Source organism: Zeus faber (genome assembly GCF_960531495.2).
Source record: "Zeus faber genome assembly, chromosome: 1".
NCBI lineage: Eukaryota > Metazoa > Chordata > Actinopteri > Zeiformes > Zeidae > Zeus > Zeus faber.
In genome coordinates this window covers 43,652,117-43,724,205 of record NC_137193.1, presented here as the reverse complement: position 1 = coordinate 43,724,205, position 72,089 = coordinate 43,652,117, and the positions used below count along the sequence as shown (strand labels likewise).

Here is a 72,089-nt window from a genome sequence, read left to right as displayed (position 1 = left end):
GTTCCAGGCTTGATGGCTGGTAGCATCTCCCAAGCAGCAGCAGTAGCAGCAGCGGCAGCCTTGGAGTCTTATGTCTAAACCAGATCTGTGTGGTTAGGGATGTCAAGGCCCGGAATGGAATTAAAGAGAGGCATTATGGTCTTTCGAGAGAGCCCAAAAAGAAGAAAAGGGAAAGTACAGAATACAAATTTGTAAATGAAGCGACAGGTCCATTTTTCGTGTGCGTCCCTGTCCGCTCGCCCTGGCTTTTGTGAATGAAATCCTGAAAAGCAGCGCAACCAAGGCCACGTGGCGCTGTGTGTCTGTGTGTCTGTGTGTGTGTGTGTGTGTGTGTGTGTGTGTGTGTGTGTGTGTGTGTGTGTGTGTGTGTGTGTGTGTGTGTGTGTGTGTGTGTGTGTGTGTGTGTCCCACTGAGCATCAGTTGCCATCGGCAAGTGTGGTGGATGGGGTGGCTTGGGCAGCCACACCTGATGCTCGTTGGTTGGGCTAGCGAGCATCGGGTTTAGAAACCCCGTCCATGCGCTCATTCAAGATGGGAGCGCTCTGTCATGACATTTTCCATCTGCTCCTGGCTAATTCCATCTACCAATAAACTGGTTTTCACAACCCCCCGCCGTCTGTGTCTCTGTGCCTGAGGTCCCTGAGCACGCCACTTGGGTGGCGTGTGGTGGCTTCCAGGGCGTCTTCGGACGGCCCTTCTGTATCCCTTCCCTGTGCCGGATGCCCGCATTCTCCACCACAGTGGCAGTCTCACCACCGGCACAGAGACACAGCAAGTTGTGTGTGTGTGTGTGTGTGTGTGTGTGTGTGTGTGTATGTGTGTATGTGTGTATGTGTGTATGTGTGTGTGTGTGTGTGTGTGTGTGTGCGCGCGCAATGGGAGCAACAGCAATAATTGGAGATGAAAGTGCTCCCCCAACCGCCCAGTGTTCGAGAACAGAATGGGTTTAGATACAGAAGACAAATTACATAATGTTCTTACTACGAGCCTTTGGGTTAATTTCAGGACTTATCAAACATGGTTTCGCTTTCAAATTGTCTCCTGTGCAATTATACTTTTCCTTCACGGCAATTACCTAATTCCCAATACCTAATTGGGACTTTAAACTAACAAAATTGTGAGAGAGTGCATTATTCACAGAGCAGAACAACTGACGGGAGAACAGATTCAAATCGGAAAGGCTGTCGCAGTCCACACAGGCTTGTGTCTGTGTGTCGCGTCCATAAAGATCTGTCTTCCCACAGAAAGATTAAAGCCGCCTTGTTTCAAAAAAGCAGTCTTATTTCCCATCCCGATCCCATCCCACCCCAGTCTGTCACAGAGCATTCCAATCGCATTCCAGTCCATCCCACACCATTCCATTCCTGCGATATCTGAAGGCATAAAAAATCTGCTTGGTTATTTTGGTGGTTTTCTACTCTAAAGCACTCGGTTTGTTATTGACTAAATTTCGACTTGCCTCGCAATGTTGTGCTAGCTAGTGCCAGGTATGTGAGAAATGCATGTATGCAATGCCATGGGTCTAGAATTATTAATGGTTAGGTGGCATGGTTTTTCAAACTAGGCCTTATTAAATTGTTGGTTCAGGTCGTTTATAACTGTTCATAGCACAACCTCACTGAATGCTTTACGATTGAGAAGCTTACCACTCTGCTGCAGCTTCTCACAGTGCTTCAGTACATTTCAGATTCAAGAATATTTATTTGTCACATACAAGTACAGTGCAGAGAAATCATAAAAGGGCAAACTCCGAAAGTGGTGCAAAAAATAAGTAGGAAGAAAGAAATGTATGTGTGTGTGTGTGTGTGTGTGTGTGTGTGTGTGTGTGTGTGTGTGTGTGTGTGTGTGTGTGTGTGTGTGTGTGTGTGTGTGTGTGTGTGTGTGTGTGTGTGTGTGTGTGTGTATATATATATATATATATATATGTAATATTTAATTGATAAATATATAAAATAGAAGAAAAAAATATCCATAAGCAAAATATATATAATATCATATGTATATGCTGTTTGTACAGTGTGTGTGTGTACAATTTCCAACAGGGCAATGTTTCAAGAGAGAGTTGAAAAAAAATGTTAAGTCTCCTTTTCACAAAGGTATAAATGATCAGAACCAATATTTTAATAAGGCCGGCGTTGAAAATGTGTAAAAGTGTTTTGGCACTAGGTAGCTGAACAAGGTCAAGACCATTATTCCCACCGATGCAGTGTGTGGTGACCAGTGCTCTCTTTCTTTCTCTCTCTCTCTCTCTCTCTCTCTCTCTCTCTCTCTCACTCTCCTTCTTTGCCTCCAGGCTGAGCTGCTCCCCCTGTGCTGGTCTGTGTCCCAAGCTGTGTGAGGGGGACAAGACGGTGGACTCGGTGACCACGGCTCAGGCCCTCCGCGGCTGCACCGTGCTCCATGGAAACATGCTGATCAAGATCCGGGGAGGGAGTGAGTACCCTTGTCCAGCCATAGACCGTCTGTCTGCCCTGTGATATTTTCCTGTCTGTCTGACCGTCCGTCTCTCTGTTCCTCCTGCAGACAACATCGCTGCTGAGCTGGAGGCGAACCTGGGCCAGCTGGAGGAGATCACCGGCTCCCTGACCATCCGCAGAGCCTACGCCCTAGTCTCGCTCTCCTTCCTACGCAAGCTCCGCATCATCAGAGGAGAGCAGCTGGAGGGAGAGTAAGTCCTCTCTCATATAAACCGAGGCTCTCCTCCTTTCCTCTTTCCTCTTTTATTCTCTTCTTCACTCTGTTCTCCCTCACCTGCTCTTCTCTTCTCTCATCTCCCTTTTCCTTCTCTCTCCTCTACTTCTCTCTGGGTCTGTTTACTCTGTCACAAATTGTTTAACATCATTTTGATTGTTGGTTTAAATAGTTTTGTCATTGAATGAAAGTTATCAGATATGTTTTATAAAGGGATAATCCTTGTGAGTTCTGACCAAAGCAAAATTTCAGGAAACATTGGGACAAATACTGAACACCAAATATCGGTTTGCTTATTTATTTTCTACCATTGTATAAATTCAATCAATTTTGCTTTTGGTTTGTGCTTTACACTGAAATTCAATTACAAAATTACAAGATGATGAAAAGTTGTTGTGTGCAAAGTCACATCAGGTCACAATATTTGGAGATAACATCACAAATCATTTACAAAATGAACACATAGCGTTTTGATTAGGATTAAATCTTATTATACTTGTCTAATTCTTTATTCTCTTGTTTTTTTCTCTCCTGTCAGTATTTACTCTTTCTATGCGTTGGACAACCAGAACCTGCGGCAGCTGTGGGACTGGTCCAAGCACAACCTGACCATCCAGCGTGGACGGATGTTCTTCCACTACAACTCCAAGCTTTGCATGTCCGAGATCCGCAAGATGGAGGAGATGACAGGAACCAAGGAGCGCAACGTCAAGAACGACATCGCCGTCCGCACCAACGGAGATCAGGCTTCATGTAAGACATAAAACCCAATCCTAGGCTAGAGGGGTGGGGAAAAAGCTTTTTCAGAATTAGAATCTGTTTTTCGTTTTGTTCTTACGAAGAAAGAATTTGAATTGGCCCATTGGCCCCTGGTTGTGATGTGAATACAATTCTTAGAGAAATGTGTGTACAGTGAGATTTTTGCATGTTTCCCCACCTGATATAGCTTTTTATTTTTATTTTTCTATCACCTTTTCTACTTTTCTACCTCCACTGAACGCCGCCCCTGTGCCGCTGTTTAGGTGAGAACCAGCTGCTGAAGTTCACCTTGATCAAAACCCTGTCTGATAAGATCATGGTGCGGTGGGAGCCCTTCTGGCCTCAGGACTTCAGAGACCTGCTGGGCTTCATGGTGCTCTACAAGGAGGCGTAAGTAGCAAACATGGGTAGAGTTGTCGCAATTTTTACACAATGATGTGATCACAATTATTTGAAGCAATCAAAATCTTTTTCTGAAATTATCCTTTCTCCCTCCTATTGTGCACCAGGCCATACAGGAACGTGACAGAGTTTGACGGGCAGGACGCCTGCGGCTCCAACAGCTGGGTCATAGCTGACGTGGACCCACCGAGCCGCGCCACCGAAGGCAAGGAGCTGCCAGAGCCGGGTCACCTGATCCGACCGCTCAAGCCCTGGACGCAGTACGCCATCATGGTGAAGACCCAGCTCTCAGCCTCCGACGAGCACCAGGTCCACGGAGCCAAGAGCGAGATCATCTACGTCCGCACCAACGCCACCAGTGAGTAACCCAGCATCCAGTCTCCACAGCGGTTATAATGATATGATCAAGTTTGCAAAATAGCATAAAAACTTCATATTCATATTAACATATTTGACTATTATGGTTAAGAATCATTTGAGAAATATGCTTCATTATTACATTTTATCATTAAAAATGTATATTGCAATAATAATAAATATCTTTAAATATTATCATTATTCATAAAATAATGGTCATGAGATATTATACAAACGTGTTTGGTTTTTGTCCCCGCTCCACCCTCAGAGCCCTCGGTGCCTCTGGACCCCATCTCCTCCTCCAACTCCTCCTCCCAAATCATCTTGAAATGGAAGCTCCCCACCAGTCCCAACGGCAACATCACCCACTACAGGGTGATCTGCCGCAAGCAGTCCGAGGACAGCGACCTCTACAAGTTTGACTACTGCCTGCAAGGTCAGCGAGCTTCACCATCCGAAATCTGACTGATCTCATTTTGTTAGAGTTTGGTGGTTTCTTTGTAGTTGATTCAGTTTAGTTTTTTTTATTTTCATTCTCAATTTGAAGAATGAGTTTGTTTTTTTTCCCGTCTGCTCTCTCCATTTTCCTCTTATGACTTCCCGCCACTCGGGGGCCATGCTCTCAGGGGTGAAGCTGCCGTCTCGCACCCCCACCCACCCGGGCAGCGAGGACGAGCAGAAGTGGAACCAGACGGACGAGCCTCTGTCCGGGGGCAAGTGCTGTGCCTGCCCTAAGACGGAGAAGGAGCTGAAGAAGGAGCAGGAGGAGACAGAGTACCGCAAGACCTTTGAGAACTACCTCCACAACGAGGTTTTTGAGATCCGGTAAGCAGTGTAGCAACAATTCCAAGTTTTCCGGATGTTTTCCACCATGTTACGTTCCTCGCAAAAGTCTGACAGAACAGACGGCCAATGGTCCAACAACGATTTTTACTTTTTACTTTTAGATAAATGCTCATGCCATCAAAGAGTGGAAAGTGCTCTTTGCGACGAGAGGTAGTCGGAAATGCTAATGCTTAGCAAAACTCCTCTTAAGGGCTTTCAGGGTGAGCTCGGGCCTGCATTAAGTTGGACAGTACGATGACGGCGTTGTGGTGTAAACAGTTCTGCTCACTTTCAGCTCAATGAATGCAACAAGTGTTTTTAACAAATTATTCATCTCTTTTTACATATTGTTTTCTATATCACTTGGCAACACACTTTACGGATCACAAGTTAAAAGGTAACAACTTTGCCAATGAGGATGAGATTGTTTTGAACTCTGCTCATGTGAAATGATTCAATTTGAAACATACGTATGTGAAATAGCATCGAAAGCTGTTGTTCCGCAAACTCAAAAGTTCCAAACCAGAAACCGGCAGAAACTTCTCTCAGTGACGCTCTCTTGGTCTAAATCAAATTACATTCATCGTTATTAGTCAAACCAACAGTACATCATAGTAATCGTCAGCAAAGTCTTCAATAAAATGTTGTCTCGGATGTGGAGGAACGAGTCGTCTGAGTGTCTATGGCAGGGCAGGGATAGAAGATACCACGGGAGGCGATCACAGAGAGATCAGCAAGGGCCCTAAGCCCTAGGGGACACCATTGTTTACAGTGTATGGTCTGGACAGAGATCCTCTCCATCAGACCTGCTACAAGCCATTAGCCGAAGAGGAAGCAAAACAAGAGAGTACAGGTCCTTTACGTCATTGTCTTCCTCTACTGTCGTTTTGTTTCTTTTTGTTCGTCCAGATGTTTACGTAGCTTTCCCCGAATTAAATACTTTTCTATGAAACATTTCCTATCAAGGAGGCCACAAGGAGAGGCCAGGCTGGAACAACTGTGTTGTTCAACTCTGTTTGTGGCAGAGCAATAGGAGCTCAGCGCTCCAAACAGCAGGACTGAAGCCCCCCCCGTCCTTCTAGACTGTACGACTGTACGCGTACAGTCTAGAAGGACGGAGGGGGATTCACCCACCACCACCAGGCTGTGATATTAACTATGATGTGTGTTTGACAGTGGCCCCATGCCAACTCTTATCCAGCCACCCTTATGTGTGTGCGTCTCATTCTTTGAGTATTTTTCTGTCCTAGGCAATAGCCGCCTCCTACTCTCAACCCCCTGCAGTATTCCCCGACAGTACAAAAACAGGGCACCTCAAACACACACACACACACACACACACACACACACAAACACACAAACACACACTATGTCTCACTGGAGCGATTACTGTGCCCATTATCATCCATGTCAGTTAAGGGGGTAGTCATGCAGACTGCCAGCCTACCATTTACACACACACACACACACACACACACACACACACACACACACACACACACACACACACACACCTCAGCTGGGTTTTGATCCCATGCTGAAGTGTAAGGCAATGTCACCCCCATACAGTGCAGCAAACAAGCACGTTGTCCTACCAGTACACTCTGTTCCCACACACACATAACTAGAAGAACTTGGTGTGCTCTCTGAAATTATAGTACCTTCACTTGGTGGAATCTAATTGTTGTAATCAGAAATGTCTTAACTTCAGTCTCGTGGAGAACATTTGCTGTTCAATCAAACTGCGTAGCCCAACAACTAAGAAACCTAGAGTACTGTTTTTTCTTTCTATTTCTCCCACTAAGCAGCGATTTTACTATGTACTGCAAAATCCTACTCCATTTGACTCTTTTTAATTATTAAACTAATGCCCACTAAAAAGCACTGCAGTACTTTTTATGGCCTGCAGTGTAGTCCTTAGTGCCACCCAGTGGTAACATTTTGAGCAGCCGTGACAAGTCAGCAGGTGCAGTGTTGTTTAAATGTCAGTCTACTTGCAAGGGGAGAAGAAACTATGACCTTGAATGTGTGTGTAAGATTCAGAACTAGATCTGCTCAATTGTGCACCATGCTGGATGTACAGAATATGGAGGCTTCCATAACGCACAGATAACACTGACAGATATTGACCCCCGATGGGTTGATCCAGCTCGGTTTAGGGCAATTCAAGTAATGTATTTCTCTCTTCTCCTGCCAGTGTCGACTGTTGACATTTGTGCTTTTGCGGTTTGCTAACTCCCTTTGCTTCCTCTCCCTAGGCGATCTCGCCGTCGTCGATCTGTTGGCGTGGCCAACGCCACCCAGATGCTCCCCAACTTTCTGACTACACCTCCCAGCCTGCCCAACGGCTCAAGCACACCCAGCCCTGAGGACAAGGAAGGGGAAGGAGCTAAGGTTTCAGCCACTTAATTTATATTCAACACGTGTTGTTGATACATTTAGAGCGTCTTCCTTTCCCCCTTCAAAGGTTGTGCAAGTAAGATTAGCACAATACTGCCAACCACTGGCAGCCAATATGAACTTCAACAACACCTGATAAAATTTGTCTTCAGCTGCACTCATCTTTGCTTTCCACTCACTGTGCTCCTTGTGGTTTGAGTTTCAGTGACATTTTTTTTATTGATGTGAAATTTTTACTGATACAGCCTTTAAAGAACTGTTCTGGGAATTATGCCAACTTTCCTGCTGTGGAAATTGTAGAGATTTAGACAGTACTTCTCCAGTCTGGGAAGAAACATGGAAAGTAGGGGACTTAATCACTTTCAGAGTTATTTCCTTTTTCCCTTAAAATGAGTCCACTCAGAGAATTTGCCTTGTCTTATGGTCAGACTTACTAGGTACTTTTCATCACTTTCAGTAATGCATTCACTACTCAATGTAATTGTTTCACTCAGTAGACGGGGGAACCTTTGTGGCCTTCTATCTGTTTGCCTTTCAACCGGTTTGTTTTCTCTGATATGACCGGAACTCCTCCACTTCTCTTCAGGTGGAGCTGAAGGTTTTCTCTAAGGAGTCGACGGTCATCTCCAATCTGCACCATTTCACCAGCTACAAGATTGAGATCCTGGCCTGCAACCACCCTACCGACACCACTCGCTGTAGCATGGCCACCTATGTCAGCGCCCGCACCATGCCTGAGGGTACGTGCAGCAGCAAAATAAGTCTAATCCTTATACTTGGACTTGTGCAGGTTCTCGTACATACTGTACATTCAAAGACAGTTAAAAACTAGGTGAAGATAGGTTACTTTAGTCTATATCCAGCATTTTTGATTACAGTGGTGCCAAAATAGCTGAATAGGTGTTTGTAATTGTAAGTGGCTTGTTTGTTAATTTATAGTAGAAAAATGTCCTTTCATTTATCAAACTTTTGAATTGTGATTGTTTTGACATATTTTCTAATTTGATATTGCCTATTTCTCGAAGAAAAAAAAGTCTGAGTCTGGTTTCGTGATAATATTTGCAACTATTTCCCTCACTTTCCAATTATTGTGTCGAAAGTACAAATGACCACCCATCAACTACTCTACTATAAAAACAATTGACTCTTCTGACATGCGCATTTTCCATCCTGCTGTTCCAGTTTAACATTCTTTACATTACCAGTAACTTTGTACAATACTCTATTTTCCCTTACAGAAAAGGCCGACGACATCCCCGGCCCCGTGACCCATGAGATGCTCCCGGATGAGCCCAACTCAGTGTTCATTAAGTGGCAGGCTCCTCGTTCGCCCAATGGCCTGATCATCCTCTACGAGCTATTCTACAGGAAGGTCGGAGATCAGGAGGTAAGTGGCCACGAAGAACTGAAGAACTGAGGGAGGGAGGTAGGGATGGAGGACGAGGACTAGTTGAGGCCTCCACAGACTGTGTGGCTCATTCTATGACGATGAAACGTCCTATGCTTATATTAGGAGTTGTACTCTCTTACCATCTCAGAATCTGACGTTACATTGGAAGAGACCTTCTCAGGAAGAACAAAGCACCTGGATTCATCATCTTGGCGGAACATCTTGGGGTAATGAGGGAGGTGGAGGGAAGCGATGCAGAAGGGAGATAAGACAGGGAGATGGGGAGGGATGGAGGTTTGGAGATGGGTGTAGGGAGATGGAAAGGAGATGAAGTGTTTATAATTACACTTGGGGAGAGGAGGAACAGACAGGGATTACTCTGAATCCAAGAGTTCTGGTCTGTTTCCCTCTATGAACACAAGAACAAAGGAAACATTTGTTTACAGGCGATTGCCGCTCATGTGTGTGAATGTGTGTGTGTGAGACTCTGTTGTTTAGTTGTTTAATTTGTATTCATCTCTCATTGCTATTCATTGCTGCACCGCCTGACCCTCGGAACCAGTAGCAGCTCTGTTACCATAGCAACGGAGGCAGGAACGCAGCGTAGAATGCAGTGGCGGAGATGGACTGGTGTCTCAAATGACACCTCCGGTGCTCTGTACAACGCCGCACACACCGGACTAGTGAAATGTCCCACTGCACATATGGAGTCAGTCTCAGAGTTTCCAAGTATTCAAAGTACAGGAGAGGCAAAAGAAGCAAGATCTCACCAACGTAGAAAAATTCAATTCTGCTTCACGAATACTGGAAAAAGACCTTTCAAATACTATTTATGTAAAGTATTTAGTACCTTGTTGATGCAAATATTTTGGTAATTTTGGCATCTTTCATCTTTCATCTTTCAAGAAGCTTTGGTGAAAAAAAAAGGAGGGCAGATCTACCCATTAATAATCAGAAAGATTATTAATAGGTAGATCTATAGAACTATAGAACTAAATTTCCTTTGGGAAGTTGCATTGCCAGGGTACTGGTATCTGCCACAGAAAGGTAATTAGTTATTCATTCGTTCACTTTGCTTACGTGTGTGTGTGTGTGTGTGTGTGTGTGTGTGTGTGTGTGTGTGTGTGTGTGTGTGTGTGTGTTTTCTAGGTTCACACGACATGCGTGTCACGGCCGGCCTACATCAAGTTAGGAGGCACCAAGTTGAGACGGGTTCATCCTGGAAACTACAGCGTGAGGATCCGTGCCACCTCCCTGGCAGGAAACGGATCCTTCACAGACTCCACCTACTTCTTCATGCCCGACAGTAAGACTTGGCACCGTGTCTGAAATTATGTTCAACAACTGGTTACACCAACACTAACCCTCACCACAGATGAAACCCAACAAAAAAAAAAAATGAATACAAGCCGTGTGGGCGAAACAAGTATGTATGTATTCTAAAATCGGTATGACAAAAAGTGTTTCAAGCAAGGGAAACCATATCAGTTTTGTTACTTTGAAAAGATGTCACTGCTAGAAGTCAAGGAAAGTCTTAAAAACAGAAAACAGGGAGTGAATTATTCCTCCTTCCATTTATTAACATCAAAACGTCTATGAAGGGAATATCATTTAAAAATCAAAACAGACATATTATTGTGGTTGATCGCTGTGGGGCACTCTAGGGGGTGTGGCCAAGCCGCCACGGCAAACAGGCAGAGACGCGGACTGAACCCAGCACCGTCGTGACTCAGCGTGGTCCCGGTGGTGCTGGGTTCGGTCCGCATCTTTGCCACGCACCCGTCCCTACTGCGGGGAAAAACAGAGGCTAAATTACTTCCTGATCTGGGATTGGACGAGTCAGCGGAGCCCCTCTGTTGAATCGGCCAATCCCCAGCAGCCGAGCGGCCCAGGGATGAGAGCCTACGGTGGCGGCTTGACCCCGCCCCCTTGTCCCGCCACAATCGCGCCATTCATTTTGTTAATTTCTCGCTATGCTATCATCTCATCACCCATAATTCTGACGTCACTGACAAATGGCTCCTGTGCTTTTTGCAGAGGACAGCGGTGTGTTGAAGATTGTGATCGGTCCGGTCATCTGCTTCATCCTGCTGCTCTGTGTGGGAGGAGGAGTCTTCATGATCTTCAAGAAAAAGTTAGTGACCTGCAACTCAAAATGCTGATTAGGCCATAGAGTATCAGGAGAGGGAGAGAATAGGGGATTGTGCTGAGCAATATTGTTTAATAAAAACAGAGCCTGAACTTTCTCAACCTATTAAAAGCTTTGGATTGTTCAGCCTCAATCTCAACTGAATGGCTGGTAAAATAAACAGGACAGCTGCTTGAACTGCTTTGAACTTTATTTAACTTTACTTATTTAAAAATGTCTTTAAATGTATATTTATTTTGGTAAATGTTGAAATTATACAACATATTCTTACATTTTTTAAATATCAACATTTTATTGTAAATTTTGGTTTAAAAATGAACATTTTAATACATGTTTTGCATATTTTGTTAAAAATATTTGTATATGCAAGATTTTTTTGTAGTTTTTTTTTTTCTTACCTACTCTCTCCTTTTCTGTCATGCCTGCATTGCTTGGATTTGCGCAAAGATTAAGCATTAACCATTTAATCAATAAAACTTTCAACTTCAGGCAAAATGATTCAGACTAAACATGTGATTGTGTTTGGATGTAGACAAACTGAAGGCCCCACCGGACCCCTGATCGCTTCCTCCAACCCCGAGTACATCAGTGCCAACGATGGTAAGCCGATAACACTGTCAGCATTTCGAATTGAGGGGTAATTTTGTGAACTTCATCGGTAAAAGGTCAAAACTGACATTAAATAGTAAATTCCTAGTGAATTAATAGTAAACCTTATTGTGTCTTTACCGTGTGCAGTGTACGTGCCAGATGAGTGGGAGGTTCCCCGGGAGAAGATCGCGATCCTCCGGGAGCTTGGGCAGGGCTCCTTCGGCATGGTTTACGAGGGCCAGGCCAAGGACATCATCAAGGGGGAACTGGAGACGCGCGTCGCCGTGAAGACGGTCAACGAGTCTGCGAGTCTGAGGGAGAGGATTGAGTTCCTGAACGAAGCCTCCGTCATGAAGGCGTTCAGCTGCCACCACGTGGTACGATCCACACCCGGCCGCTATTTCAGCTGGCCATAATCATTAGATTGCGTAATTATATCCCAGGTTCTGCCAAATGTTGGGGGGATTTCAAATGATTCCAACGAATTGGATGTGTATATATTTTAGGTCCGTCTGCTGGGCGTGGTCTCCAAAGGCCAGCCCACGCTGGTGGTGATGGAGCTGATGACACACGGAGACCTGAAGAGCTACCTGCGCTGCCTGCGGCCCGACTCCGAGGTACGACCCAGTTCACTCCAAAACAAAGCTTTTTATTTGTCAATGAACAGTAACGATTTACCAACAAAAAAGGACATTTTTGGGTACTACAAAAAACACATATTATGAACTATGCCAACAAAAACAAAGTGAAACCCAATTATTCCTGGAATGCAGGAAGTTAACTTGGCATTCGAGACTCTGTCCTCCTCTCTCTCCCATCATAAGATTTACAAACGACGGGGAGAATAACTGAGTGTTTCCTCTTTTTTTTATTTTTGTATTTTTAAAGAACAACCCGACGGGCCGTCCTCCCCCAACGCTAAAGGAGATGATTCAGATGGCGGCGGAAATAGCGGACGGCATGGCCTACCTCAACGCCAAGAAGTTTGTCCACAGAGACCTGGCAGCGAGGAACTGCATGGTGGGCGAAGACTTCACCGTCAAGATCGGAGGTACGTTTTTTTGCTTTTACATTTCTTTATTTTCATTTTGCCTTTCTAATGCCAGTTTTGTTGTTCTGAAAATGTTATTAATATGAGAGTTGTACGAAAGATTTGACAAAGAATATATAAGATTTATCTTAAACATTACTGACAAAAAGTGAAACTCTTAAAATGCTAAATTAAATGATATAAAATATATTTCACCTTCATTAGTGAGTTTTTTTTTTTGAAAAACAAAATAAAATAAAAATAAGGGGAAGAATTCTCATTCTCTCATTCTCACTCCACCTCTACCCCCCCCAACCCCCCATCCAGACTTTGGAATGACCCGGGACATCTATGAGACAGACTACTACCGTAAGGGCGGTAAAGGTCTGCTGCCTGTCCGCTGGATGGCTCCAGAGTCTCTGAAGGACGGAGTGTTTACCGCTCACTCTGACTGCTGGTAAGAAAAACGCTAAATGTAACTCTCTGATACCAGCAGACACTGTGTAGTAAGCACCATTAAACCTATCATTTATTATTTATTATTTAGTTTATTTATTATTTTCTTTTTTTTTTTACTTCTGTCAGAAACAAAATACTTTTAGAGTTTCATATACAAATACTTTGATATTACACTTACGCCTATTCTGTGTGTGTCGTCCCCAGGTCCTTTGGCGTGGTGCTGTGGGAGATCAGCACGCTAGCAGAACAGCCCTACCAGGGTCTGTCCAACGAGCAGGTCCTCAAGTTCGTGATGGACGGAGGATACCTGGACCGCCCCGAGAACTGCCCCGAGAGGCTGTGAGTAAAAAAACATGGAGGAACACAAGCATATGTTTAACACACTATAGATAAACTACATAGTTAAGGCGAGTCTTAAGACTTGAGTAGCGGACCTAAAGCACCTTTTATACACAACATGCAACTTAATATTCAAGAGGTTTATTTGTCAGATACATATACAAACGTTCATACATTTATGCAGTGAAATGTCTTTGCAACGCACCCGGAGATTATGCAAAATAGTTACTAAACCGGACATAAAAGCTAACCTAATTCCTACCTAGCTAACTAACTGATAATAACTGATTCCTGAAACGTAATGCAGTAAGTGAATAGAGTGATATGAATAAAATAAAATAGAAATAAAATAAGGCTTAAAAAGATAATACAAAGTGGGGGTACAAAATAGAAGGGAATAGAGTTATATATGTGGGATAGGCTTTTGGTATATACAGATAATTTCATTGTGCAATAAAGTGCATGTGAATAAAGTGATTATGTAGTTATACATTAATAGAAGTCAATTAAATATGGTATATAAGGCCATTTGATTGTCGTTTTTCTCTTTTGTTTTGTAATTAACTTAGAGAATCATGTTTGCATGGGAATCCCAATGTTCCCTTCCCCGCTCCCATTCTCATCCATCCATCCATCCATCAATCCTGCTTAAACATTTAATCTCTCTCGCATTCTCCCTCTCTCCCCCCGTCTTCCAGGCACAACCTGATGCAGATGTGCTGGCAGTACAACCCCAAGATGCGTCCCATGTTCCATGAGATCATCGAGATGCTGCGGGAGGACCTGCACCCGTCCTTCCAGGAGGTGTCCTTCTTCTACAGCGAGGAGAACAAGGTCCCCGAGGCCGAGGACTTCGACCTGGACCTGGACAACATGGAGAGCATCCCTCTGGACCCGTCCTCCTACTCCCACCGGGAGGAGAGCCTGGGCAGGGACAGCGGGCCCTCGGTGGCCCTCAGGGGGAACTATGAGGAGCATGTGCCCTACACACACATGAACGGTGGCAAGAAAAATGGACGAATCTTGTCGTTGCCCAGATCCAGCCCTTCCTAACATTTCCTGCTTCCTAGATTAACTCATTTAACACCCCCCCCCCCCCCCCCCAAAAAAAAGACCTGCCTTCTCAACCTCCATTCCCTTCTAGTCCATATTCTTCATCCCTTTCTTAATTTCTCTCGTTTTTACTTTCTCTTTTCCTTCCTCTGACCTATTATTCTTGTAGAAGAAAAAAAAAAACTGAAACAGATCTCAGGACTTTTCATTTTCTTCCTCATAGCTGCCAAGCACAGGCCGGCGAGGGATGCATACACGGTGTAAAAACACTAGTTTTTTTTTATTTTTTATTTTTTATTTTTATTTTTTTAACTTTATCCACATCGCATTGGACTTTCTATTTACCTTAAGATGGAATCTGTCATTTTTCACTATTGCCAAGTTTCCTGGACTGATTGCGACGGAAGCAAAGAAAAATGGAAACAAGAAACAAACTGTGAACACAACAAACCTTAGACGACTAGAAGGCTGCTTACGCTCCTCTCCTCCTTCCCTCTCCAAGTGAAATCTTTTACTCAGATCGTGGCCTTTTTAAACGTGGCCTATAAGCGAAGAGAAGTGTCTATCTGCTCTTGTACTTATTTCCTTTGAACAATGACTTAATCAGTTTGGAACTGTTTAGAGACTCGGATCCTAGAACAAAACATCTATTTGTAGAGGATTTTTTTTTTCTCCTTTTTTTTTTTAATGTTTTTGTTTGTTTGTTTGTTTTTCAGTTCTGCAGAATTCCAAACTACACACAGATTGATTGGGTGTTTGGTGACGAGTTTTAATTTATTCGCTTTTTTTTTTATCCTCTTTCTCTCTAACGCTCTCTGTCTCTCTTGACTTTTTACTTTCTGAGTTTTTATTTCTCTGTCCTCACAATATGGCTGAAGGATATTTAAACAGTTATGGATTGGACAAAAGAGTTCCTCAGACTGACCAATAGCTGCTGCTTTGATATATTTTAGTGGGTATAGAAATATATATATATAATATATAGTATATATGGAATATTGGTATTTATGTATCAATATTTTATATATAATATATGAAATATTGATGTTTGTGTATATAGTTCATATTTGTAATATTTTTCATCAGAAGCTTTGCTGGTTAAAATGTTTGTTCGTCTGGAATTTTCCCTCTGTGGGTTTTATTTTATTTTTGCTTGTTTTCTTACTTTTCTAGCCCCAGAAAACACACTACCGTACTGCGCTCTCTGTATGTCTGAGCTGTCGGCCCTTCTTCTGGTGCATTGTTCAGCTGGATAGGCATCGTGGAAAGACCCAAGATGCGTTTTTTTTTTTTCTCTTCTTTTTTTTCTAAGAGGCTACCTTGCAAAAAAAAACAAAAAAAAAAAACAAAACAAAAAAAAAAAAACAACTTAAGAACCAAAAAAGCTTTATAGGAGGGGAATGAGGTCTTTCTAGGTCAAAGTGTACGTTGTGTCTTCTGTCTGATCGAGCTGAAGGTCTCGTGTGTCGTTCTGTTCCGTGTTTGTGGCATTTAAGTGATTGTGTGGATTAGCGTGTGTGTTGGTGTTTATCAGCGGTGAGGTGAGGGGGTCATTTGAGAGCTCGTCCTGGCCCAGTGATTGTACCTCCTCGTCAGTAGCCCTTGTCGGTGCTGATTCAGTTTGGGCCAAGTGGAAATATCAACTCTGCTGGCCAAACACATGCAAAGCAGATGAAAAAAAAAACAAAACAATTGATTCCTGCCCCGGACAGTCAGCTTTTCTTTTAGTGCCTACAGCCCTTAAGATCCACTAGAACAGCAGTAGCATCCCCCATCAGTGTCGCCAGGACACCACACACGCCTCCTAAAAACACACACAGGCACATTTTGTCCATCTGGAACCCCCATTGACTCCTCCACCCTCCATTAGTGCCGCCCTAACGATTCCCGTCGGCCGCTGAGCTCAGAAACAGGCTGGTGGAATTTTCCATGTCCTCTGGTTTGACGGCAAAGTCGGAAAGTTCTGACGGCTTTCAGAGTCCACAGCAGGCGGCGGCGAGAGGGGCGGTCGGACTTTGTGATCGTTAATCCTATTATTCTGCCTCCTATCACATGCGGCGCGGTGGTCAGCCTCGGGTCCGACATTCCAGGATTTAGTCAGAACCGCTAGTTCCATTACCCTCCACCTGTTTTGCAAAAGCTAAGGACGCCGCACAACACTCCAGCTGGGACAGACACGTCCGAAAACACCACAGGCGTTGTTTCTCAAATTGGTACAGCTACAGATACTCTGGCAGACGTGTTTTCCCCAAACAGCTCTTGGCTGGAAGTTTGACGTTGGGAATCCTCTGCGTCGTCCTCGTTTAAATCATTTTAATGTACTCCAGGAAACGCGCGTTCATCATCCAAGGTCGCCAACCCATTGATCATCCCTTCGCTCCTTTCCCTCTCTCAGCACCGTCGGCAAGGGTCATCCGCATGAGCTGGAGGAAGCCGCGGTCACGAGAAGTTCCGCTCTGTACCGTGGAACGATGTCCTGTCCAGCCAATCAGCATTCAGCACTTAGAAGCAGAGCCAAAGTGTTAGCGGCTTTTCACGTCAACGACATGGAACCCAGCAGAACTGGAGACCGATGTCTCTATCCTCTAACCAGTGCCTTCTGAAACCCAGCGCCACGTCCAAGCTACGATATCACACACACACGCACGCACGCATGCACGCACGCGCCTCAGTCCTCCATGTGTCGTTGGGAGAGGGATGGAGGCGGTAGCTACATCTCTAGTATATTGTTTTTATTTCGGCACAACGTTCTGTTCTTGGGGAAAGGGGTTTAGTGAGTGGGAGCTTTGGTCAGCTCGCGGAGGGTGTACATGTACAGAGGCATTAGTGGCCATTCAGCCACTGTTGTAGTTTAACCCACCGTGGTAAAGTTATGGTTTATGCCACAGCGCCCTCGTTAAGAAGTCCTAAGGTACTGCGATCCCGGGATTTGTTCTCTGTAAATATTCGCTGATGGAATGGTTTTAGGGGAAGAGAAAGAAATCTGCTTGGCCCTCTGTGGTCGGGTTGTACATGATCTGAGCAGGTGGACATCTTATCCTGACCTTCGACCTTCTCGGTTTCTCGTGTTGTGGCAGTGTGTACACGCATATGCAATTTTTAATTCAGATGGTGCCCATATCTTTGAAATACCAGATATCTTTATTTATTTTATTATGATTGTGAACCCTCATTTTCATTGTATGAGAAGAAGAACCCAGCTAGAATTTTAAGCAAGTGATTTTTAAGGTGTCATTTGTGCAGCGATCGAAAAGTCTAGTTTTGTTATTGTACAGGTGGAGTAGCTAGTGGACGAGTAGAAGTGCTAGTTAGTGAGTAGTCGTCATCGTTTTATTTGTCTTTTGGCCGGAGTCTACCTCAGTGCGTACGGAGAAATCGTTGTAAAGAGCCTAAACTATCCCCCTCCAGACTCTAAATCCCTTCATTTCAAGTTGATATACAATACCAAAACCCCCCCGGATTCCTTTCCCCTACGTTGAATACTAACTCTTCCCAAATCCTTTCCCCATGTTTCTTTGATTTCCTGCTTTCTCCCTATTCCTACCGTGTCCCCGTGTGGAAGCACTCCTTTTCCCGGAGATTTTTACAAAGACCACTGCCGTTTGTTCACTTTATTTGGGGCGGGGTGGGGGGCACCCGCCTGAAATTCTTAATCGTTTATCAGATATCAAATTTTTCCCCGTCTTCCTGAGAGGTGAACACTATATTCACATGCATTTCAATTAGAAACATACCATTTCAAGCTCAAGCTCTCCAGATATAGTTCTGTCCCCTCCGCTTGGATTTCCAGTGGCAGTGCTTAATTAAACGTAGTTAACCAGAATGGAATGTGGCGTCATGACCAGAGGCCTGTCCCAGAAAATGACTCTCGTGATGGCGTTGGAAAAATCAGTTCATCAGTCGGGTTCGTGTTCACAAGTCTCCTGGATCATGTCTTTGGAGATTTTCATTCACCTGTTTGGCCGATGTGATACTGACGTTTGGTTCATCTACCTGTGATCACCTACACACGGCCACGGTGAAGCCATGCCCAGCACACTGTTTTATTACGTTTTCTTTAGACTTTAGAGACACATTATCTGTTCTGAAGCACTCATGCAACCCTCAGCGTATCTCTCTCGCGCTCTTCTTCTGCTCGCGAAGAACGCCCTGTCGCCTTTCTCTTTGTCTCGCCCTCTCCAGTCAGTCGAAATCAGATCCCAAGACATTTCCACGTTTCCTCCGGTCTTCATCAGTTTCGTATTGTTCTTCTGTTCTGGTGATGTTGGCTCCCCCCCCCCTCCCGATTTTAAGTTTGTATGTACATTGTTTTCTACTGTGAATATCAAGAGATAACCTTTATTTTCTATCAATGCCATGGATTGGGTCTGTTTTGTGGCTGAGCAGGAGGTGGACGTGTCGCATGCTGGTCAGAGGTTTTTTAAGAGGAGGAGCTCCGCAGGGGAGAGCCGGACTGGGACAATCCTGTGTGCCATAAGAACTTTTAACAGACATGAAATCTAGATTGTAACTTTTCGTCTCAGGGAGGCAGCCATAATGCTTTGTGGTTGGAGGAGAAAGAGGAGGAGGAGGAAGAAGAGGAGGAGGAAGAAGAGTTACCCACCTACCTTCTGATCTACTCTGACTTAAGCGCAAGTTTTCAGCATCCAAGCAGAAGTTTAAAGGACTTTTTTTTTTAACTACAATGAAAGAGGAAAAACACCCTCCTAATTCTTAGAATCTTTTCTGCCCCCTAAAAATATTGAAGTTCTTGGGGTTCTTGTCACTCTAGTGTGATGTGGTTTGGACTGCCCCCTAGTGGCTAGAAACGTGGCCAGGAAACGAGGCCCCGGAGCCACAGTGCCTTGCCCAGACTGACCGCTCTCCTGGCCCGTCCCACCTGGTCCTGGTCCTGGTCCTGGTCCGTTCCCAGCAGAACCACCGCCGTCTGGTGTGTTTTTCTCTCAAGAGGTTCACCCTCCTCCAAAAAACCCAAGACGTCCCAAAGCCATGAAATCCATTTTGTAGTCCGGAGACCGGCCTTCTGTGTAGTTGCAGCCGCAAGATAAACATTCTAACTCCCTGGCTCAGTCATACTGTAAATTGGGATTATATGAAAAAGGTTGTTTGTTGGTTTTTTTACCAAAAAAAAAAAAAAAAAAGGTTGAACTTGTGTCTACTGCTCTGCTAAGCTCTGGCTTGCTTTGTGCATGAAAAACCACCTTATACCAGCGGATAGCTTGTTAATTTGGCGCTAATTCGACTTTTTGCACAGAATCGGCAGCATTCATTGGTCTGTGTGACAGTGATGCTCCAAAGCACAACAAGTGATGCTTTCATTTGTCCACACTCTGAAAAGAAAGAATCAAAACCTGATTGATAAGCTCAAAACTGTAAATAGAAGCAGCATCCCCCACCCCCACCCCCACCCCCACCCCTTTGAGAAATTTGGGGAAGTTTTAGGTTTGTTCTGTTGACCTCTGGAGGGCCACGGTGGGACAGAGTGCGCTAGAAATGCAGTGCAGGTTGAGAACAAAGCATTGTATTGTATTATCGTATTGTTTTAAAGAAAAGAAAAAAAAAGTATTACATTTTAGAGATGTTGATTTCTATTTTTTTTAGCCAAAATAGGGTGGGCAAATACAATTACTTTTTCTGACTGTAAAACTTTTACTACTCTTGTACATTATGAATTGTTATCAATGTGTATATATACTTTTTTCTAAATAAAATAAAAAAGATAGGGGATTTTTTTTTGTTTGTTTTGGGGGGGGGGGTTTTCTCGCTCATGACACTACCCCCGCTACAGCGATGTTGTGTCGATGGTTTTAAGGAGAAAACTCTGTTCTGAGAGCTTGTGTGACCTGGGTGACCAGGCATATGTGGCCTAAAATGTTTCACAACGAATCCTGTTTTTTAACCAGTGACGCATCATTTCAACCCAAACCCACACAGCCTTTCCTGTATCACAACATCGCAAAATGTACAAAATGGAAAATATCACTATTTCTGACGGCGACAGTCAAAGGTTTTTTTGTTTTTGTAAATTTTTTTTTTCCGATTTCTTTTTTTTTTTTTGTTTGTTTGTTTGTTTTTATTTCTCTGTGAAAACTGGAAAAGACCACTGCACATTTCTTATTAGAAGAAAACATGGGTGATTAAAATCCTGAATAAGCTAAAAAAAAAGAAAGAAAAAAAAAAGTTGTATTTTGTTTTTGTTTTTTTTAACAATGGCTCCGACTTTATATCCAAAACTTAACGCTTTGTAGAGGGAAGGCGGGACAGGAGGCCTTATGAAGACAAAACAACCTTCCGCTGTTTATGTATCGTGTTCTTTCCAATGTCTGTCCACAGTGTGAGATGAAATGCTCACGTTTATGGTTGTTGGTTTTTAATGATCATACACACACACACACACCACTGTTCTGAGACATTGAGTCGGCTGAGTGAGGTTCAGACCAGGGGATGTGAAGTGGTGGGGACATCTGCACGGTTGACATTTTGTGAAGCATCGCAAGTATTTACTGACGTGTAACAGTATTGACAGTAAAGTTGTGACACGGTTGCAGGTTCAGGTCGGTTTTCACCTTTACCGGGTTTTGTTTTTCTGGTTCCAATCCCTCAGTCCTTTGCTCCAGTCCGGTGGTCCGCTCCAGTTTGCACAACACCACGTCATCCACCCCACCCCTCGTATCATCGCTTACATTTTTGGTTTCTTTTTGTTTGTTTTTTTTATTTGTGGAATTGTGTGATTGTCTGCATCGTGCTCTCGGTTGAAGTCTTTACCATGGCTTTCCTTCATAGCTTCTCTCTCGCTCTCTCTCTGCTTTGCTGGTTCTACCCCTTCTCTCTCTCTCTCTCGCTCTCTCTCGCTCTCTCTCTGTGCACATAGGTGATCCCCAGAATGCTGTGTGTAGTCTTTGCAGAAAACCTCTCTTTTAGGAGCTATGTCATTTTAGTGTTATTGAATATGCTGATGTATTAATTGGGAATACGTTGTGTACGATTATGTTTTGTTCAAACCCTGGTGCGTATGCAGACAAATAGGTGTGTGTGCGTGCGTGTGTGTGTGTGTGTACGGTATGTCAACGCCCAGCTCACAGACCCAAACCACACACCCCCTCACACTGGATCCAAAGGTGCCATTATTATGTCGTTGTTGTTTCATACACACACTTTTGTTACGAAACACACCCACACTCAACAGGAAATCCATGCTTCATATTGTACAGGATCAAAAAAAAGAAATGTGCCATGACTAAAAACGCTTGACAATTTATTTTTTCTATGTTTTCAAAAGGAGAGCCAAGCAGTGACATTGTACAGAAAAATGTTGGAATGATATGAAAATAAAAATCTTGCTGTGTGTAAATTATTCAACAATTAACTGTTTATATTAAAATTATGAATAAAATTATTGGAGAATATGTGTCTTGTTCTCATTGATCTTTAGTGCTTTTAGTGGCAACTGTGCTGCAGTTAGAGCTTGTTTCCTCTAGAGGGGGCTGTTTCTTCAGTATATTTTCATCTACAACCAGTTTGCATCAGGATGCCTGGTGGATCATTTAGCTACAAATACAATTTCAATATATAAAAAGACGGTAGAAGTACTTATTTTTCTTCATTATAGATTCTATCATTCCGATTATTTCGTTTAATAATTTGATCGTGTTTACAGTGGTAGGAAAAGTAGTGGAAAGCCACACTTGAGTAAAAGTAAAGATATCTAACTAAAAACTACTCTTGTAAAAGTTGAAGTCACTTATCAGAATACTATTTGAGTCAAAGTCTTAAAGTAGCTGATATTAAATAGACTTAAGTATCAAAAGTGAAAGTAAATGCTGTTGAGGAAAAAAAGCCAGACATTTTATATGTTTATATTTGTATTTTTGGGTAAGCATAACAGACACTTAATTCGGTAAGACGCATCTATAACTCTGACATAAGAAAACATTTTGTAGTAAACATGGCCATGGGTGTTGGTCCCCATCAGTCGTAGCAGGTGCAGGTGCAGTGCTGTGCAGGTTCAAGTGAGGCAGTATCTCCGTTGGAGGAGGCCGTCTTTGTGGTTGTCGCTCTCCACTGTTCTGGTTGTGTCTCTCTGGGACATGCCCGTGCTTCAGTAGCAATGCTGCAAAAACAAGAGTGACTAGCTCTATAACTACATTTCTATGAAGGGGGCGTAGCCCCTAGTGGCTATAGTCCTACTGGTATATCTCCAACCGTGTAAAGTGAACTACTGAAATGTATTCATCCACTCGCTTCAGCCAATCAGGATGCAGCAGCAGCGTCCTCTGAAACCAATTCAGCAAGAGTGATGGGGTCAAGTGGGGTATAAAACCCTAAGGGGCTACGCCTCCTTCAGAGAACTGTAGTAACACAAAACTACAGTAACTCTTGTTCTGTCAGGAGGCTCCGCCCCTTGCTGTAGGAGGGCTGGAAATACTATACTCCCCGCTGGACCCGAACATGCCTCAGTCGCCTAACGGTCCAGGGTGAAGGTTGAAGCAGCCAAAGCCGACAGTGCATGCAACATGCCCACACTGCGACCTCAGTAGTCCATTGTGTCCAATAAAGGCAGATGGAAGCAACTGACACCAAACACACTGTATACACAGTTGGTCACTAAGCACAGGCAGCAAGTCAGAGAATCTGAGTAGCCCAGCCACAAGTCTGCTCAGCCACAATGCCAAGCACAAGCACAGACTGGGAAAGAGACCTTGCAGCGCTAGTGCCGCGCTATAAACCTCACGCCGTGCATGCTCAGAGTAAGTCTGTCGTGGCAAATAGGTAGGAGGTAATAAACCTTTATCCCCTTCATTAAAAAGGGGGTCAATGCTCCTTCTACATAGGAAGGAGCGCAAGCCACTTGCTTCAATTTACACTTATTATAAAAGCGAGGAACCTCACAGCGAGTGGCTGTAATGCTCGTTCCGGTGGTTGCCGTGGGGGCGGGGACAGGGAGCCCTGCTCTTCCCTACCAACGGCAGGTGTAGGGAGAGCTGTCTTCTGTCCTCCTATCTCCCTCTAAGGTGCTCGGTGGTTTTGGTGAGAGGGCCCCCAAACAATCAGCGCCGCTTTTTCGGACACTCGCATGGCGGTCAAGAGCAGCCAGAGATGTCTCTGGGTAACCACCGACAGCACCACGACACTGCCCTTGCATGCGGCCTGGGAGAAGTGGAGAATGGCTGCGGATGTCTTAGACACCTCTGCCTATTAAGCCATCAACGCCTCTCTGCGGGTGGTCGGGTGAGGGATTGAAGTCGCCAGCATTGCCATATTTGATGTCGCCAGCATGGCATGGCAGGCATGGTTGCCAGGACGTATGTCCAGTCAGCCAGCGGGGCAGTGAATCTATCCTTCGTCAACGGCAGCAGTGGTTTCTTGGATGCCCAAGAACTCACCATGGTGGGGGCGAGGTGATGGGCACGCGTCTCCTCGAGACGTGGCGTACCCGTTCTCTGAGCCTCGAATCTCGCTACATTACACCTGAAGGGGTAGTAGGATGAGACCAACAGCTCCCCCCCCCCCCCCCCCCGTAGTTGGAGCGGTCTGACGTGACGGAGGCCAGGCTTGACGCCGGAAGAAAAGGTGACGTGAAGAGAAGATTTCCCCTTTGCCCTTGCTGAGGGGCGTCTTCGTCGTCCCCGTCGGTGGAAAGGATTGGAGACGGTCTCCTGGTCTTCACAATGGCCTGGTCCAGCGCTGCGCGTTCCGAAAGTATTCCGTGCACAGGCCTCGCACAGCTGAAGATCCCTGAGCATGAGAATGACCCTGAGGAAGTGTGGAGGTCCCTGCTTGACGGAAATCTTGAAATTGAACGTAGTCAGTCGCAGCTGAATTGAAAAAGAGGACGAAGGGGGCACTTCCTGGGGGTTATATATGGCTATGCTCCTCCATCCTGATTGGCTGAAGCGAGTGGATTAATACATTTCAGCACTTCTGCATACGTGGTTGGAGATACACCAATAGGAGCGTTATCCCTAACGGGTGGAGCCTCCTGTCTTAGAACTAAACTTCACTTTCACCTGGCCTCAGTTGACTTGCTACTGTGTGTGAACTATATGAATTAACCCTAAGACAATGGACGATGTCTCTATGTTCTGATTTGAGCTGTTGTGTTGCATCGGAAACACAGCAAGTTCCTGTTGACTGTCACATCTTTTATGTTCTTCACAAGCCTGTGCACCGGTGCACGGGGGGGTTACCTGCAAACCCAGCGAGGTGCAGAAAACCAGCCTTCGGATCCGAACAGAAACATCCTAAAATCACCTCATATCTATTTTAAGTCTCTGCAGTCAAAGCATTTAAACACAAACAGCCACAGAGGTTGCCGTGGGGGCGGGGACAGGGAGCCGTGCTCTTCCCTACCAACGGCAGGTGTAGGGAGAGCTGTCTTCTGTCTCAAAATTTGTGATTTTGTACAAAGGAAAGAGAAGACATTCTACGTAGATATAATTTTTACTACAATGATTCCTTTAGGAAACAAATGTATCATTTATTATTTTCTCCGTGTGGAAGGTCTCCGCGCACAGATGCGTGCGCGGAGTTTGGACAGAGGTTTTTTTGTCAAATAAAATGTCCCAACAAATTTAACGTTGGTGCTTCGGTAAGGCCTGTATCTACATCATAATGAGAAAAGTTTCCGTTTTTTTTTTTTTCTTTGACAAAGAGGAAGTGATGTGGTGTTTGAGAACCAGAGTGAAACATCACGTCGTCAGTTGCAGGGGCACGAAGAATCGTCAAATAACAAAAGAAAAAGAGGAAACATTGTTGAGGTCTTGCAGTCGACACACGAGCACACTCAGTCCCTCACTAGAGGGACTCGCTCGTCCCACACCAACGTCTCAAACCGAACCGAACGTCCATCTGCACTCCACCGAATTTTGATCCATGGCGTCGACTGTCGCTGGAGGCTCGATGTAAGTTGATTGCTTTTGCTTCATATTTTCAGTTTGATAGTGTTTGAGACGCCATCGCTGCATCTCTGTGTGGTGCTCTGTCAAAAAGGGGTGATTTCGCCGACACAGATCAGACCTAATCTCTGCCTAAATCCTGCTTTTAATCTGGACTAACTGAAAATTGCCTTTCTCAGTCATGGTTTAAACAGGGCTGCCAAGTTTCACCAAAGGTTCTGTGGCGATTGCACAATTCAACAAAATGCACAATATCTAAATATTGAGGGAGACGGGTCACCTGCACCCCCACCCCCCAAATCCACCTCGCTAAACGCAGTCTTGGCTCGTAAACAATAACTTTTTCGAGGTTTGGATCTCTCCAGTTAACAAAGCTAAATGAGAATTCTGACTGAACCTTTCAAACGCTCTTCACTCCGTTGGAAGACGGTGAAGCGAGAAAAGTATTAGAATATAACATTTAATTTAAAACAATAGGATGGGATTTTTGCATTAAATGCCCTGCTTTCATTATAATTGTGAAATCTGTTTTAGAGGATGTTAATTCAGTCCAGTCACATAAAATCATATAAAGATCATGTTACTTTTTGTAGTGGAATAAATATAAACAAAATATTTCATTCAATTTCATAGTTAAAAGAAATGCTTGGGAGCCGTACTCTTTTCAGTGAGCCTGAAGAGAGACCAACTTTTTAAGTCTCTTCTCCTCCGCCCATTGCGTCTGTGTCTGCTCTGTACGTTCTTCTCTAATCTGACATTTTTCCTAATTCTACTCATCAGGCGTGAGCGATGTACAGCGCTGATCACTTTGAGTGAGTGACAAAGGAAACAACACATTTTATGAAAAATAAAAATCTGCACAAATTTATGAGGACCCCTAGTACTCGAGGCCCCAGGCAATAATTGCCTAACTATGCCCGATGGAATTGACCGCCTATGCGTACCGTGTGTGCTGAAAGCAGAGCGCTAATTATACAATGACGATCGGGGGGGTTCAACTTTTTTTCTCTCCGGGGAACTGAGCATCAACCCGTCATGAAAATAAAGATTCCTCCAGGCATGAATATGGGAAATATAGTGTAATGTTTATGATTACAGGTAAGATATTTAAATGTTTTAAAACGCCCGATCTGTTGTTTTTACCTCTTTTGGGGTGGTCCAAGTCTTAATTAGGGGGGTCAGACCCCCGCAGTCACCCCCGTAATTCGAACCATGGTGGAAAGGATCTCCTGTTCACCATGCAAGCAGTGACGGGCATCAAGCAAGAGCAAGTGAGGAAATATATACGTAGAATATATATATATATAAGATTATTATTATTATTATTTATTTTTTTTAAAGCTATTCTACTTATTTTGGGATTGTCAGCATGAGAAACATGAGGTGTGGCGTGTGAGTGTGTGAACTGGTTGATATACATGAGTCTCACGGTCAAAGCTTGGCAGCTCTGGTTCAAAATAGTTTGCCCCAGGCTTGATTTAAAGTATCTGATTTCCAGAAGGAAGATCAGAGCTAATATAGGTCCACGTGAAGTCTTAAATTAAAGCTGACCAGGGGCAGGTTTATTTTTGGATTAATGGATGTGGCCTCCAGGTAGACCAGGTTGATCTTGGCTCAGATCAGCAACAAGACGAGACGGAAGGAGCTGACTAGTCCTTCGTGACCTTCGTCGAGGACTTCCTAGTCTACAACTAATTCATCTAAAATGTAACAACCTTTCAGAAAGGCATTTTCAAATTATGAATCCATTTAAGTAGGATTGATTTAGACCTGATGTCGATTAAACCCAGTCTGCAAAACTGGACTCTTCAAGCAACTAGATGCTGCTGTTTTTTCTTTTTTTTAATTATTTTTCTTTTCTACTAGTATTTTTTTTCATGTTTTCTTTCCATTTTGCTTTTCACTTTTCCCTTCACTCATGCAAAAGCTCCTCATGTGTCTGTGGGAAAGATTGAAGACTGTTCTGCTTGAAGTGCACGGAGCACATGTGCACATTAGTCAGATAGATCCACTTCCAACTAATAGAGATGGAAACATTGGTTGATCGTTCGTCTTAACTGCTTATTTAGCATTATTAAAAAAATAAAAGCATCGGTGCTTTACTTCTAATGTTCAAACCCTTCCAAGTGCAACACACATTTCCTGTGACTCAGAAAAAGGAAACAGAGAGAAAGAGTTTCTCAGACCTCACCTTATGGATTTCTTCAGTCTATCCGTCTGTCTTTCTGTCTCTTTTTAACTCCTCCACGGCTGCAGCTCTTGGCTCACTCATCTGTCACTACTTTCCGTTCTTCTTTTCATCGCCCTGCTCCTCCCTCCTCCCTTCCTCTCTTCCGCCATAGCTGTCATCCGTGGAGCTTTTCTCCTTTCATTTTAATCTTCCACTCAGTTTGGAGTTCATACGTCCACAGCTCCGCCGGGCCGAGTTATGCAGGGTTTTGTAGTAACGCACGCCGAGCGAATACCTTTCTCACACACACACACACACACACACACACACACACACACACACACGCACACACACACGCACACACACACACGCCCGCACACACACACACATTCTTGTACTGGTATCAAAGTGAGGTCGGAGGGGTGGGGGCCTATAATTCTGGTGCATTTATAAACCAAAAAAATTGTCAATTAGGAAACCAGTCCTCACTAGTATAGTAAAACAAACACACACACACACACACACACACACACACACACGCACACACACACACTTTCCATATCACTGTCACCCCCCCCCACCCCCTATAACTTTGACCCATAAGATATTACTTGTTCTCTTTCCTTCCGTCTCTTTCTTTTCTTTCTTTCTCTCTCGCTCTCTCTCTCTCTCCTTTCATCCTCCCATTCTCTGTGCACTGGAGCCTTTGATCTGTCTTCCGTGCACAATAGTCTGCACTTCAATTCTCCCTCTCTCCCTCTCTCCTTCTCCCTCTCCCTCTCTCTCTCTATCTCTGTCTCACTCTCACGCTCTCCCTCTCTCCCTCTCCCTCTCCCTCTCTCTCTCTATCTCTGTCTCACTCTCACGCTCTCCCTCTCCCTCTCCCTCTCTCTCTCTATCTCTGTCTCACTCTCACGCTCTCCCTCTCCCTCTCTCCCTCTCCCTCTCTCTCTCTATCTCTGTCTCACTCTCACGCTCTCCCTCTCCCTCTCCCTCTCCCTCTCTCTCTCTATCTCTGTCTCACTCTCACGCTCTCCCTCTCTCTCTCACTCTCTCTCTCAAAGACACACACTCACTCTTTCTCAAAAGATTTTCCTCTCCTACGCCCATTACCTCCCCTCTCCTCCCTCCCCTCCTCCCTCCTCCCTTCTTCCCCTTGCTGGCTGCCTGGTTGTCAGTGTGAGACTGGCCCCCTCACTGCAGCGCACCCATGGCCGACTCTCCCCTCAACCACTCCTGGCCATCCTTCTCCAAACTCTGGATGAAGAGATGGTCCTTCAAGAGAGGTAGGACGACCACCACCAACTAGGCAACTAGTTGTAACATGGCAACTAGTGATGCATTATGGGATGCCCTGTGTTTTGGTTTTGGAGCTTTTTGGAACTCGGCTTAAACTTGTGTCTTTCTACAGTAGATCGACAGGGGAAATATGTAGTGGAATAGATTTGTTTCTCCATCTATTGTGTGTGTGTGTGTGTGTGTGTGTGTGTGTGTGTGTGTGTGTGTGTGTGTGTGTGTGTGTGTGTGTGTGTGTGTGTGTTTACCAGGCCAGGGGTTTCAGAGTGACTGTAAATTCATACAGTTGAGCTTTCGTACCATGCGCGCTGTAAGAGGCCGTTTCAGTTTCAGAGTCATAGATAGATAGATAGATAGATAGACAGATAGATAGATAGATAGATAGATAGACAGATAGATACATAGATAGATAGATAGATAGATAGATAGATAGATGGATAGATAGATGGATAGATAGATGGATAGATAGATGGATAGATAGATAGATAGATAGATAGATAGATAGATAGATAGATAGATAGAACACAGGAGGGAAATTGCAAATTAAAATGTATGTTTGCAGTTGTTTCCATAGTTCCCTCATACCACTCGTGATGTTTTTTGGAATGAATTGAATATTTAGTTGAAACATCCCTTTAGGAGGATTGATTTACGCACCAAACAAGCAGCAGCAGCTTCTAAATTACAGTTTTTTTAATCATGATCCTCTAATAATTCTCTAATAATTGGTGAACGATATCGCTGTGGACTTCTCACAGCCTCTGTTTCAAACATTTTTAATTAGCGCCTTTGAAACACTGTGTTGTGGAATATCTGATCAAAGAGGAGCGGCGAGATCTGTGTGAGTGTCGTTTTGATGTCCTTAAACCTTCCACACACACATACACACACACACACACACACACAGATGCACACACGCGCGCACGCACGCACGCACGGGCACGCACACACACACACACAAACACACACACACAGGTCTATGAATGACAGTGTAATCCAGATTATTTTTCTCAGAAACTCAGAGTAGTGAAGAGGAAATGTATTTCATAAAAAACAGGCATCACACACAATCCACGTGCACAAATATGTGACAGTTAATACCTTCTTTTACTTTCTTTTGCTTTATTTCCCTTAAAAAGTGTGTTGTGCTGCCCTTTCCTCTTTCTGGTTAAACTGTGTCTGTGAATGTTTTGGAGTTTTAGCAGAGTTTCAGCAAACACATCTACATTTCCTTCTCTTTGTGTGTGTGGTGCAATGTCCCTGTTGCAGAACTCCAAACAGCTAGTGTTCACTCACATGACGTGGGACTGTGAGGTGTAAACACAAAGAGAGATAGATGGCGATAGATAGTGCTCACATGGGGTTTCCTCCACCTAACGTCAGTCCAGACCCCCACCAATGCACACATCATTGTCTGACCAGCGATGGACACTCGTCACCAGGTCCCCGGGCGCGTCCACGAATGCTGCCCACTGCACCTGGCTGCGCCCCCAGAGGAAGGACAAGCCATGGATGGGTTAAATGCAGAGGCCTCATTTCACCGGCCACCACCCAAAGCATGTGCATGTGTGTGTGTGTGTGTGCATGTGTTGTAGTGTGGTGTGCTGTGTGACAGTTAAAGCTTCTTCATTCATTCTTCAGATAGATAGATTCATACATACATACATACACACTGTACACTAGATGTAGTGTCAATATCTTCATAATAAACCTAAAATATGGCAGGATAATGGGAAAAAGGATGAAATTCTTAAGCAGTAGGAATTTAGGCAGTAAATCGGAATTATGGCAATAAACCAACAAAAAAAAGAAATCTAGGAGACAATTCAATATGTTTTTAAATTTTATTCACAATGTATTTTCCTTCTTTAAATCATCTTTTAATCAGATTTTTCCATTTTCAATAGTACTGAAATCTGGAATCCGTGTTCAAGGCACAAGCACACAGAGAAACACCGCAGAGAAACAAATGCACTTTTGACAATATATAAAATGCATAATGGATCTTCCAGTACATCCCCTTAAATCAGCACTAACTGCACTAACAGTTTGAGGTCTCTCCCCTTTATGACTCAGGTCTCTGAGCAGCTCTGTGGCGACGTGTGAGTTTACTAAATGACAGGTGATGAAGAACAGTGAGGATCGCAAACTGGAGAGTTATTCTGTTCTATTCTGTTCTATACACAGCAGCTCAGAATAAATAAGTATAGACACACACATATGTGCACCAGCACATTCTGTCTCTCTCTCTCACACACACATCCAACACACAAACACTTGTGTTTCGTCCTTCTATGATATATTGGTCGATATGAGAGGCCAACCATAAATGGCCACAATGCGACTATGAGGCGGCTTCACGCAGCAACAGAGTGTCTGGGTTTACACTCACACAAGTGGGATTTGGATGCGAACAAACTCGGAAACTTCAACTCCAACCCCCCTGGGCCCAAGCAAGCAACAATGACAAAAACAATAGAATAATTTTCTGCTAAACAGGTTAATGACTAAAATTAAAATCTTACCTGATATAACAAGTTAATTTTCAGTCTCACAGAAGGAACTATTGAATTATTGTACTGGAATAATCAGATGAGATGAAGTTGAAAAATTTGATGTACTTTCTGTGTGTGCTCTCTTTAAAAGAGTATTTTGCTTTACTTACTTCTGTTTCCGTTTTCCTGTGCAGTGATTCGCTTAAGCTGAAAAGCGAATCAGAAAGCTCTCTCTTACCAGCTCTGTCGCCGATTGAACATACTCAATCGGCCCCGAAAAGCCGCCACCAAGGGGTGGCTAGGGCGCCTTAGGGCCGATTAGTGCCAATGGTGTTGGACAAACCGCAAAAACTACGGCTGATGGTCAGCGACAGATGCTCAGTGACGGTCCATTGAAGGCCGGTGGTCGGTTTGGTATGTCAGGGCCTTGGGCTTCCCGCTTTCCAGACTGATGGAGGTTTCATGTATAGAATGTAGGAATTGTGGCTTAAATTGTACTGTTTCTTGTAAATTGACTTTTTGAGCATCTTGATAGTCTAAAAAATAACAAGTCTTTTAAGACTAGTCACAAGTAAGATACATTTTTCTACACATTCTGTAGGCTACCGTTGTCTTACATTGTTTCACAAAATTAGCATCCAGGCCTTTGAGAGATACTTCTGATTCATCACTCACTGAATTGTGAAATACCTGTTTGCTCTTTATGGAATCAAGGAAGAGAAAAGTGACTTAAGCGACATTCAGAAAGTTTTCAATCCTTCCAGACTGTCAGAGCTTGAGTCGTGACTCAGTCTTGGGTTCACAGGAGACTTCCCTCCTGAAATATGTTATGTAACATGCCACTCTCCCCTCTGATGGGCATTGTGGCTTAAACCCTAACGCTTAACATGAGATTCTCCGGTGCCTTAAAAGTGCAAACTTTTGGTGACATTTCTTAGAAAAGGGAAATGTTTTTTAGGGATATTTTTCTCCATTTGCACATGACATAATCAGAACATTGCGACATCTTAAATTTGGTTTGACAAATATTTTACATGAACTTTGTTTTTGCTGTAATTTGCTGAGTGGCATTGTAGGTCAACATGGTAGAGGTTCAGTTCATCACTAGTCATTTTGAATTATAAAATTACAATTTGACTTTTGTGTACAAAAGCCAAAACATGTACTTTCCATATTCCTCATGTTTACCATGACAAACCCAGCAGCTCATTGTTCCCTCAGCAGCTTCTCAGGTTCTGGAATAAGCCTCAGCTCTCCACTGCTGACATGGAGAGTGTACGAGGGATCACTGCCGTGTTGCCAGGGGCGACCACCGCAGTTTGTGACATCATGTGAATCAAGGAATGTGTTTGTGCAATGGAAACGTAGAGGAGCCTTCAGTGCAAGGCTGCTGGCACAGAGTGTGGACTGAGATTTCCTTCAGCGCACACAAGTGTCACCAAAAACGTCGTACCAGGGTGGTAGGGATTTCAGAATCAGCTGCACTGAATTACTGAGGAGGGCTTGGTATACTGCCTAATACATTTAAGATATGGTAAAATAATGACCAATTTTATCAACCCCTATGCTTTAATGTCATTTCAGCATCAGAGTGTAAGCCATGTGCCCAGCCCTGCAAACCTCTCAGTGCTCCCAGTGACGCTGGCACTGGATCCTGCTCTTCGCTGTCTCCTTCCTCCATCGTCAAGGATGTCTTCTTCAGCGCCAATGATGACGATCAAGTATAAACTTCCTGACTTCTGCCTCTTTATTCTCCATAGTAGGGAAATCCGACACTCACCCAGACATCATTTTTTTAGATACTTTATTGCAGTGCACACATCACAATAGATAATAATAATAATAATAATAATAATAATAATATAAAAGCATTATATAATGGACAATAGAAAAAATCGACAATATACAATATAGATTAAAAAAAAAAAACAGTAAACCTCTGTATCAACAATTCACATTCTAACAAAAGGTGGGAAATTGTCCAAGTATTCATAGCTATTTATTCAATCTGCATATATATACAGTATGCAACAGATTGAGAAACAGTGATTATAACACTATAATCAATTTTTTTTACTTAATTTTATTTAAGTTTGTTATATTTGTATTTTCCCTTTTGTGTTCTGATCCTACACTTTGCATTTTTGTTTGACTGCAATGTGTGACACTAGTATAGATAGTGTAGTACAGTACTGATTAAGTGAGACTTTCTAACTTACCTCTCATTTTCCACCCAATTTTTTGTCGCCCCCCCCACCCCCCCTCCCCCCACCCATTTTATCCTTGCACACCACCCTCCCTACCTCCTTACTGTCCTCTGTGTGACACCCAGGACACTTGCTCAGTAGTCAGTGACTATGACTTTCCAGGAGTGGAGCCTGGCAGCAGCTTCGAAGACCATCAGGGCATCGGCTCCTCCCTCAGAGACTCTGAATTCTTCAAAGACCTTGAGGTGTTGCCTTCACAGTCAACTGTAGCCACAGGAGCCATAGGACCCACAGGACCAGAGAGCCTCCGGGTGCCTATCAACAAGGACAGTCCGATTATCACTTTACCTGTGAGGTCTTTCCTCACCACAAACTGCCCTCAGGACTGCTCCCAACCTGGGGGAGGACCTCAAAGACCCCAAGGACCACAAGGCCTACAAGGACAACAAAGCAGCTTCATAGTCTCCCAGCTTATTCCCAGCTTGTTTCAGCCAGGCATTGCTCTGGCCAGCTGTGAATGTGAGGACCCCATGGGAGAGCTGAGTTTGACGACAAATTCAAATGGACTTTTGGGATCTATGGAACCAGCAAACCCAACTGCACCAATGGTCCCATGGGTCAGGGTGGGAGTAGGGGATGGAACTGAGCAGCCAGTGGAGAATACAGACCCATATCTAGAGACAGACAGCTTCCCCATCCTGGTCCGATCAATGTCCACTTCTAGAAGACACAGCTGGGACATCCCTGTGTCCTCCATGGATCTGGGGAGAAGGTAGATTGGATGGATGGATGGATGGGTGGATTGACAGGTGGATGGATGAACAGCTGGACTTGGTGCTGAATGGATGGATGGTTGGGTGAATGGGTGGATGATGGATGGATGGTGGGTGGATTGTGGATGGATGGATGAACAGCTTGACTTACTGCTAGTTGGATGAATGGGTGGATGGTGGACAGATGGATGATGGACATGTGGATGATTGAAGGATGATAGATGGATGGATGGATGGATGGATGGGTAGACAAATGGATTGATAAATGCATGAATGGATGGAGGGATGGTTGGATAATAAATGGACGTAAGTGCCAGAGTTTCTTTATAGATGCAAAGACAGTGGCTAGAGTTTAACTATCAGAAATACATCAACAGAAATACGATACATAGAAACTATGTTTAAAAGTATCAATATAGTTGTATTCATTGTTGAGTTATAGTCCGAAACCAGTTAATTTCTATCAGTATTCATTATTGTGTAACCCTGGCTGCCAGTGCTCTATAATTGGTTTAGTTCACATTTTAGTGGTCATGAACTTCCTCCTCACTGCTGCATGAATGTGGTGTCTGGAGATGTGGGTGGGGGCTTTATCACACCTTCCAATGAACACAGTGGAGATAAGTGTTACTGAGAATATGACTCAAAACTACATTAAAAATGGAAAACTGGACACCAAATCAAAAATAACAGGATGGCTTATTCGTTTCACACACAAACCCTGTGCTGCTGCACATGACTTACTGTATCAAACAGTACAATGAGATGAGATAAAGATTTTTAGTGCGATCAGATAGAGGTTTATTGGGGAAATTCCGTTGTCTCAGCAGCTGAGATAAAACAGATCAGAAAATAAAAACAAATACGACCTGTTAACCAGAGTTACTATACGCAGCTAGATATGCTTTATTTTGTCAGGTATTCCTATTGAGATTGAGATTGAATTTTCACACACACACACACACACACACACACACACACACACACACACACACACACACACACACACACACACACACACACACACACACACACACACACACACACACACACACAGTTACAGTGACCACTGGTTTTCACTGTGCCTCATTAATTTAAACCTTAACTTTCCATGATGTTCCACCAGGCTGAGTCTGGACACTGCAGCCATCGACAGCGATGGGGAGAGAGAAGAGGGGGAAGAAGAGGAGGAGAAGAGGCAGCGCAGCATCTTCCAGAACACATTCAGCTCCCTGTTACAATCTGAAACAGGTCACGGGGATGAACTGGACGGACCCGGTTGTGGACTGGCTCACTGTGCCAGAGACAAGGACTCTAATCTGGTATTATTGCGTATATAATGATTATAATAACACTCAATGATAGGAATTCATCAAGATGTCCATCTCACGCAAAATAAACAATAGATACATTAATGTACCAGGCAAATACCTGAACAAAAAGAAAATTATTTGTAGTGAATAATTCAGGTGTATGGAACATCCTATGGTCATGTACAGCAGATCCTTGAGGAAACTCGTCGCTCTGTCGTGCCTTGGGTTTTAAGCGTTTGGTCTGTTTTGTTTTGCTTGTACGACTTCAGGAGGCCAGTGTGTCTGGCCATCAGCTCTACTCCCGATCTGAAATCCTATCCACAGACCGCTCCCGTGCCGCGCACGTCTCCCGTGTGGTGGAGACCTCCAAGCAGGCTGCCAGGGCAGCAGGAGGTGTGTGTGCCAGATGTTTGTTGTTGTCTGATATTAAGATACGTTAACATAACACTTTACTAATCCAGCGGGGTAAATTCCTATAGTCTCACTTCCTGTGTGTGTTCACTTGCAGAGGAGCTGGACCCTGAGGAGAACCTGCATACCGCTGAAGGACAGAGCCACATGTGAGTCACATACACTGGTATCTCACACAACCATCCAAGAATCTTAATAATAATAGAGGGTAGATGTTATTCATCTACACCAATACTGCATGTATACACCAGCTGACAGCTTCAGACAATGTAGGATACCAAAATGAATCTTTTAGCATGACATGTTGAGTGAGGAAAAAGCAATAATCGCTCATCAGATCCCAGTGGAGTGGTGTGAAGTGGCGGGGCTCATCTGGGTGCTGTATGTTCTGTTCTGTGGTACTGCATTGTTATATTCTGACTCGTACACAGAGGCTTCCCCACTCCCTCCTGACATCTCTGCTCCATGTCATACAGTATGTCTGCAACCTCCTTCTCCAGCTCCCTGCTCAGCTCCTTAGATGGCCCCCTAGCTAGTCTGTGTGTGTGGGGCTGTATGTGTGTGTTTATGCAGCAGACATGGGAGGGTCCTTCTGTAAATCAGTTTGACACCCAGCGCCCTGGAGTCCCCTGCTTTCTTTTTTTCCTCACCTCTCTTCCCATCACTCCCATGCCCTTCCCTTGCCTTCCTCCTCACCTCATCTCCCATCCGTTTCTCATTCTCTCATATCTTATCCTCTGACTTCGTCTCCATTCCTCAACTCTACTCTCTCACCACATCTCTCTATACCGCATTGCCTACCTTTCCTCCCATCTCCTCTCTCCTTTCCTCTACTCTCCTCCTTTACTCCCCCACTCAGCCTCGGCGTCTTGTTTATCTTAGGATGATGGTACAGAAAGTTCTTCAGGAGCTAAGACTGTACCATGGGTAAGTAAACATGAGAGGGAGGTCTGCTTGCCCCAAGTAGTGCACAACTTCAGCCAAATCAGAGGCACTGTCTGTTAGAGCATGTGTGTGTGTGTGTGTGTGTGTGTGTGTGTGTGTCTGTGTGCATGTGTGTGCGTGTGTGTGAATAGGTGCATGTGTGAATATACACTCACATTATCAAGAGAATGAGTGCCTTTCACAGCACTTTTGCTCTTTGTGTGTGGAAAGTTGCATGAAAGCGTGAACCACATTTATGAACGGGGGATCTCACACTAGATCTTCTGATATTACACTCTGATATTTGGCACTATCACAGATTGTTTTGCACTGACACTTAAGCTGGATGAGGAGCACACTGACCTTTAAGGACCTTGAAGTCACCAATCCCAGGTTTGGGGACAGCAAGGATAATGGTCTCTCTACAATGAAATCATCTGGTTGTCTTTCACAGAGCAAAGAAGAGGGGCAGCAGATCAGAGGTGAAAGAATCAGGAAGTGTCACATGGTACGAGTTTCTCTCTATTGAGTAAGTAACGCCTTTATCAAAGCTTCAATAAGATAAGACTTTGTTAAGCCCTCGCACCTCAGGAGTTCCATGAATCTACACACATCATGGCACTTGACACAAAATCAAGATTTCATATAATTTGCAGCTGCTTCCTGTTCACCTGTATTAGTTGTGAAAATAGGAATTCCCCATGGTCAACCAGCGATATCTGTTCAACAAGTTAAAATAAAAAAAATAGCTACAACAAGAATAATGAAAGTGGAGGATTCTGGCTGTTTTGTACTGTAGGTTTAGTTTGCTCAACAATACAGTTTGTAATTAATACTATAACAATGGAACTATAATTGCCATAACACCACAGAACTCATAACTCCAGTCCATCTTTTCAATGTAGTTGTTTTTGTGTTAACTCTGTTATCATTTATTGCACTGTGGTTAATTGTGTCTTATTTTATTGTGTTTTTATTGAGTGTTTTATTGTGTTGTGATTTATTTTATTTTTATTAAGTTTGAACTAAACCGGCAAATTTCCACTTCTGGGGACGAAGTTATTTTCTATTCTAAATATTCAGAGAAATGATCCTCCCCATCATATGTCGCCTTTTTCGGTGGTTTCATGCATGACATCTCCGTATCACATTATGAAGAAGTGGTCACTGGGCGGTTTGAAAAATGGGAATATTACGGTCGCCATATGACAAGCCAATGATGAGCCCCATGACAGGGCTTTCCCAATATGTCCTCACTGACCCCAAGCGAATGCTCCGTGAGGATCATGCTATTATCTGTATTTGACCACACACCGTGGACGACGGTAATTGATGCTTTGCTTCTACTGTCAGGAATGAGGAAGTGGAGGAACATGCGGACAAAGTGGAGAAAGGCACCAAAGTGAAGCGGACTCTCAGCTCTCTGAGGAACAGGGTGACTGGCTCCTTCAATAAAGACAAGGTGACATTGATATTTCTACTTAAGCAAAAGTATATAAGTACTTGCTGTCAAATGCACTGAACGTATTGAAAGTCAAAGTAACTGTGATATCCAGTTCCCTGACAGGGAGTCTGTAATACTTCATAAAGTGCCTTTTCTGCAGATCAGTTCAGGTGAAACCATAGGCAATCCTATATTAGTAGATTGATAGATCCACCCCCTGAATATTTTTTTAAACCTAAAGTAGCGCAACTGTGTTAGAAATGCAATACAATTCTGCCGCTTCCTGTTGCTGATACAACCAAAAGTCAAGCAAAGGATTTGCATAACAACAGGTGCAAGGAAAGCAAAAAAAAAAAAAAAAAGACAAAAAACTATTTTGTTTACCAATGTTTACCAACAATTTTCCTCTTTCCAGTTTAAGAACCGAGAGAAGGAGCTGCAGAAAGAGAAAGGAAAGGAGAAAGAGAAGGAGGCCAAAGACAAAGCATCATGCAGCAGCACAGGACACAAGCTGGTGCCTGGATCCTTCTCTAGCTTCGCCTCCTGCTCACTGTGCAGCAAACCGCTGCAGAGGAAACACGGCCTGCAGTGCACGAGTGAGTTACACCACCAGCTGCACGCCCCAGTGCACACACACGCGCACGCACGCACACGCACACACACACACACACACACACACACACACACACACACACACACACACACACACACACCTGACAGATTCTTTGTCAGTCAAGGATTTTACTTCCTCGTCACAATAGCTCAAAACCAGTTAGACTTCAGTCCTTTCTTCTACTCCCCTCCGAAAAGACTACTATTTAAAAAAAAAAAAAGGCAAAACATAAGAAAAAAAAAATTTTCCGGTGTGTTTTTCATATATTCCAACATTGCTTCTCAACATGTTTGTAGCGAATATTTCAACTCCACCCTAGCTCCTGTTTTTACTTGCGCCACTCACAGTGTGTTATAATCTTCTAAATTGGTGGTGTATAAATAAGTGGTTAATATATTCTAAATTACAGAATGTCAGATTTGTATTTGTATTACATATGTTGTTAATGACCCGTCACATACAACAAATGTAGAACTATATGAGAAGGGCTTCTGTGATTTAATTTTTTTAACACCAATTGCATCGGGAGCTGTCAAATATTTGTAAGCACAGTGAACATATTCCACAGTCCTCATCGGAGAGACTGCTCTGCCAATGGACACAGTCTGCTCCTCTGGTTCCAGGTTACGTATCACCTGAATAGACAGTGTTTCCAACAGGGGATGAGCATTGAAAAAACAACAACAACATCAACAACATCAACTTTGACTCATTTCTTTGAAATGGAAAATTAGAAATGGATCAGATAATTTAGAGGCAGTGCAGGGATTATGTTTTTGCATTTCATTTTTCCCTCTTAAGGTGTTTGGGGTCCCAGTAACCAGCTCATTCTGCTCCGTGTGAGTCAAAAGCATAACAACCCTAAATTCTGCATCGTGACAGAGGGAATATGATGCATGGCTGCTGTGATTATTGTGCTTATTAAACAAAGTTGTTCTGGCAAAGGTCTTAAGACCTTTGCAGTCTTACATTTACCAGCACAAGAGAATTCATGCTCTCTCTCCCTCTCTCTCTCTCTAAATAGATAGAGGCGAAAATTGCGACACACATCAGGACAAATAGGCAATAATAACAGTAATAAAAAGTAGAAGATGGAAAAAAATGTTGGCTCTACGGCTATATACACAAAAAAATAAAAACGTTAAAAATAGATTTAAAAAAAAAAAAAAAGGCTATATTGACACAAAATAACCCAATAAACAATAATAAAGAAAACGGTAAACAACATGAGGATACTTGCCCCGTCCGCACGGTGAGAAAGCAGTGAGTGTGTCTTTAACTCGCGCCCCGGGGGAAGCTGCAGCCTGTGGAATGCTCCGTGTGAGAGAGACGGAGCCTGTTTCCCACCGCAGAACAGGACAAAAACAAGAGTGTGGAACCATAATTACAAAACTCTCGATTCTCGATGGTCGCACTGACCGAAGGGGACTCGCCGACCGAGGACTGCAGCTGGTGGAAGAGCTAGTTTCACTCGGACGGTAAGCGGCTGCTGCTGGACTCTCCAGCGGGATCAGGTGGATGGTAAGTCCCGTTGTTTGGCATCCTGGGGTAGCTAGCTAGCCAGCTAGCAGACAGCATCCTGGAATTTTTTTTTTATTTTTTTTTTTAAGTTTTCGTTTTTTCTTGGCCCGGGTAGTTGTACCGTCCTTCGTAGGAGGTACACAGACAAGATGTAACGGGCGACTTTACGGGCACGGCTCTCCCATCAAGTGGAAAGTTGTGGAAGTTAGCGTTCGCTCGCCAGTTAGCTTGCTAGCCAGAATTTACGGTGCATAATTAGCGAACGACTCGTCTGCGGCGAACGAATCCTTTAAATGACTCGGGAGTCTGGAGTCACAACGGCCAGGGATGGCGTCGTCGACGCACAAACCGAATGCCGTGTCCGAGAACTCGTTTGAAGTGTTAAGGCAAATGGTCGAGGCATCTGGCGTCATGCATATCGAATGTGACTGACTACACTTTCACGTTCGATCAAACTCCATCATGTTGACATCAGTGAATTGGTTTAGCGATTCACACCCTGCAACTATCTGCCAAAATACATGCATTTTAAGAGAGTGAGGCGTTTTTCGGGGATCCCCAGTTTGCATTTTGTGTCTAAATGTATAACCCGGGCTGAATTGCATGATTCAAGTGAGAACTCCGTTCATAACTCAAGGAGTTGAACCGGCTCTTCTGACATGGTCGTCGTGCAGGGAAAACCTCCCTCGCTCGCGGGCGACCGAACGGGTCTTTAACCGAGTGACTCGTCAAGAACCGAATCCCAAGGAAGAGGGTAATCATTAGCCAGAGTGCTAGTTCACCATCACCCTGCTGCTCTTTAAACAGGGGCACTCGTCAGATTATATTAGAGATACTGGCGATTGTTCGTTTTAATTTTGTTACTCTAATCCACCACAACCCCTTTCAAGTGTTGTTCACTAGTTTGTGCGTTATTCGTAGCGCTTTACCTGATCCACTGTGTTTATACCTCAACAGGTGACCGCTAGCCGCTAGCTGCCTAGCCCCCCCCCCCCCCCACTTTACATATTGAGTAATTACTAACGTTTCACTGCTACATTAATATCATCCGTACAAATAAATCAGAGAAACGTAGAGGTTGTGTAACAAGATTGAAGTTTATTTTTCAACTCGGTTTCTTGGTAGTGGTATTTTAGAAAGTGTGTTTGTGTCGTTTACAGGCATTTATTAAGGCGTCTAGTTTGGAATAAGCACGGAACAGCGGTAAAAACCAAACAACAGGTCGTTTTAAACTTCTGCTAAATGAGTAGTCCTGTAAGTGAAAGCCTTCCGACACAGCAACACCAGTGGCTTTTAGGAATGTCACGATCATGACATTTCAATTGACAATTAATTCTCATACAAATAATTGCGATTAACTGCAGGATTTAGTTGTCTTTGTTTGGTTATTTTATACCGCAGTGGCATAAAATAAAATTCATAATGTCTAAAGTACTTAAAAAAAAACAAAAAAAACCCAAAACATTTGTTGACATTGATGATTGGGAAAGAATTAGGTGGTGAGTTGGTTTTCCCGAGCCCAAATGATGAAAACCCAATTCACATTGTGTTTATTGACATAGTTATATTTACTTATTGAATTGCAGTAAATTCTAAAACCTTGTTATTACGCCCTGACTTTCTAAATACCTGTCTGCCTCACTGGTCGAGTCACCTTGATGAGGTCACACAGGCTGCACCATGGGGCCTGTTCTGCCGCTTTGTTTAAATATATATTTTTAATGGTGTCCAAACCTTAGAAATCATGCGGGGAAAACTCTGCAAGTATGGCTTTAAGTTGTCATTCTTCTTGACCCATCTTGGGGTTTTTTTCACTGAGAGTAAGACTTTGACTAAAGCTGAACTGCGTAAAATTCTAGTGTTGCGCATGTAGCTGTCAACATAGCGAGGGGACAACATCAAATTTCAATAAAGTTAGTGGTTTACATTCGCTGCAAGCGTATGAGGCTCACCCCAGAGTCGAATCAGAAAACAATTTCTGTTTGTTAGCACTTAGATTTACTTTGGTGAAAGTGAGCAACAAGTCAGGATAAACATAGAACGCTATCACTATCCTTATTAATCATTATTAATGTGAATTATCATTTTGTTTGGTGACTAATCATTTAACTCTGCACATGTAATACTTGCATTTCAGTGCCTAGTAAAAGGGAAGGTAAACTGAGAAATATGCTGCAAGTTAAGTTTGCTGACCCACCGTGTAAACACCACTAGAGTATTTAACACACTGTTCCTTTCAAATGACTGAACATTTTCTGAGATGCTTGAGCTGCAGACTGCCACCTGACTTTGGTTGCGTAAAAACATATATAAATACACAGCATGCAGTCATTGCTTCTGTGTTTGGTCTATACCGGGCCTACTATTTGGACAATATTTTTGATTCTGACCTAAGTTAGGCTTATGTTGAAGCGCAGGGTTAGGCTAATATTACAAACAGTAAAAACTGCCGTGCTGTTGCTTAAAGTTCACTCTTTTTATCTGTTAAACCTAAAACTCAATACCAAAATATGACCGACTAGACAGGGATTGCTGGGTGAGGTAACCTGAGAGTGCCTTGGCTGGAAGAATCAGCCCTTTCCTATCTGAATTTTCCCTTGTAAGATTGTACTGAGTCGGTGGTTGCCTCTCCTTGTAAGATAACACAGGCCCACACATTCTTTCCTCAGGGAAGGAGTGGCAGTGATAGGTGATTTTAACTTTGAGATTATCACTTTAATGGTGAGGGCTATTCAGAAACAATGTGGATGTTTGAATATCTGATTATTTAGTTTTATTGGTGTTGGTTGTATTTAAATAGAAGCACTTTGTTTGTTCACCGTACAACCCTCCAGACAATACTTTTATTTCAAACATTTATAATTAGCTTATAGAGATGATTAAGTTCATTTCCATATTAATTTCCCTGTCTTCTCCCACTTCATGCAAATGAAGCACACAAGCCTTGTCAAGCCTACCGTCGCCTTGTCACAGGGCAGAGATGAGCTTTGTTTCCGTCTTCAATTCCACGAGTCAGTCATTGTTGACGGTAAACCACAGGCCGGCTTCCTGTGCGTTGGGTTATTTGCCAGTTGGCAGGTGTTGGGGGTGGTGGTGATGATGACCGTGGGTCTACTTGTTAAGTTAACACTGAGCTCACGGTATCGTTGCTGCTCTAGAGATCCAGTTTGGCATCTTATTCCTAATGGCCTTTTAGTGAAATTTGATCTGAGATCTCATATTGTAGCTACTTTAGCTGATTAGTTCATACTCATCTTGTGCTCCAGTGCATGATGTTTGCTAATGCCATTTAAAAAAAAAAAAAGATGTGACCACGGTGAGTCAATGATGGCAAGTGCTGCTATCAGTGGACAATGAACAGGGTGTAGCTTGAGTTTCTGCAATCAAGCAAAAAAACTCTCCAGAAAGTTGCTTATTAACACAATTCATGCTTACTATTGTGTTGCTCTTGCTTATACATTTGGTTAGGACATTTAGTGACTTTGTTTAAATACTGCCGTGGCATTTTCTTTTTATATTTTGAATTTTCATTGGTTCTTATCTTTTATATATATATATAGTCTCAGCGCTTCTTTGCCAGCCATGACTAGTCAGTGCGCTGAGGCTTTGATGATGACAGGTAGAAGACGTACAGGCCTGACAGACTTAATTAGACACTAAGGGGCCGTTAGGCTTATTCTTGTGTCTCTGATATACCGGATTGGCAAAGAGCGTGGAAATTCACACAGCTGTGGTGTGGAAAATTACTTTGCTTGGATTTGGCTGCTTGACTGCTGATGGACTCACTGGTTTGCTGGCTGGTTTAGCGCCTGCCTCCTCATCTATCGGCCAAAAAACTCCAACAAGGTCGTGCTAAGAAGTGCGTGTCACTGAGCTACTCATGGGTGAAATTTGAAGACTCTCTGACGTAAAGGACTTGTGTTCCAAAAGGTGGGGATTCAATGAACTTTGTAGCCTGAAGGGAAGCCCTGCGTATTGTTTTGAGTCTTTGGTTTTCTGTATTTTTTGTGATTTGGGACTACTTCTGTTCTCTTGTCACCTTTTCTTATTCACATATATTTCTGCGTCATGCCATAAGCAAACAAGAAAATTTGATTGTGGTAATCTCCTTTCTTCTGTTTTCACTTGAAGCGTGTGGAATAGGAAGGGGCAGAGAGGTGAGCAGAGGGCCAAATATTGGGCAATAAGAAGCTGTTTTCAGTCGGCAGCACAGAGCATGTGGAAGCTGCTAGTACCGAGTGTGTTTACACCGTGTTGTTTTGTGTAGCTCCGCCTTTGTGAGAAAACCCTACAACCTGGAGTGTCACATAATTACCTTGCTGCCCAATGCCCACAGCCATGTGATTTGTTTTATCTATGAGGAGTTACCAACACATGCATGCACAGAGACACAGACAGGTGAACCGTTTAGATAAGTGATTAAAAAACAGTGAGCCAAGCGATCCCACAGTATTGATTGACCCTCTCGGTGCAGGAAGATGGAGGCTGTTTTCACTAATAGCTGCTTGTTTTCTAGGTTGTCTCCCCTCAGACCTCCCCTGATCTCCTTCTTCATGGATTAGCTACTTTCCCTAGTGTGTGGATGGCTGGGTGTTTTTTGTTGACTCTTTTTATTTATTCTGTTTCTATTCTTTATGGATTATTTGATTTACTTTTTTTACTGGTTGAGTTCACACTTTCTATCCTGACAATTTTGTTTGTCCAGTCGAGGGCCCAGAACTAAAAGCTGTTATTCAGTATTTACTGTTGTAGGCCATGTCCAGAAGCCTTATTATTTTGATGTCTTCCAGTGGGGAGCCATGAGTGGAACATCAAGCCCAGTAGCCCACTCTGTTTACCCAAAACATCACTGATGCTTATCTCCACAAAATATAAATGTTCACACTATTGGTCGATTCACACAAATCATATTCATATTAATCTGCTTTTAGAGGAACAAAACCGTTGAAAGCAGCAGAGAAAGCTTGTGATTGTTCCGGTGCGGGAGCTGACTGATCTTACTCTATTCTGATCTGTTCTGCCTTGCTGTCTTTCAGACTGCGCGGTGAACGTGCACAAGAGCTGCAGGACTCTGCTGGGTGAGTGCAACAGCAGCAAGAGCAAGGTAATGCTTCCATTTAAGTAAAGTAACTCTAGTGTCTGTGACCATAACAGAGACCAAAAACTTGAAGAGAAATGGGTGCCTACATGTCTTGCATAGTAGATCAAGCCCTTGATTTAGAAACAACAACAGAAACAGCCCAATTTCTCTATTTGTTATTTTGTTGCTACAGGCTTAAACAAATGTCCTTACATGTTTTTCCTCCTTCACACAGCGAGAATCTATACAGCGGGTATCCTCATCTTCTAACTTTGGTAGGCAGAACACACACACACACACACACACACACACACACACACACACACACACACACACACACACAAGAATGTCCCTGAACATAGCAGTGTTCCCCTTGTCGATATTTTCCAGCACTTTTAGCTTCAGATTCACAACTTTGTGTCTCAATCCCAACATTGGAAGCATTAATCTCATGAACTGCTTTCAAAGAAAGTAACCAAAGAACACTACAAAAATTACTACATTCATCTTAACTCACAATATTTTAAAAGCGACTTCATTGTGTTTGAAATGGGAATTTAGGACATTTTCTCAAGCTGTGGTGATGGTGTTGCCATAGAGCTACAGCACAGTATGGTTAAAAAAAAAAAAAAAAAGGAAACCCTTCTGTAGACGCTGCCTGCACAACAGGCAGAAGGGAAGTGTACGGCTGGCTTGTGCAGTGACTGCCAATCCCAGTGTGTCAAATTAAAGAGTTCTGGTTGCCTCTCTAAGGGGTTTACAGAGGATTAGCAAGATGCTCTGTGTCTCTGAACACTATAGCAGGTTTTGTGGATGTCAGTGAGGGCGCTGATGCATGAGCACGGGTGCATGTGTGTTGTGGGGTGGGATGTGTTTTTTTGTGTGTGTGCAGGAAAAGATTGGCTCTCAGCGGACTTCTAGTTATAGAGACGACTAGCCTCAGTAAGGGCCTGATCATATGTTCAAGGAACAACCCTGACCCAACCCTAACCCCACATGTCTCTTTATTATTGAACTACTATTGATTTTGCCGGAACCCCTTGAAGGACCCCTGGAGGTTCCCCAGACCCCACATTGAGAACCACTGCGCTAGTGTTGTTAAGAGATGGTGTTGTATAATAATGTAGACGATCATCCGCTATAATATGGTGCATGTCGGCAAATGTGAATCAGTATAACTTGAAACATTGCTCAGATCTTTTTAGGATCGCATTTGATCTGAGCCACAGGAGACTTTAGAGGGAACAGCTTAAACTAATCTCCTACTATGGAGGTTGTTATTCTCTCCTGAACACCTGGAGTCCTACTGCACACACCTGCTTCTTTCTCACCTCCTGCACTGACCAATCAGGAAAGAGAGAGAGAGACTTATAAAGCCAGCTGCCTGTGATCCTCTGTCCCTGTTAGGTTTACCTTGATGTGCCAACCGCTGTTACCTGCCATCCTTACGCGGGCGACCATTGCTATTAGATATATCGCTACTCCTCTTGTTTTCCCCACTACTGCGGTTGCAGTCTTTCAACCAGTCGTACGGATGGAGTTAGCCATCAATAAGGGTGGTAGCCAAGCAGCAAGAGCCTCCAGGGGTTGTCAAAGGGCGGCCAAACCGCCATCCCCCTGCGCAACCTCTTCATCCTGGGGCCTGTCAGGGCGCTTGAGGGTGCGGGTACTGCTGCACCGGGACCTGGTCACCAGCCGCTTCTTGAGGTCCCTCCCTCGCTCTTGGCTGAGGAAATACTGCAGTGAGCTAGGACAGCGATCCGACAGGCAGCCGCGCACCATTTCCTCCGACTCGTCCACCTCGCCATTTGATTGGTCATGCTCTTGGTTCTCCCTGTCGTCCCCCCGTTGCGCCTGCTCTGCACCCTCGTTGCCCTCTGATTTGTCTGCTTCTGTCTCTGCCCTTCCGACTGCAGTGCCTGGAGAGCAGTACAGCGCGTGGGACCGGCCCGGCCCAGCCTCACCCCGGGCTGTCGATGGCCCCACAGGTTTGCCTCGTGCCCCAGGCATGACCCTCCCTCTGCGAGGATCCACCACTCAGCCCATCATCTCCAGCACCCCCCCCTGCCTCGGCCGCAGCCTCCGTCACAACAGCAGCTCAGGGTCAGTGCAGTCTCCTGGTCTGTTAGGTATTTTTAGTCCCCCATCGAGGCAATCAGTTTATTGACGAAATATGTGTCATATTCAAAGGATTTTGCTCTATCTTTTTTTATTGTGAACTCTCAGTTGTACAAGATTTTAGGTGTGGATATTGTGCAGGATCTCAGGATTTAATTTGATTTCGATACAAAGGGTCATGATGCGATTCCATTTTCATTCAATTCAATGTTGATGCGATGATTTACGATATGATTCTATATCGATGTATTTTATGCAGAGTGAGAATTGCTTTGTTTTAATTCAGTCGTGACTGGTATTTAATTCAAGTGGAAAATGGTTGCAACTTCCAAACAAAGTAGTGATAATCAAATTGAAACTATGTAATTGAATCATCTGAGTGTTTTTTGGGTTGTTGTTTTTAACCCAGCCCTACTAGTTTAGTTTGGCAAAGATGGATTCTGGGGGTCGGTATTATTTTTAAACCTGCAATAGTAAAGCACGAAAGAAAATATTTATTTCTTAAAAAATACATACCTCTAGAGCGTCTGAGATATTGTCTTGAGTTTGTAAATGCTGGCTATTTATAGACTACTTATTCTCCTGTTGAAATGCATTTTTCTTTCTACGGCAGCGTGTATTTATAGTTAAAGGCGAGCTGTCTTTCATGGTTGAGCAGCTCTTTGAAACTTTGAGTCTAGACTGTTTCTGATGTGCTGCACTCAGAAAGGTGTTTAGGGAGCGAGTGGAGGGCAAACACAAGGAGAGTGAGTTGGATAAATCCATTTAAGAAAAGACAATGTAGCCTTGCGACTGTTTCCATACGGTCTCCTAGCGTCTACGCCACGGCAGGTCTCTCTCTCCCTTTTAACGTTGTTTGATGTTTATTTAATTTTGAAGTTGTCAGCATGTATGCCACTCTGGACCTATGGTTGTCCTCCCTCAGATCCCTCCCTGGGGACATGGATGAGACAGACGCCCTCCGCTTTAAACGCATCAACGACGACACCGTTTCCTTGGCTCCCTCCACCACCGAGTCCATCATCGTAGAAGGTGAGTCAACCGAGAAAGAGCAAACTGAGGATGGATGTCACCTTTAGATTCCCAGCTCACTTGCATAGCTCTGTTTTTCAAGGTGTTGTCTTACTTGATACTGTTCATATAATAACAAGTTCAACTAAGTTCGTCCAGATATTTAAATGCTTCGATTTTTCTGTGGCGGATGGTTGTTTTTGGACTGATTTATATCTCTTGTTTTATTATGGGGAGGGAAAAGAGTGTGTGTGGTGGGGAGTCAGTCTGACCTCACCCTGGCTCCTTAAAGCGAAGTGTGGGAGAGCGAGAGGCACTCACCACAGAAGAAGAAGCGGTGGCGCTGTAGTACCGTACCACTCAGAACAACCTCATGGTTTCCTTTATGGGTTTGGGGCATTACGTATTACTCTGTTAGAAAGGAGTTGAGGGATGAATCCCAGTGGATGCTTGATGCCAAACATTGATCACCTTTGCGCATGTCTAAATTTGAGGCTGTTCCGTTGACTGTCCCCGTCCAGAGCAACTTACAATAAGTACAAATCTAGATTATAAAGCACAATGTGGTTAACAGCTGCTATACCCTGGCCGTATTCCTTTGGGAAAAAAAAAAATTTTTTTTGAGGAAATATTAAGATAAGATATCACTCATACCCCTTTCCCACTGCACAAAAACCCCAGTGATACCGGCTACCTTCCAGCATTTGTCACCAGTGGGGCAAAGAAAAGCCTGGGTCTCAGTCCCGAGTCAAATGACCCGGCAATAGACACAGGTTTTTATCAGCTCCATCTCCGATCAGCTCTGATGTGACAGGACACCTCGGGTCGAACCGCAAGTTCTGGCGTCTTTACCTGCACGATGGGACGCGCGTTGAAATTCTGGACACTGGCACATAAATAGACAGGGATATCTGTGTATCATTCCATAATTTCATGTCCCATTTAGAATCCAAAATCAGAAGTTTTGACTTTTTTCCGCATGGGTGACCGTGAAATGTTGTGAGTATTGGGATTGCACCATAAGGACCCATGTTCCCCGCCGTTCCCCGCTCCCCGCCACTGAAGGACCGCTGCACGCACCGACAGCGTGGCGTATCCGTGCACGGGTGCTCCATGCTGCTTCTACTGTCGTGTTGTATTGTTCATGAAAGATCCAAATCCAGAATTGCCAATCTGCACGCTTTTTATGTACCAACTACGCAAATTCTTAGTCAAAATACGCAGGTAAGAAATGCCAGCCGAAACTACGCAAATAAATTATATATTATTGTAATTTTATGACGGGAATCAATCAATACAAAACAATACTGTACATTTATTGAGTATTTAAACTACATCCGTTAGATTTGATACTACGATACCAGATACTACGGCCTGTGGTTCTGTAAGCCCTCCCTCTCCTCTTACTCAGCCGATACGCAGCGGTACTTTATTATCCACTGAGGTGTAACGCTGCATTGTGAGGTAAAATGGGAAGTGCACCACAAAAATGGGACCGTAATGTTAACATATAAAACGGGGGATGCACTGATCGATCGGCCGGTGACCGGAATTGGTTGGTTTTCACCGGCCAGATATATTTTCCAATTCTGTGCCGCTCAAATTAACAGGCCCGATATTGTGCTCATGTACTGAACTCATAAAAATGCTCCAATACTCAAACCCCATAGCAACGAATGGTTGCATAGTTGATGCTCAAAAAAGACAGCAAAAGAAAGAAAATGTCAGCTGTTCAAATGTATTCCATGGTAAACAAAGAAGATAAGAAAAATTATTTATTTATCGCCTGACAATATTCTAACATTGTGCACATTGTCACAGCAGAGCTCCGCTTGTTATGAAAGGTTGGACTATTTTGACAAGTCACTCAGTAAAACGAGTCGTTTCGATTTGATTCACTTGGTTTAACGCACGGTGAGCGAAGTAGGACTTCAGTGAACCAGAGTCAGAAGAGTCAGTCATTTATTTTATTTGTTTATTTTTTGTAATGATTGCAATTTATTTGCAAAGTACCATATAAATATAATGATAATATAATCTATATTTGCACTTAAAGTGAAAGAGACTTCCATATTAAGTTTGAACTGGACATTTCCATGGTAGTTATATGTTGGGTCCTACTCAAACTCAGTGAGAGTGACAGGTTGAATTATACTGAAACTTGGTGACAGTCCCATATTCTATTTTATTGGAGCTCAGTGACAGTTTCATGGTCTATTATTGTTCCATAGTGAATAATGAACAATAATAAACAGTGTCAAAATCAACAATCTCATTATTGTAGTAACTGGAGATTGCAGCGGTAGTACGTATGTGCAGCTGCCCTATCATGTGACAGTGACCAGGTCATGCAATGTATTTATCATTGACTGAAAAAAATCTGAAAAAGGAATCGGCCAAGAAAATTGCAATCGGTGCATCTCTAGTTGGTCAACATGTTCGGTAACTTTACGAGATGCTGCATTTTAAGGGGTATAGCTAACGATATGAATTTGTTTACTGTATGTAGTTACCCGTGGTAGCTTGCATGCGATGTGATTAGCCTCGTTATGAGACGGCTACGGGGTGAATAACTGATGGAGTCATTTAGCTGCAGTAACTCAAACGCCACGGAGACTCCCTGGTACACTATTGTGGTACTGAAAATATTTTCCCAAGGTTGGCAGGTCTGTGAATCTTTTGAACGGCTCAAAATACTAGCGAATAACCGACCAAATTTGATCGATATCACAGATGCAGTCAAATGCATTTCACACAGAAATATGTCCAACCCAGCTCAAAGTATCTGGATCACAACAATGACAGAAGCTACAAACACAGTTAAGGTGTCGTTTAAACTGGTATCTCATAAGGATCTCGTGGTTTAAATTTTATCCAAATGGATTCCATGTGTAAAGCAGATATTAGTGAAAAACTGAACAACTTTGATCCCAAATATTCAGCTGGTCTTGCTAAATTGACACGTCACTATTCGTTAACAAAATAAGCAAGATGAGAATTAGAGTAAGACGCTTTACGATGTCATCATACTATTTACTATAAAAAGTCAACAATAAAATTACGTAAATTTGACAGCTATCGTACATCTACGTGAATAGGTCATAATTGACATATACACACAACCTCAGCTACTATCACATGGGACTCCAGATGTACATACAAGGTAAGTTATAATAATAAAAATATTTTGTTTAAATTTAAAAAAGAAACAACTTTTTATTAATAAACGTTATGTATAAACATTTTCCTACACCTAAACTTAAACTTTAATGAAAAGGCAGAACGTTTTTGTAGTATTTGTAGTATATACAAATACTTGTATAATAATTCTAATGGCAAATTAATGTTAAAGTTCCATTAATCTTGTCTGCATTTCAATATAGACAAGTAATCTATTTAACTGAATTTTCCAATCGTAGATTATTAACAGAAAAAATACAATAAAGCCGTAATTACAACTAACATATATTTTTGTATAAAGAAATTAAGAATTACTGTCAAATAATAATGTTGCATCTTCATTAACCATTTCTGGTAGTACATGTACAATTATTAACTACATATCCTGTTGTGCAATCATTTATTCACATCGATTTTGAAATTTAGAACTGACCTATCATACAACACTTCTGATCACTGTTATGTCACATTAGAACTTATGCTCATTTGCTTGAGGTCTTGTCCAAAAATCGAATAACATTGGCGTTACATTGAGAACAGTCACTTTGTGTCTGTTTGTGTCTTTGTGTCTGTTGAAATCAATCCACATACAGAGAAGATATGAAAAACCAACCAAATTCCAAACCGCTCAATATTACAGAGACGAGCCAATGCATTTCACACCGAAATATGTCCAACCCAGCTAAAACTATCTGGAAGACATACTTCAGCAGAACCTACAAACACGGTTGAGGAGTCATTTAAAGCGTACGTCACAAGGATCTTGGTGTTTAAATTTCATCCCATTCTATCCACATATGGAGCAGATATTAGTGAAAGACGGAACAACTTTGACCCAAAATATTCAGTTGGTCTTGGCTGACTGACATGTCACACGTCTCTTTCAAAATATGTACAAGATAAGATTAACAGTAAGACGCTTTATTACGTCATCATATTATTAACTATAAATGTACAGATTCCGATTGAGAATGTCAGTTGGACCATGTCCAGAGTGCAGCATGGGCGCACTCTGGACATCGACGTACCAAGCTATCGATTTACATGTATATTTATATAGCTTCTTATCTGGTAGATGTCAGTAAATAAGTTTGATTGATATTCTAAATCCAGGCTCTTCATTACTTTGCCGGATTCATGAAAAATACAATAAAAAGTAGTCCTTAAAAATTTGTCACCACATCCACTCGAAACCACTGAAATGTGGGACTGAGTGATGCGTTCAAGATCCAGGGAGGCGTTGGAAAAATAAAAGCCATGTGATGGTAATTACTCACAGAAATACAACAACATTTTTTGTATTTCATGGAGACGTAACTTACTGAAAATGTAATCCAACAAAAACACCCGACACGTCACCAAACGGCCACCCGTCACTGAGAGTGCAGCTCTATTTCCACAGACAACACAACGAGTTATAACAATGAGAATTTCTGGTTTATAGACAAACATGGATGGTTATTTTAAGACAGGAGCGTTGCGCTTTATAGACCGCGTAATGGTTGCTCCGCGAGACGAGCAACCAGGAGACTGATGCAACCTTCAATGTAAACTCTGAAAATCATGCTGTGTTTCAGAGAACCCGGAAAACTGTTATATGTACCAAACACGACTAAACTGGAACCTGTGTATCGCTGCCTGCAGCTATATTTATTATTATTATTATTATTATTATTATTATAATAACAATACTTTTTTATAATTATTATTGATGCCTTTGCCCCTTTCTTCAGATGCTCACTATGCAGCAGTTCGGGCAGACCTTGAGTCAGACGCCCAGGACTTGGAGGCAGAGTCCTGGAGTCTGGCTGTCGACCAGCAGTACGTCAAGAAACACTCTAAAGAAATGGTGAAGAGACAAGATGTGATATACGGTCAGTCTGATGTATTTCTAAGACCATTCCTGTGCTATTGAAATATATGTATTAAGAGTAAATTTATTGGTGGAATTGGTAAGGCTGACTTTAATGTAATGGGCCGGTGATATATCGAATTTCTTACTGGCCCAAAAACCTGAATGTGGGAAAATATAACTGAGCGTTTTGCGGCTTCTCACACAGAGCTGATGCAGACGGAAATGCACCATGTGCGCACCCTGAAGATCATGCTGCGCGTCTACGTCCGAGAGCTGAGGGAGAATCTCCAGATGGACGCGGCCAAGCTGGACTGTCTGTTTCCCCGCCTGGACAACCTTCTGGAGCTCCACACTAATTTCCTGTCGCGCCTCAAAGAACGAAGACGAGAAAACCTCCTCTCACCCGGTCACAGGAACTACTCCATCAACAAACTGGCTGACATCCTGATCACACAGGTAGAAAACGATGTGTACATACATACATACGGTACAGTGGGCCCACCGTTTGGTATGTATCATGGTCTTTGGGCCTCGGTAACAATTTTTGTGTGTGTGTGTGTGTGTGTGTGTGTGTGTGTGTGTGTGTGTGTGTGTGTGTGTGTGTGTGTGTGTGTGTGTGTGTGTGTGTGTGTGTGTGTGTGTGTGTGTGTGTGTGTGTGTGTGTGTGTGTGTGTGTGTGCGCATATATAAAATATAAACATAGAGTTCATTTTCACGTATCAGCTTCGACGTTTGGCAGTCATATATCATCAACTCATATATTGGCGATCACTGCCGAGAGAGGGAGGGAGAGAGAGAAGGAGAGAGAGAGAGAGAGACTCTCTCTAGGTCTCTGGTACAATGTAGGCTCATATAAAACACATTTAAATTGATTGCACTCTTTACAAAAACATTTATACGTTGTTTATCTAATGTTTCTATTAAAGGCTCACGTGGCCACACACAGTTGAAAAAATTAAATAAAATAGACCTCTCGCACAAATATAGAGAAATGCCGTGCGGATCCCTCACAGCTGATGTGGCCAGTGGAGCTCCTACGGTCGATTCCGCGCCCATACACTGCGCCAATGCGTCCGGTTGACTTCTACCGTGATACCCTAAGCGTAAGGATCTGAGTGACTTTGACAAGGGCCAAATTGTGACGACTATGTGACTGGGTCAGAGCATCTCCAAATGGGTAGGTTTTGTGGGGTGTTCCTGGTATGCAGTTCTTAGTACCTACCAAAAGTGGTCCAAGGAAGGACAACCGGTGAACTGGTGTCTGGGTCATGGGCGCCCATGGGCTCATTGATGCAGTTGGGGAGCGAAGGCTTGCCTGTCTGGTCCGATCCCACAGAAAAACTACTCTAACACAAATTGCTGAAAAAGTTAATGCTGGTTATTAGGCTTGGGCAGATTTACAATTAAATTGTCTATCGGCGATCGACTCTGTCAATTGCGATTGATATTGATGACAGACGTTTTGGGTTGTTTTCTTTTTAACTTTTTTTTTTTTTTTTTTTTTTTATCCGCCAGGAAAAATGAGAGCTTTGAAACGATTTAAGTGCAATTTTCTGTATTCTGAAACTGGAGAGAGAGGGAGAGAGGGGGCGAAGGCTCTCCCCCTCTCTGCTCAGAGCCGTTGTTTAACCACTAGCGATGAGGTCTCGCTTTCCCTCTAAAGGAGGGAGCAAGGAGACTTTGAGGGGCAGGGGCTCAAACAAAAAGAAAAGGTACATGGAACCCCAGCTCCGGTTCTAGGCATTTTGCCACTCTGGGAAAACAGAGCAGCACAACGGGGCCACTGGGCACACATCGCAGGTGCACTGAGGTTCATGAGGTGTTCCTCATGAATATATCTTGTCCAGACAATCCACTACCTCGATACCCATTAACACTTAAAAAACAAAGATTATATTCTTGTGATTATAATAAAGCAATATATTATATAATCTAATAGAGAAAGATTTCCATTTATTTTGTTTCCGTAGTTTCTTACTTGTATGGAAAATGAAAAATATAAGCTTAACTCAGAGAATTGGAGTGGACTTTTTTTTTTTTTCTTTTGTTTCTCCTCCACACAGCAGTGTGTGCCGCCCCATTTTTTATTTTTTTTATCTATTCATTTTCGTTTGTTTCCTGCATGTATGAAACAACATTTTTAGACACAACAGAGTTGTGAGTCCCGCTCTGTCTGTTACAAAAAAAACTGTGCGACCACACTGTTGGGACAATTCACGTCTCCCCCTTGCTTTCGGCTGCTTTGGGACTTAATTAAGGAAGAACTGGATGTTTTTGTGTAAATACTTTACTTGTAAATAATAAATACTGTACTTCTGGAACAGGGAGACCGCATTTGCCACATTACATTACATTCTATATGCGTGCGAACCCCACCACGTGCACATGTGCGGCCCCGATAAGATTGGAATTTTGCTCCGCCAAGCCTACTGGCTACGATAGTAAGGTGTCAGGACACATAGTGCATTGCAGCTTGCTACGTATGGGGCCGCGTAGCCTCAGACTGGTAATGAGATTCAGAGTGCCCAAGCTGAATAGGGTTGCAGGAACGAAATTCAAATTAGAATTTGAATATTTAAAAAAAAAAAATCACTATTCCAATGCTGAAATTGCCGGCGTCGGCGGAAACACACAAGCGCACTTACGACCGGAATGTCCAGTAATTTCCCAGATGTGTTGATGAAAGTGGGAAATACACTCGACCATCACCAACGGAATGTCCTCTAGTGCAGATTCCAAACAACTCCTAGACCTAGAGCTTCTCTCTCTCTCTCTCTCTCTCTCTCTCTCTCTCTCTCTCTGTCTCTGTCTCTGTCTCTCTCTCTCTCTCTCTCTCTCTCTCTCTCTCTCTGTCTCTCTGTGTGTGTGTATATACACAGTTTATTTATATGTGTGTATATATACATAGTTTATTTATATATAACAGAGCACTGAACCTCCTGGGTGTTGGACCTGCCTGACAATCGTCTTTTCTCTGTAGTTCTCAGGTGAGATAGGAGAGAAGATGAAGGAAAGCTACGGCGATTTCTGCAGCCGCCACACCGAGGCTGTCGGCTTTTACAAAGAACAGCTGCAGAACAACAAGAAGTTTCACAACCTTGTGCGGGTGAGACTCTTTGGCTTCCTTATTTTTCACAGACAGAATTGTCTCGGCCTCGTCCACTTAAGAGCTCCTTCACTTGAAATTCTGTGAACGGCACAGTTGGTCATTTGGGAAAAGTGCACGTTCTTAACCAAATCTCTTTCCTTTTATTTAATACATCTATTTCAGAAAATCAACAACCTGTCTATTGTGCGGCGGTTAGGAGTGACTGAATGCATATTGCTGGTGACGCAGCGCATCACCAAGTACCCAGTACTGGTGGAGCGTATTCTACACAACACTGAAGGTATTGCACACCTCGGTTTTCCAAATTTAACAAGAGCATTTCTATCTATTCCATGTGTTGCTTAGCTCTATGTATACTAGATAACTCATTATCTCTAAAGGAGACTTACTGCATGTTTTTTCATGGAATTGAACCACAGTATTATTAATTTATTGAAAATTCAATTTCAACAACTTTAAAATTATACAGTTGAAGTTGTGTTACTTATTTAGATTGTCATTGAGAGCATCACAAAGCAATGTTACTTTTTCCAAAGTCATTTAAATCTTATCATTTTACCTTGCCATATATGATTAATTAATTATTTTCATTTAAAATGTGCAGCTAGATAATACATAAAATATTGTTAAAAAGTATTGTGATTGATATCAGAAAGTTGAACCAGAGAAAGTTAAACAAGACATGGAGTTCAAGTCCTGATTATCTAATGTTGTTTAATGTTCAATCTGCAGCAGGAACAGAGGAGCACGAGGAGTTTGCCCGGGCCCTGGCTCTGATCAAAAACACCATCGTCCAGGTGGACGCGCTGGTCAACCTGCGCGAGAAGGCTCTGCGGCTCAAAGACATACACAACAAGATGGAGCCCAAGGCACTGGGCAAAATCAAAGATGGCCGGGAGTTCCGCAGAGAGGACTTGGATCAGGGCAGGCGGAAGCTGCTGCATGAGGGAACGGTCAACTGGAAAGCTGCTTCTGGGAGGCTGAAAGGTACCAGGGGTGCTAGCAATGTGCTTTTGACATGTGTTCTCTATGGTTTGCTGTTTTTCAGCCCAGGCCTTTCAACATTTTTTTTTTTTCCTGTTTTCACAGCCATCAGTTTTTAAGTACATTCTGCAGTCTTAATAATGTCACCTCTAATTTCCATCCTACCAGATATTCTCGCAGTGCTGCTCTCGGATGTGTTACTCCTGCTGCAAGAGAAAGACCAGAGATATGTATTTGCTACGGTGGTGAGTAGACACTTCTTCTTTACATCTGTCGATAAACTGAAACAATGAACTCAGACTCTGCCAAGTAGGATTCAGTAGGTAAAGATGGTGAAGTATCTAACCTTCTGAATCTTTCCTCAATTTTTCCAATATGAGAAATAAGGAGATATCTTGTCACTCAGTATGTCTATACATCTATCTCTGTTTGTCTGTTTCTCTCTCACTACCTCTTATTTCTGTCTTGAGAACAGGTACACATCTAATTCTCTCTCTCTCTCTCTCTCTCTCTCTAGGACAACAAGCCATCAGTGATTTCCCTGCAGAAACTGATTGTGAGAGAGGTGGCCCACGAGGAGAAGGCCATGTTCCTCATCTGCACCTCCTCCAATGAGCCTGAGATGTACGAGATCCACACCACCTCCAAGGAGGAGCGCAACGCCTGGATGACCCACATCCGCCAGACCGCAGAGAGGTAACAGTGAGGAGATTCTTGGTTATTTAGTAATCCAATACAACACTCTTAAAGGACCACACCAGTGTGAAGTTGAGCTTTTGCCCGTTTACTGGTCAGCGCATACATTTTATATTACACCTGACCATTTTCCTGATATCTCACATTTTTATTACAGTTGTGAAATTATGAAATAAAGCTTAAAGAGTTAAAGAGCTTTTGACAATCTTTCCCACAGCTGTCCACATACAGAGGAGAGATTGGTCAGTGGAGAGGAAGAGGCCCGAGTCGCCAGATTTAAAGAGTTTCAAGGTAAAATCAACAGACCATTGCACAGTGAGCATCAATATTGCCCTATAGAACTGTTAGTGTTGCCACTAGGGGGCGCCAACGCACAATGGCATTTATAATGTTTACTTTGCCCTTTTATTTCCCTTACTATGTCACCTCGTTATCCCTTAAGTTCTTAAATCTCTTCAACCAGGCACCCATTATATTGCTTTCCTTAACATTCGGATCACAGTGTTAATAAAGATCAGTGGTTATTACAAGAAATTTGCTCTGTTGAGAATATACAATAATGATCAGAGTTTCACTGTTATTTCCAAATTATACAGTTATGGAAGTTTAGACTAAATCATATCTAACAATAAAAATTGTATCAAATAGTGTCCGTGACTTAATACATATTAAATTGGGTGCCCTTGATATTAAATGGGTTAAGAATCACTGATCTAGATCGATGCAGTCTCACCAGAAGTGGGATTGTGACATTATTTTCTCCATGTCCTATTTCTTTGTCCCCAATTGCAGAGCGTCTGAGCCAGAAGGACTCTGTGATCATCCAGGCTTTGACGGAGAAGCTGCAGTTGTTTGCGGACATGGCCGAATCTGTGACTGGCCTGGAAGATCCGGCCTCTCGCTCCCGACTGCTGCTGCGAGGAGATGCCTCCGACCTCCAGCAGGGGGAGACGCTGCTCAAAGGAGCCATCACTGAAGGTACAACCCTCCAGGACACTCACTCACATTTGCCAAAATCTGAGAGGATATCTAGTCTTGTATCACAATATTGATATTAAATTGATATATCTTCCAGCCCTGTGTGTGTATAATATGATTGGACAACATAGCTAAAATATCATGATATTTTTCTTATCTTTTACACTGAAATCTGAAAGTATCTGAATGTATTTGGATTTTCAGAACACAATTCACGGTCTCTAATAATTGCGTGTGTCGGCTGAAGCTTCATGTATGGTTGTGGTGTGTGCAGTGACCATTAAAGATGAGCTAAGCTTGTCCCCGTTTTATTCTGAGCATCTGTACAGTATTATAACGTCTGTTCCTTACTTTGTTCCACCCAAGTGGAGAACCTCCAGAACCTGCTGCAGTCAGGGGTGAGGGAGGAGGCTCCAGCCTCCCGGTCTGAGGAGGAAGGCAGCTCTGGGCCTCTGCCCAGGAGAGCAGACACCTTTGGGGGTTACGACAGCAGCCACTCCGCCCTCAACACGAGTGAGTCCAGTTTCGGTCCAAAATCGAACTGCCTCTAATTTTAATTTGTCCAGGCCGGGCGTTTTGTAGGCCCAACTAATCTTTAAATAATAAGAATAAAGGGGATGTTATTGAAAGAGAATATTTGTCCTTGGATTTGGTTTATTTATTTGGGATTTTGTCTTATTTATTGTTTTATTAGTTTAAGAATCATTTGCGAGTTATTTGTTTAGTTAGTAAGCCACTATCCAAAACTCTGTGTGTGTGTGTGTGTGTGTGTGTGTGTGTGTGTGTGTGTGTGTGTGTGTGTGTGTGTGTGTGTGCGTGTGCCAGATGGCAGCATGAAGAAGAATAACTTTTCTGGTGAGGCTCGGAGCCGAGACAGGAGCCAGAGAGCCAGCTCCGACCCTCAACTTAAAGACATCTTTGGGAGTCATGTCCTGGGGCAGATGGTGGGGATCAATACACGCAGTTTATATAAACACACATACACATGCCCTGTGAGCCAGAACAGACCAAGTCACCTTGAAAGTTTCCATGCCCCTGTGTTTGTCTGTGTCTCTGCCCTTGCTCTCTTGGGCAAAACTGTATTTGTCAATAATACCAGCAGACATGAGTTGGGGTTGGACAATATATCAATAAAATATCTATGTCACGATAAGAGACGAGATATTGTCTGGGATTTTGGTTATCATAATATTGTGACTGTTTAAAGGGTGCATTACGTTAATATCATTTTCTGAACTTTATAGACTGTTCTAATCAATACATCTACCTACTTGGTCATAATATACTCTCATATATAATAATCATTGGTTCTCAAATAATTATTCTGTATGAATATCTTGACAAAGCAATCATAGTCATCTTCAAAATATTACCAAATTATTGTAATTGGAATATTTGTCAAAAAATATTGTGATACTGGATTTTGTCAATATCACCCCGCCCAAATTAATTGTTTCAACATTCGTCCAATACTGATCCTTTAGTATCTCCAGGCAAACAGCAGCGCAAGCAGAACGCCCTTTCCTCTGAGGATTCACACCCTTTGTACAAGGGATAAGCAAGATTTGACCCAACTCATCTTGTGTAGAATTGTGCTTCCAAACCATTTCCGACTCACGGCCATGGTCCACTTGAAAATCCCCCCCAAAAATTGCGGCCTGCATCCAACCACAAGTAACACGGGAAAAAGCCGTCCTGTGATGCGTCAATTTCTCGCTCTGTTTAATCCATTGAAAAGTGTCCTAAACTATTTTGAAGATTATTATGGGAATTATTAGAGAATTTATTGATGGTCCTGCAGCCTACCAGTTGAAAATGTCCTCACTGCACAATTCAGTGCTCAGAATCTTAGGCTGTTGATTGTAACTTACTTTGCTTCTGATTGTGATTATGCTGCTGCCACTCAGGTTGACGAGAGTTGCTGCTCACCCTCCGCCAGCTGGAACCGCATCTGGTCCAACTCTTTCCCAGAGGCCGAGGTTAGCGACTGGCTCCCTCATTTATCTTTATCTCATATAGATGTGTCACATATGTGTAGTGTAGCTTGCACAGTTGTAAGAAATCTTCTGCCTAATTTAGATTTTTTTTTTTTTCCTGATTTAGATTATATTATTTTTGATTATTCTCCCTACTTTGTCTCACACAGTCTTGGGAGTCTCTAGGGTTTGTTGTTTTATCATTTCACTTCTTGTGACTGCATGTGACGAATAAATGATCTTGAATGTAGTTGTTTGTTGATGGTTGTCTCTTCCTCCAGTTTTTTGACAGAGTACTGATGCTCTCCCAGAGGCTCTACAGCCTTCAGGTAAGACCACACCCATGTGGTGGCTTCATGGGCATTATGTACTGTTGAATATATTTGGGGAGTCTAATACATGGATAAATATTGGTAAAGCGCCTTATAATTGCAGAGGTTTCACCTACCTTTTTATACAAGTACAATATTCTTTGTGGTTATACTCTATACATGTTATAAACTTGTATTTTTGTGTGCTTGGATCCCTGACTGTCCTGTGATGTGTACAGACTACTGTCTCGCCTCTCTGTGCCAACTGGCTTTTAAGATCTATTCCTTCTCCACCTCCACCTTCAGGCCATCATATCCCAGCAGGACAGCCACATCGAGCTCCAGCGGGCCTCGCTCACGGAGCGGGCCTTGCTGCCGGGCCGCCTCCGGGGAAACGTGCTGCTTGAGCAGGAGAAGCAGCGCGCCCTGGCCCTGCAGAGGGAGGAGCTTGCCAGCTTCCACAAGCTGCAGTCGCAGCACCGGCTGGAGCAGCAGCGCTGGGAGAGGGAGCGGGAGAAGCACAAGCAGCAGGTGGAGACCACGGAGGCCCGGCTCCAGCAGAGAGAGGAGGAGTGCAAGCGGCTGGAGGTGAGCGCTCCACCTTCTACTCCCAGCTTCCCCACACGAATAGCATATGAAAGCTTGTAGAGTGTGGGATCCCCAGCGGTGCTTCAAGACGGTGTAGGCGGTCCCCGGCAAAAGAAAGAGGCCCAAGAAACCCTAAGAAAATTCCTACTTGTTGAAATGGCTCCTGCCCTGGCAAAGGGTATAAATAAGCCATGTAAATAAAATAGCACTTAATCAAAGGGGGAAATTCAGGAAAATTGAAAATAACCACACCTCTGGTGGTTACGAATGATTCCAACCAGTATCTCCTCATCATAATATAGGCTGTGAGTAGTGACTTATGACAGTCTTTTACATTACATTTAGCAGACGCTTTTATCCAAAGCGACTTACAATTGTTCAATCACCGACAGACGCAGCCATCAGGAGCACTTAGGGGTTAAGTGTCTTGCTCAAGGACACTACAGCATGCTAGCAGGAGGAGCCTGGGATCAAACCAGCAACCTTTAGATCACTAGACCACCAGCTCTACCGCCTGAGCTACCATCCCCATAATATCTAGAATTTTAATTATTACTATGATTTAATATCCAAACGTCCACATCTTTGCCTCCTTTCCCTTAGGAGCGTCTGGCAGAGGAGAGGGAGGAGTTGGAGAGGCAGAGGGAGACCTATCAGCAGGACCTGGAGCGCCTGAGGGAGTCCACCAGGACTGTAGAGAGAGAGAAGGAACGCCTGGAACACCAGAAGAAGATCAAGAGGAAGACCATCGAGGTGGGACACAGGCTTGAGTTCACGTAGTCTTCGCTACAGTTAAAAAAACAAAAAAACAATACTGATTACTATCCAGATCCTAGTCTGTAAAACACCGGATGGTAACCTGAGTAAAAATTCATTTCATTGCTCAGGGTTTCCTTAAAATAACTATTTCAAGCATATTTACATCCGTGGAGAATTAGAAGTTAATACTTTAGCTTACTTCCATTCTGAGAGCAGAAATCGACTTCAAAATCCAATTAATGCTTTTGGAACTGTGGGCTGCATATTGAACACCGAAATTATCTCTGAGGATGAAAGGGGGGAAAAAAGAAACGAGACAGACGACAGTGGGAAGGGGGAGAGATGATGAAGAGAAAGACGCCTTTTCCCATCTCTCTTTCTCTTCTTTCCGTTTCTCTGCTCTGGTTCTTTTCCTCATTCCTTCCCCCGGGCATGAAGCATGAATCCACCCTTACCTTGTTTCAACTCCCACACTCTGTTTATAGATGTGCATCACAGATAAACACACACACACACACACACACACCTAAATACTGTTATAATGGCTCACCACAGAAACCACCTACACTGTGAGCTCTCTTTCTCTTCCTCCTCAGCCCTCTCTCACTTTGCCTCCATCTCTCGATCTGTCAGTACAATGTGGGCCTTTGTTTGTGTGTTTCATGGGAAGAACCTGAAGAAAGCTCTTCTGTAATTTCACGCCGTGTGTTTATAGATCTGTCAAGTGGCTACAGGGAAGTTAGCAAAAATCACTCCTTCATTGTTTGGACGCGCCTCTTATAACAAATAGAGCCTTTTCCAGGGCTAGAAGGGAGGAGGAAGAAAAGGAGAAGCAGAAGGAGGAACTCTGTAGCTTGGGAAGTTCCATCGTTTTATGCAGCAAACCAGTATCTCTTGTCAGATGTTCTGTCTTATGTCCGACTAGGTGTATCGATTTTGTGATGTAATTCAGGGATGACTCAACGGTCTTGAATTGTTTCTGTGTGCTTTTAACAAATGTCCTCATCTGTTTCTCATGAAGCTTCTACCAGACCTTTGACCACGTCATGTAATTCAGGACGACACAAAACAATTTTTTTAATGCCGTGCCCAGTTCGCTCTGGATCAGTGAATCACAATGCGGGACACACAAATAAATGTCTGACATGAATTACTGCCTTGCCCTGTGGCCAATCATCTCATTACGGCTTCAGGCCTTTTGCCTCGAGCATTTGTAGTACCTACAACATTCCACAGAGGTTTCTGGAAAACCACAAACTGTGGCCTTAGACATTTGTGAGCTATGACCTGATTTTTGAGTAATGCACCAACTCAAGTAATCACAGGGAGAGTAATGAGGTGGGAGATGGTGAATCAGATTAGCCTGGTGTTTTTTCTTCAGCTGGTCAGGATCCTGACTACAAAAAATAACCTAAACTGTTAATATGTGTGAGGCTGTCTGAGAAGGCTGTGCGTAGCCTTACCCTCAATTCACACCAAGAGCGCCACATAAGCGGCGTGTCACGCATTTGTCGGTTCACACAGTCCTTCATTCTGTCTATGACGCGCTAACGAAAGCAGCACTTTCCACACTTTGTCACTGAAACTACAAAATTGTTGAACGTATCAAACGTTAATTGGTAAGTGAATCTTTGCTTTTTTTTTTTTTTTTTTTTTTTTTACAACACTTTTGCTTTTCATTTCATTCGCATTAGGAGTCTCTCTGTTTCTTAACGTTGTTGGATTAGTTTGAGTTTAGCGTTCCTTGTTTATATTTCACACAGCGGTTTCTGGCTTGAATACAACACATTCTATCACTGGAATCCATAATGAAAGAGAAGCCAGGCATCGCAGCATCGGGTTCATTCCATTAACCAGAGGAGGAGGATGCAAGGAGATTTTCACAATGTATATAGGTGTATTTATTGAGCTGTTTGTTTCCGTAATTAAGTGTTTTCTGATAATTTATTGTTATCAGTTATTTGTAGTTTGATTTATTAAATGAAGAATAACTATGCAAAATGGATATATTCTTGTACATTTGATTTTATATATATATATATATATATATATATATATATATATATATATATATATATATATATATATATATATATATATATATATATATATATATTAATAGCTAGTGGCGATCCTCAGTTTGATTCTTTAATCCGGGATATTGATGTAAAAATAAATTCTTCAATATTGCGCAGCTGAAGTGTATATCTGTCTGTAAGTATATTTCCATTTAGTGGAACGCTGCAGTGTTGTTGCTCCCACGGGATTTTCTAAACTGATTTTACGGTGTATTTGGAAATGATTGTTTCCACCCTCCTGTGTTTAACGATACTGTGGCCTTTTCATCAGCGCTGACTTGAGGATGTGCTCCAGGCTTCAGGCCAGCCTGATATCAACAGACATTTAATCACCCTCACCTGTCATTGTGGCTCATCAGCCAACCCATAGAGCAATGATTAGACCCCATCAACAAAGTCACGGCAGTATGGGAGTTAAGTGTGTGGGCAGGAGATGTACCGGTTGGGGCTTGTCTGACTTCAAACAAACCTGTCTGCTGTGTGCTTGCTCAACTGTTGATGGTTCAGCACTGTGACCGCAGCAGGAACCACACACCCCTCTGTGGGAGTGCGAGCTTGTTGAGCCATTGGGTCATTGCAAGGCATATTAGAAGGCATCAGCCAGCCTCTTTGCAAATAAACTTTTTGGCCGAGGGCTCTTCTGTTTTCTCTCTGAACAGGTTAAGGCTTTGGTTGTGATTGCTCTTTGATTGTAAATGTCAAGTCATAAAGCATGTGCAGAATAGAGGTTGGATTGGGATAAATTTGAAAAGGTTAGAATACAGTTTTTGCTGCACTCAAGAGCAGGAATCAATGAAAATACACACGTTTAACTTGTGCAATAATGTCGATTGTGGCAAATATGGCCCTGTGGAAATATTGAGACGTATAAAGTAATTATGAAACCTCTCACTACACCGGCAGTACTGTGGACGTGAACTTGTTTCAACATCTAACTCAAACTCCTACTTAATGGCCAGTTCAGAGTTTGGGTGACAACACGATGATGATGAAGGGCAGTGCTGAGACATGGCAAAAGCGTGCAAGGGTCAAAAAATACCTTAAAAGCTCAAACAATGTTCAGTTTCTGTCCCATCAGCTGGTGATCTCTACCTCTCTCAACCCTGAAAACACATGCACACACACACACACACACACACACACACACACACACACACACACACACACACACACACACCCTCCATACTTGTGACCCACTTCCTGTTATCAGCCAGTTGAAGGTGTTATATGGAGTCGGAGCAGCATACATGTACTGTCCATTGGAAAAGCTATTTCTTACCTTCAAGTTATACAGTACACTGTGTTAATTAGTCAATTACTACTTGTTTCAAAGCTTCCCTCAATTAGTAGTAATAATACAGATTATAAAGAATGCACTTGCAACTTTTGCAACTTGTGCATAATTTCCGGGTGCGTTGCAATGTCATTTCACTACATATATGTATGCTCATATGCATATGTATGTGACAAATAAATACCTTGAATCTTGCATACTTGTTAGCGGTTTGAGAGTGAATTAAAAAAAAAATAATAATAATATTAAGTATATGTGAGTTGAAATACTTAGTTTAGGCTCTAAGATCTACATGCACTGAACTGGGAGTATCCAGGCGGTTTTTAGAATGAGAGGAACCTGGCTGTATAATTAACAACCCCAAGTCTGTCATTAATGGATGCTTCTGGAAAGCTGCCAGCACTAATTGTTTACATGCCGTGAGGCTCTTTTTGCTGCTGGCTTTCGCACAGTTTACTGGCCTTGAAACCTGCTGTTAATACTGCTTAATGCCCTCAACACCTCAAGCTGGGAACAATGGAACATCTGTGTTCCAAGTTGACAGTAAGAGAGAGACGGGGGCGAAATTGTTGGAAAGAGGGAGAAGAGGCAAGTATGCAAATGTTTTCCATCTCGGGGCCCCTCATGCCTTGCCACCGCAACTGGGGAAGCCCCACACACACACACACACACACACACACACACACACACACACACACACACACACACACACACGCAGTCACAGCTGGATGTATCTGGTCAGCCATTCGTCCCCTGTGGTGGAATAGCGTCATCATGTGTTTTCCATCTCTAAAGAATCATCAATCAAAACGCAGGTAGACCTTGAGCTAAAAACATCTCTCATCAGGCCAAGCTTTAACCTCAGCTTTAACTGAAAGTCTCCGAATCCAAATGATTCCAGCAATTCAAATGTCTGCTTAATAATAATAATAATAATAATAATAATAATAATAATAATAATGTCTGTGTAGCTGTAACACTATACGTGGTACAGCTATATTGTTTAAAAAAAATCCACAGTTCATATTGGTTTTAATGTCACTTTATAAGAAACAGCCCTTTATTGTATTTGAGTTATGCAGAGTGACTGATTTTTAGACTTTGTTTTAAGGCAAAATAACTTGTCCTCACCTAAAAATTCCTTACAAGCTTATGGCTTATTCTTATAATTATGAATAATTAACTTCACTTGTAATTGTAGACAATAAGAATGCAATCCAAAAAAAAAAAGTGTTTAGCCTTGCGCTATGTGTTTTTCTTTTCCTTCTGTTACTTTTTTTCTTTGTTGTAAAGACCGGTTTCTTGCATTAACACATTTGGTTTCTGCGTCATTATGCGCCTATGTTTCAGTGTTTTCTCTGCCTTGTGCAGCACAGTAAAAATCTGTCTAACCCAGCAGATGTGGGATTACAATACTCAAAACTCACCGCGGTGAATCATACCACTGTTGCTCTCCTGTTCACGGTCCATTTCACTGATTGGCTGATGCAGATGATCTCGACTTGAGCCTGGGATCATCTTTCCACCGAAATTGTAATTAAGTGGACAATGCAGCAGTGTCCTTAGCCACTGATGTCATGGGAGCTGTTCACTTGTTCCCCAGCTTGTCTAACAGCCCTGCCTTTTTATTTAGACGCGCCTTTATGTACACAGGCTCTGTTAAGGGATTTGTGTTTCTCATTTTCTGTGTGTGCGTGTGTGAGCGCACATTGTCCTGCAGTCTCTTGGAACACACCAAGGTTTGCACCAAACTCTGTGCTCAGCAGAAAGAGTAGCATGTGTTTCTGATTCTCCTTTTATCCCATAAATACCAGCTCTTCAACAGATTGTGTTTCCTTAATAGCACAGTGGCCCACAGACGATTTATGGCGTGTGTATGTGTGTGCAGCGTGCACGTATGCCTGCGTGTCTCCTCTGTGCTTAGCTAAGGCTCTCTTCAGAAGTCGTCGAGGTCTCTTCAAAGAGGAGCTCTCTTACATACACGCATGCAGCATGCATACTCTGCATCTAAAATCCCAAAACGCCGCCACAGACATGCATAGCCATCATCTGAACTTCTGATGCTAAATTTGAAGTGATGATCTTTGGACCAGTTCAAAGTGATCCAAGTCTTCAAACGACCACAGCAACTCCCTGACATCTAACAGAAGAATTTCATCTTGTCCTCCGTCCGTCTCCCTCGCCATCACCCCTTCCCTCCGTCCTCCACCCCCAGGTGGCTCCTCTCTCAGGCAGCTTGAACGGGGAACTCCTGATGTCCTCCGGCAGCGGCCTCTCCACCTCCACCAGCGTCTCCGACCTGCCGCTGCCCCCGAAGCCCATGGTGCGCGCCAGCCTTTCGGTGGCTCCAGCCGACTACTTGGAGCGGCCAGAGGTGGCGCTGCGACGCGAGGTGGGCAGCGCCACCCTGCCCACCAAGACAGAGGTCCCGCTCCACCTCTTCAGCACCACCAACCAGCAGCACAAGGCAGTGGGGGTGCAGCAGCAGATCCCCACCAAACTCGCGGCGCTCAGCCGTGGCAAAGAGAAGACGGGCCGGAGCATGAAGGCCTCACATCGCAGCGACAGCACCGGTAAGGAAGCGTTGTTTTCCCCAAAATAATTTGTATATCCAATAGGATGGTGGAGGGCTGGTACCCTGACTTTGATATTGGTTTCTACCAGAAATACTGAGTGTAAGATCTATTTTTGGTTTAAAATTAAAATGCCTTCTTCCTAGTTCAAACAAAATAGCCTTTTCACAAAAAGAAAGTGATACTTACTCTACAGACCATTATAGTTTATTCTTTGCTCACTGTCGCTGAAGTGGTTAATTGCTTAGAAATCTAAATTTGACATTTAATGACTCAGAATTCTCAATACTTCCTAATATTTATGCATTTTACTCAATACCATGAAAGTATTGAATTGAAATACCCAGTGGAACCCTCAGTAGACTGCGTGGGGGGGGGGAAAATGGTGACTTTGGCTGAAATGTCACAGTTTTCTATCGCCATTTGTTGTGTGATTCACTCAAAAATCCTTAATGCTTCACACTGAATTGAAAGCGAGTCTTCATGAAGCAAGAGGAGGCAGAAGGATTTTTAATGGTTTCAGCTTGTACACACTTTGCCTGGTGTACGTTGCTTTCTTTCTTAATTTCTTTTTAGAGACCACCAAATAACAAATTGGGCCTTTCAGGGGACTCGCTCTTCTATTCACTGTCACTGATTGTGAATTAGACTGTGTGGAATTGTGGGTCATGACCTGGTCAGTGTGAGTGAAGCAGCTCATCAGAACCACAGTAGCTCCTGTTAACTGGCGGATAAATCAAATAACAGCCTGAGGGAGACATGGCTGCTGTCGTCTAGTCAGACAATCTAATTTTACACTTTCATACCACCCCCCCCCCCCCACACACACACACACACACACACACACACACACACACACACACACACACGCTTTGTCTCTCCCACTTTCCATACATCTCTCTGTCGCCACCCCTCCATCCCTCTCCCAGCCTCTCTGGACATGAAGCAGATGCTGCCATTGAAGCTCTCGGCCCGGGAGGACAGCTCCCAGAAGGCCAAGCGCTCCATCAGCCCCCACCAGCAGCTCCAACTGTCTGCCCCTCCCACGGCTCTCTCCCACCTCCACCACACAGGTACCACAGATGTGCACATGCATGTCGCCGTATCTGGGCTCTTGCATGCTTTTACCATTTGTCACCCGTCTACCTTTTTTATTTTGAAAATGATGTAAGAGACGTAAACACACATGCACATGCATGCTTCCACCTGGGCAAGGCTCCCTCCACCCAAAATACATTCGGCTGTAAAGCTCTGTGCCCGGCCTCGCCCTGCGCCAACACTCTGTGCCACATGCTTACTGCTGACACAGTGTTCATCATAATTACCACTCAATAAATAAGTCTTATGTAGCTTAATTTACTGCTCTGTGAGTACTAGTCACTCTGCCAGCGAGCACTGGACAAAAAATAATTTCATATTGTTTATTGTTTTTCCTTGGTATCGTATCGTCATGAAATTTAGATTATTAAAGTTTTATTTTGGGATTAAAAAAGTAATAATATTAATGGGAGTAAGAATGTATGCCCTAGAGCTTCTGAAATATTTAAGAGAGTTAGTGCTTTATATTACCATATAGCTTGTTGTGTGTTTGATTCTGTAACGTGGCATTTTGATGATATAAGCAAATAATTGTGAAGAATGATACCGATCGGCCACAACATTAAAACCACTGACAGGTGAAGTGAATAACATTGATCATCTCGTTCCAACGGGAGGGATATATCAGGCAGCAAGTGAACAGTCAGTTCTTGAAGTTGATGTGTTGGAAGCAGGAAAAATGGGCAAGCGTAAGTGTCTAAGTATCTCCAAATAGACAGGTCATGTGAGGTGTTCCCGGTATGCAGTGGTTAGTACCTACCAAAAGGGGAAGGTACTGGTAGGTATCGCCTAATCTTTATAATAGTTGTTGTTGTTGTTATTATATCAGAAGAAATGTACACTATGCACAGGATATGTGTACATATATTTTATTTATAATTATTATTTTATTTTAATTTTTTTACTTGCCCTAATTTCTGTTGCTGCTGCATCGCCTGAATTTCCTCGAGATCAAAGTGCTTGACGTGCTTCTGCTTTCCATCTTCACAGATCTGATCGGTCCCCTGGACAGCGGGGGACCTGAAGGGGGTCTCTCCTCCTCCTTCCCTCTCAATGTGCAGAAGCCCCCCATGCCCCCCGGCCAGCCCCCCGCTCAGAGCCAGAACCCCCTGCTCTCCCCGGGCCTCGGCTCCCCCCACTTCCAGTCGCAGAGCGTGAACCCTGCCACCCCCCCGCCGCTGTCCCAGCCCCCGCCCCAGCTCCCCCACGTGCACGGGCTGAGCCACAGCCACAGCATGCCCCCGCCCTACCGCATCGCCAGCGAGGACCTCAACAAGGAGGACGTCATCTTCTTTTAGGCGTCCATGTGGATCTTATCTAAGGACTGTAGCGCCGGACGCTTCGCTGGACTGAGGGTCTCGGACCAGTTCTTGAGAGTTTTAATTTGATGGAAAGTGTGTTTGGGCTAAGAAAGCTATCCTGAATCTCCTGAGTGGGTCACGAGCATCTGAGGGTCATCAATGGGCACCTTGGCCTTAAAATATCTGTGTATTGTAATTGTTCTCTGTAGGATTTGAAGGAATAGACAGAGCTTTGCAAGCTTGTATAGAGGGAAGGAACAGAAATGAAATAAAGTCAGCCCTTATGAAGTCATGTTTGATTAATAACTTTATGAATTTACCAATTCATATTTAATCTCTTAACAGAATCAGCCCACACACATAAAAACAAAAAAGAGGGACCACTCCTCCACCTGGGCCAACCAAGCACGGGTTAACGTGATTTTTTTTATTTTATTTTTTATTTTTTTGTGTTTGGAAATGTAGACAAGCACAGGGGTGTCAAAAAAAGTTTCTTTGAAACTCACTTAAAGGGGATAAATTAAGTTCAAAGTCCTCGGCCCGGAGAGCATGAAGAAGGGACTGTGATTTTAAGATCGGTCGTGATAGAAGA

General features: G+C 43.3%; 2 protein-coding genes across 2 annotated transcripts in view; both read left to right on the top strand.

The window, feature by feature from the left end:
- insrb (insulin receptor b) overlaps positions 1-14,446 on the top strand; it is a gene marked incomplete at both ends in the record, with an annotated part of 102,381 nt that extends 87,935 nt beyond the window's left edge. The window contains 19 exons of the mRNA XM_080001278.1: positions 2,295-2,434; positions 2,525-2,669; positions 3,231-3,445; positions 3,715-3,841; positions 3,961-4,211; positions 4,479-4,646; positions 4,837-5,035; positions 7,294-7,429; positions 8,022-8,175; positions 8,674-8,822; positions 9,975-10,131; positions 10,863-10,959; positions 11,507-11,574; positions 11,713-11,942; positions 12,072-12,182; positions 12,454-12,616; positions 12,923-13,052; positions 13,259-13,393; positions 14,092-14,446. Coding sequence (XP_079857404.1) covers positions 2,295-2,434; positions 2,525-2,669; positions 3,231-3,445; positions 3,715-3,841; positions 3,961-4,211; positions 4,479-4,646; positions 4,837-5,035; positions 7,294-7,429; positions 8,022-8,175; positions 8,674-8,822; positions 9,975-10,131; positions 10,863-10,959; positions 11,507-11,574; positions 11,713-11,942; positions 12,072-12,182; positions 12,454-12,616; positions 12,923-13,052; positions 13,259-13,393; positions 14,092-14,446 — 3,130 coding nt within the window. The remainder of the gene's footprint in view (positions 1-2,294; positions 2,435-2,524; positions 2,670-3,230; positions 3,446-3,714; positions 3,842-3,960; positions 4,212-4,478; positions 4,647-4,836; positions 5,036-7,293; positions 7,430-8,021; positions 8,176-8,673; positions 8,823-9,974; positions 10,132-10,862; positions 10,960-11,506; positions 11,575-11,712; positions 11,943-12,071; positions 12,183-12,453; positions 12,617-12,922; positions 13,053-13,258; positions 13,394-14,091) is intronic.
- Positions 14,447-28,721: 14,275 nt separating this feature from the next.
- On the top strand, positions 28,722-71,526 carry arhgef18b (rho/rac guanine nucleotide exchange factor (GEF) 18b; the record flags this gene model as incomplete). Its single annotated transcript, XM_079996562.1, has 33 exons — positions 28,722-28,797; positions 32,887-33,023; positions 33,635-34,281; positions 35,409-35,604; positions 35,865-35,988; positions 36,104-36,155; positions 36,889-36,933; positions 37,385-37,459; positions 38,284-38,392; positions 38,790-38,970; positions 45,545-45,612; positions 47,103-47,127; positions 47,238-47,330; positions 47,505-47,691; positions 48,632-48,738; positions 53,631-53,771; positions 53,958-54,208; positions 56,733-56,858; positions 57,024-57,141; positions 57,594-57,848; positions 58,014-58,090; positions 58,363-58,541; positions 58,759-58,832; positions 59,334-59,519; positions 59,886-60,032; positions 60,345-60,463; positions 61,427-61,498; positions 61,777-61,824; positions 62,113-62,394; positions 62,998-63,147; positions 68,741-69,098; positions 70,028-70,171; positions 71,187-71,526. The coding sequence occupies 33 exons, from the start codon at positions 28,722-28,724 to the stop codon at positions 71,492-71,494; spliced, it is 5,157 nt and encodes a 1,718-aa protein (XP_079852688.1). The 3' UTR covers positions 71,495-71,526.
- Between the last annotated feature and the right edge of the window lie 563 nt (positions 71,527-72,089).